Source organism: Olea europaea, chromosome 5, assembly GCF_002742605.1.
Source record: "Olea europaea var. sylvestris chromosome 5, O_europaea_v1, whole genome shotgun sequence".
NCBI lineage: Eukaryota > Viridiplantae > Streptophyta > Magnoliopsida > Lamiales > Oleaceae > Olea > Olea europaea.
Window position 1 is genome coordinate 10,773,926 of NC_036241.1, and position 72,089 is coordinate 10,846,014.

A 72,089-nucleotide genomic window follows, 5' to 3' on the forward strand; every position below is an offset into this window, starting at 1 on the left:
TTAAAGAATTGTTAGATTTAAAAGTAATATGACTATCAAATAGCCAGATTAGAAGCTTTTATGATTAGAAATCATAGTAAAATTAAAAGAGGAAAAGCAAGGATGATTATAATCTACAAAAAATTAAAGATAATACTATAGAAGATAGATATAAGATACCACATAAAGATATGTTAATAAATGAAATACCAAATAACAATATATTTTCTAAATTTGATTGTAAATCTGGATTTTGGCAAATAAAAATGGTAAAAGATTCAATTCCTTAAACAACTTTTACTACTTCATTAGGACATTTTGAATCGTGAATCATGCCTTTCGGGTTAAAAAATGCATCCTCTATTTTTCAAAGAAAGATGGATAGTATTTTTAATTCTCTTTCATTTGTTTGTGTATATGTAGTTGATATTTTAGTAAAAGTCATAATGAACATATGAAGCATTTAGAGATAACTTTAAATAAGTTCATAGACAATGAATTTTTAGGATTAATTCTAGGAGAAGGAAAGATCTAGCTGCAACTGCATAAAGCACAGACAATTCTACAATTTCTATACAAAATTGAAGAAACTAAGAAATTACAAACCTTTCTAGGAATATTAAATTGTGCTAGACATTTTTTTAAAAGCTTAAGAAGAAAGTAGGACCATTGTATAGTAAACTATCTAGTAAAAGACAAAAATATTTTAATCAATCAAACATAGAACTTATTAAAAATATAAAAGAAGAAGTGAAAAATTTACCACCATTAAAATAACCTTTAGATAGCAAATACAAAATAATGGACATAGATGGATGTGAACTAGGATGGAAGGAATTTTATATTCTAAACCAAATAAATATATTGACAAAAAGGGAAAAAAGATTTGTGGATATGCTAGTGGAAAATATAAGAAAAACGGAAATTATTTAACTAGAAATAATGGCCATCAAACATAATATAGAAAGCTCTAAATTCTCTATATTACAATAAGAGTATATCGTGAAGCTATAGTAAAACTTATTAAAAAGACAAATTTTGATAAGATATAAAAGTTAGTTAAAATTATTTGAGATATTGAATAGTTATAAAATTAATATAGAACATATAGACAGAAAGAATAATATATTGACAGATAGTTTAAGTAGACAAGTTATTAATTTTCTAACTCATTATTTTTACGGTGCAGATGGATCAAAGGATGATGAACTTTATGAATGTCACTCTAAGAGTGCCCCATAAGGATCTAATCTCCGATCTAGAGGAAATAATTTAGACAGATTACCAAAAAGAAGTATTGTCTATTGGATAATCTCTAGATGACGCTTGACTCTGAACAAAAATTAGACAACATTAATGTCCTAACTAATCATTTTAAACAGATTCATAATCAAGTAGAAAGTAGAAATTTTTGTTTCTTTGCAGAGATTAAGAGTAGAAAGCCTACTATATATAATTATTGTCTAGAAGTATTACAACAAGTAAAAAGATTTTCAAACCCTTTTTCAAAGGATTTTGTACGCTTGAAGAAGCTTTAAATTTTTGTAGAGAAATGATAGAATTTAACTTTTATATATCTGAAAGAGTTAGATAGAATATGATCATGCAACCACTACTTCTCAAGCATCATCTTCATCCTCATCAATATAAATTTGTGATAGTTGTGAAACTATAACCAAGATCGTTAGAAATTTGAATCTTAAAAAGCATTCATTAGAAGAAAACTGCAGATCCTTGAAGATGATGTCTCTTCATCTTGACAAACTATTAGTAAATATCGAAATGAGATTCTTCAATTACATGATAGCTTAAAAAGACTGAATTCTAGAGATACTTTTGATAGACCCATTTCTAAAGACATTGCTTTTACAAGTAGAAATTATTCTGACTAAAGAAAAAGATTTATTGAATTAACAGATTATATAGCTGTAGGGTAAGAAAAGACTTTATATGAATATAAAAAAATGGCAATTGTGTCAGTATTGTTTGAAGTTCTACAAAGAAGTCAGTTGTATAGGAAATCATCAATTTTTCTCAAACTTTAAGTTACTATCACAACAAAAATCGATATCTCCTTAAACATGGCCCCAAATATGAATCATCAAAAAATTCATCCTTTCTTAAACACAATTATCTTACAATTTCATTTGATTATATAGTCTCTGAAGAAGAAGACCATTTTTATCCAACTTTACAGTTTGGTATGATAGATACTTTATACGTTGTAAATAGATCTTTCAGATTTAAATACCAAAACTTAAACATATTCTTGATCAGTTAAAAAACCACCATTTGATGATTCAATTCGTTTTCATACCACCTCTTGTAAATAATGGTATCGTAATTCCAGCCTATTATCATATTCTAATATAGGAAGGAACCAAAAGATTTAGACTTTCTTCAAAGACAAATACTAAAATAAAAATTAGACAAATTTATTACGAAAAATGGATATCGGAAATAGCAATAATAGAAGTTAAAAATAATTATTCTAGGCTTGTAGCACAATGGAATAATGGAGTTATTTTATGCCAAGTGCATCTCGTTATAAAAGTCAAAACAGAAAAAAGTACAGTACCAAATATGGAACAAAAGAAGTTATATCTAATGACTTTTCAAGAAACAAATGGTAAATCCATAGAAAGTCAATTAGAAGTAGAGAAGAATAATATTCGATGGTAAAGACAACGAAATGGATGCAGAGTTCAAAGAAACGTACATAGGGATAATGAACACATAAGTGCAATAATTGAAAGAGAAGAAAAGATTGAGAGAAAGCAAAAGGCAGATGACTAGTACAAAAGGACAATTATCAACAAAGAAAGTAAAAAATGAGGAGTGTGAAGACAAAGCTTTTAGAAGTTTTTACAATTGTACAGTTGTACAATATTCTTTAATTATAAATCATACACATGTAAAGTTGTACAGTATTGATTACATTTTCTGTAATTAAATCACACACCTGTTAAGTTGTATAGTATTAAAAGAATAGACGTGATGTACTAATGTCTATAAATACCAACACCATATTTAAATGAACACACCGTGAAAAAATTACAAGCACTCCATATAACACTTGCACTCAAAAATTCTCTAGCTATCCTTGTACATTCAAGGACTTCAAATATAAGTAAGTTTGTTCTTCTCATAATTTCTTTTGATTTATAATTTTCTTTTAATTCATTTATTTTCGAGCTAGGTCTAAAAGAGGAAACACCAAGTAAGCAATTATTTTATTAGAAATAGTATATAATATCTTTTTATCTTTTTCAAATATATTTCTAATAGCCTCTTTATTCTAGATTCCATGGTAAAAAAGATAAAGTAATCCTCGGAATTAAGCCGGCTATTTTGTATCCTAATTAAGGGAGTTTGTTTGAGCCATTTTAAACATGATGAACATCTTTTTGATTATAGTCTTAAACCTTTCTTTGAAGGTTAAGAAAAAAGCTAAGAGAGAGTTAAACAAAAAAGTTTAATCTGAAAGGATTAAGTTGCTGAACGGTAAAGTACTCTAAGGCATTTACAAACATATTGTTTTTAATTGCTAATATTTTATGCCTTTAGATACTGCATTTACCTTTCTTCTTTTTTAGAAGAAAGTTTAAAAGAATTTATTAGTATTTGTTTAGAAAATAGAGAAATTGGTGTATTAATTGTTATAGAAAGCCATATATTTTGCGCTCTAGATAGAAATAGAGGTAACTCCTATTTAGAAATCAAGAAACAAATCAATGAGCTCTCTATCTCTTAGTGTCAGAGTTTCTTGGTCGAAGATCCTAAAGATTTAAAAAAAAGACAAAAAGACATAATGATTATAAGAGAAAATAATAGTAATAAAAAGATTCCATTTTTAAGAGAAAAGATTTTCTAAAAACGAACGAATTGGCATCAGAGCATATTTATTAGTGAAAAACAATTATTTTATGAAAATAATAGAATATTTAAATCTAGAGATTCTAGGAAATTTTGAAAGAAAAGATAGTTTAGATGCAGCTTCTTTAGTTTGTAACTTTGATAAAAATTTCAAAAATCTTTTATATTCAAAAGATAGACAGTTGAATATTATTTTATTTTTGAGGAGAAAACTTAGAAAGGAACAATTCAAATAAAAAGGCAAAAACTCGATTAGAAAAGATAAATAAAAACATAAAGACTTTAGAAAGTAACCTAGAATACATTAGAAACCAAAACAAGGAAATATTAAAAAGAAAGTCTTACAGTACAGGAGAGTTTTATATTAGTCCTAATTTAGAAAAATTGGAAAGTAGAGTTAAAACCTTAGCGAAAGAAAAGACAATAGACACTAGACAAGAAATAGATAACTTAATAACTAAACTAGAAAAATTAGATATAGGGAAAGTCAAAGAACCTTGTAAATTTAGGAAGACTAAGTGGATTTATGCACAATGGATAAAGAAAAGCAAAATGCAGCTAGTAGTAGTAAATTAGTTGTTAATCCTTTATTAAAACAAGACTAGAATCCCTCATAAATTAGAAGAACAAATAGAAACCTTTAGACAAAATAAATTAAAAATAGTAAAAGCTTTAGACGTATATAAAAAAGGAAACTTATTTAGTAAATATTTAATATATCAGCACTATGGACAAAGATAATTTGTATAGAAAAACCTTAATATATCAACATTATGGTGAAAGATATGTTTTTTGTACATATGAAGATCAATTTATATCCCTAGATTTAATAGAAAAAGAATTCTATAAAGAAATTGTCAATAAAATCTTCAACTTACTCATTTAGGATTAATAATAGTAGGAGTAAAAGGACCTTATAGAGAAAATTTAGGAATTAAAGTATTAGTATATTTATATGGTGGTAGATTCACAGACATAGAATAAGGATTATTAGGAAGCATAAAATTAGAGATGAATAATAAAGGCAGAATATTATATTTTACACCGGACTATTTAGTCAGAACAAATTTTTTTTTACAAAGATATTAAAATAGGAATAAAAAGTTAGGGATACCAAATGAAAAGAGATGAAGATAATTTACTAATTTGTAGAGGATTCATCTGGAGACTTAGTAAAATTAGTACTACCAATTATAAATTAGAAAATAATCAAATAATTATGTTATTAGGACACAAAGGTATGAAAGCTATCCCAACAAAGAAATTCTCTTCCGAAACAAACGTGGGATTAGATTGGAATGTAGGAAATTTTCCAGAAAAACTGATATTAGTACCAGATGTACAAAAATAGTAATGGAACTCTAAGCATTAGATTTGAAAATTATAATTATCAAACAAAACAGACAAAACAGACAAAACATAATGAAGAAGAAAACGAACGAGAATGTAGATATTTTGAAATAGAATACTATGAAAGTGAAGATGAAATTAGTGCACTAGATTAAGATAGTGAAAAAGACGTAAGTGAAGATGATGAAAAAGAATTTGGACATATAGATATGGAATGTTATAGAAATCTTAGAAAAACTAGAAAAATGGAAATTAGAATATTAGTAGAAAAAGATCAGATAATTATAAAAATCAAGATGGAAGAAGCTAGCAAAAGAACTAAATTAGCAGAAAAAGATCAGACAATTACAGAAACCAAGATGGAAGAAGTTAGCAAAATAACTAAATTAGAGACGGACAAGGAATTCAGAAAAATGAAAAGATCCCATGAATATAGAATATGATATAGGAGGTAAGTACCATTTTTTCCCTACAAGAGATTACAAATGGGAAGACAAAAAACAAAAAAAGTTTATGAACATGACGGTCAGATGAATGATGTAGTTTACCATTAGCAACAGTAAATTATTAAATTTAGAATTAAATAATTGTAAACCTGATGATAGCCTAGTACTATAACTAAATGGGAAAATCTATAATCAAAACATATAATAGTGTACATAACAAATGAATGTAGAAGAAATGTGGCCTTATTTAGAAACTTATTTAGGAAAAACTGCATTACATATGTACGTCAAAGCAAAAAGACTAGAGATGAAAGAAATTAGACTAAGAATGGCCGGAGGAGATAACCCTAGAATTTTACAAGTCTTATTAGAGAATTAATTATAGGATTTGACCACAGTAGAGATAACACTTATGAACAAAATAAAGTCTCAAAAAACTTGGAAAGATTAAGTATTAGTAATATGAACTATATTGTAAAACCTCGAAAATTTTAGAATAAAAAAATATTTGATTTAAAGATTTTCTCAAAGTCGAGGAAAGAAGCCATTGCATGTACCACAAGAAAAGTGCCCTGCCCCTCTCAAATATTTATGCAACTTTTTTATTGTATCGAGTTGAAATTTGTTCTCCTAATTTGTTTTTATTCTAACGTATATTTTACACTTCGAAACATCATATCTTAAAAAATGGAAAGATGCTAAGATGAAGTATTCTAATTAATTGGAATTAAATTCAAAAGCAATCAGAGTTTTTACCTGTTGTATATATAAAAAAAGAAAAAAAAAGAGTAAACTATGTGGTATTGTCGATACTATGTCTTATTCTCGATATATTTGGGGTGAATTACGTGAATCATTTTTTTCTAAATTTAATGAAAAATCTAAAACTTCTAATTTTTATTTGTGCATTAATTGGAAGATGGAAATTGTTTCTGTTATATTTAATAGATGAGTTAAAACAACTAAAGTTTTAATAACCTTCACAGAGACCAGATAAAAATCTGTTAATAATGCAAATGTTTAAAATTGTGGACCATATAAATATGTTTGAATAAAGCAAAATTTTAAATTACATATTTCTGTTTAAAAAGATTTATGTTGACTTATTTGAAATACAAATATTTTGACTTTTCATGTATCCTCTTGTTAGTTAGACCCACATAATCAACCCTAATGAGGTACAGTTTATGCCCTTGTTTAATTCTCATTTTGATGGAAATAATACATTTTGAGTAGTAGATTAATGGATAATGTGTGGTTAAAAATTTAAAAAAAAATCTGAATTTCCATGTAATATTATTTTATTGAAAAATGTGTGCTTAAAAATGAGTTTTGAAAAATGAATTTTTAGAAGAATGAAAATCAAATGAGGGTTATGTATTAATTAGTGGCTTTTGCTAGAATCTTAAACATAAATTTCGTTTCTTTATATTAAAAAAAAAAATCTTTGTTCGTTATCCTGAATAATCTTGTTTCCGTTTTGGTGAGGTTTAAAATTTTTTTGATAGAAGACTAAAAAAAATTCAATAATTAATTTTAACTACAAATTTTATAAGATCCACAACTTTTATTAACTTTATAATAATCCACATACCAAAATTTACTAACAGTCTAAATTTTAGCTACATCATACAAGGTTTGTAGTACGTACGAATTAATCGAGCTATTTGTCGACCACACAAAACTATGTTTTATGGAGCCCAAAAAAAAAAATAATAATAATAGGCGATTTAATTGGAAGATTACAGAAAATGGTTCTTCTACATGAAAAATGTCATTATTTTTTTTTCTTTTGAGTATTATTAATTGGAAGATGGAATATTTTTTTCTGTTATATTTAATAGGCGATTTAAAACAACTAAATTTTTAATAACCTTCACAGAGTAGATAAAATCTGTTAGTATAGCAAATCTTTAAAATTGTGGATCAATATGCTTCAATAAAGCAAAATTTTAAATTATCTATTTTAATAATATTATTTGTAGTAATTCAATATCGCAGTCGCTCTACGTAACATACATATGATGGTTAGTAATTTGATATATGAGGTAAGAAAAAACTACCATATCAATACATCAAATTACAAATCGTCATGTAAGATGTTACATAGGACGACTATTGCATTCAACGACTATATATTTTTATCTAAAAAATATTCTACTTAAATTGGAAATTGCAACAGATCCAAAAGAATTGATACTATTTAGACTTGATTTATTAGACAATCAAAAATAGAGGATTTTGAATATTATTCAAAATTCAGAAGAATTGCATAGGGGCCATTGAACAGTTGGAAAAAGTTTGGCCTTTTAGGATAATGCTGCTTAAACAAGGTAGTTGACAGTTTTTTTTTGACAGGTGTGTTGCGTTGGGGGCACCTTTATGTATTATTATTTTTTACTTGTCCAATGAAATACTATCATGTGCCCCATGTTTTTAAATCATTTCAATGACCGTATCGCGATAGTAAGATTGAAAGAGTTATATTGACTTATTTGTAATACAATTATTTTCACAATTTTTCATGTATTCTCTCGTTGGTAGACCCACATAAATTACATAATGACCAACATAATCAATCCTAATGAGGTACAATCTATGTATTTATTAGTGGCTTTCGCTAGAAGTTTAAACAAAAATTACGTTTTTCTACATAAAAAAATTAAAATCTTTGTTCGTTGTTTTGAATAGTCTTATTGGACTTGTTTGGTGAAGTTTAAAATTTTGATAAAAATTTAAATCAAATTTAACAATTAATTTTAACTATATATTTTATGAGATCAACAATTTTTATCAACTTTTTAACAATGCATATCATTCATTTATCAAAATTTATTAAAAATCTAATATTTAGCTACAATAAATGAGGTTTGTATTATGTACAAATTAATCGAGCTATTTGTTGACCACACAAAACTATGTTTTCTAGAGACAAAAAAAAATTTAATTTAAAAACTTCTATGATTACAAATAATGGTTCTAAATGATTTTTCCCCCTTCTTAGGGGGGTGTATTCAATTGGGATTTTTGAAAACTTTGATGGACTTTTTTTAAGTGATGACTTTTGAGAATTTCGTGGATCTTTTAAAGATTTGTATGGAATTAATGGAAGTCTTTCGTAGACTTCTATGGATTTTCATTTTAAAATTTTATAGACTTTTGTGGAATTCAAAAGACTTTTGAAAGCTTTCATTTGAAATAGCTTCTTCCCATAAAATAAAATAAAATTTTAAGACCATAAAAAAATAATGAATAAAAAAAAATAAAAATAATATATATATATATATATAGTATACTTTTAAAAATAAATAAAAATTAATATATTTAAATTTAATTATAATTTAATAAAAAAATAGGTATTTTTCACAAAAAAAATGAATGAAAAATGAAAAAAAAAAGTTACAAGAATCCAATTTAATTTTTCTCAGAGAAAGTAGAGATAAATAATAAGAGAGAGAAATAAAAATAAATGGAATATAATAAATATAAAAAATAAATTTTAATTATACATATCCATAGAAGATTAAAGGAAAGAAAGATTAAAAAAAAAAAAGTTTTTTGTTTCTTTTTTTGTTTGTGAAAGTCTCCCAAAATCTCGTGATTAATGAGAGACCAATTTTAAAATATTATATGAGTATTTTCTGCTTAAAAGTTAGTACGTCAAAGACTTTTATAAAAGTCTCTAAAAGTCATTAAAATTTGAATACCCATAGACTTATAGAGACTTCTAAAAAGTTTTAATTGAATACAACGTAACTTTTAGAGACTTTTAAAAGTCTATAAAAGTCTTAATTGAATATACCATGACTTTTAGATAGTTTCAAAAAGTTTCAATTGAATACCTTTAAACTTTTTAAATCCCAAAAAGTCATTAAAAGTCTCTATTGAATACACCCTCCTTAGTACTATGCACATTTTGTTGTTTTGTAAATGGTGCGTGGTGGGTGTAGGTCATGGAGATAACTGATGTAATAAAATATTTAAAATTTTTTATTACTAAATATGAAGAAAATTATGTCTATTGTTTGTCTATTTTAATACTTTGTTCAACCATGTCATCATAATCTAGAAAGCTCATATCTCAGTGATCTCAAGAAAAAATAGAGTGAGGCAAAACTTTTCAAAAGTCAAAAATTGCTTTTGAGAGATTAAAATTCTGTTTTTAACTTGTTTGAATAATTTTTTAGAAGTGTTTTGTCTGACTAGAAAAGCTTCTTCTTATTAATTAATTAATTTATTTATTTATTTATTCAAAGTAACATTTTCAAAAGGTTCTTTTACAAGAAGTAGAAGTAAAAGTAGAAAACTTAATCTTTACTTAATAAATACATCTTACACCAAGCTGGGAATTGCAATCGAAGTTATTTATTCTACAAAATTGAATTTTCATTGAAAGATAACAATGAGACCTGAATTGAAAACTAAAATTATATGTTTTAGTACAATATTAAACTATGCCATCTAAAGCTATAAACTTTTTCACAAAATACGTGAAAATTGCTAACTTGTTTTGAAGCACAAATCATTATTTTAATGAGGAAACTAATGTAAAATTATTTTAAAGAAGTTAGATTACTCGAGCCAAGGATAAGAAATTACAATTTTTAAAAAATATATATAGCTATAGTCAAAATCATCAAATATTTTTTTGTTAATTTTATCATTGTCACTTAAAATAATTGAAGGGCATCAGGCTGAACCAAACACTTTGATTGTATAAACCGTGGGTCCCACAATTAATCAATTAATCCACATATATTTCACCAAAATCCTTGGAATCTTGCGGGCTGTGGACCAGTTCAGATATTTCTTATTGGTATAACATAGCTGGAATCTCAAATGAGAGTAAGATCAATTTTAAGCTGGAATCAGTTGGAATCTTGATTGATTTTTAGGTCACATTGGATGTTTGAAAAAGTTTATATATAAGAACTTTATCTTTGGGAATGGACCATTGCTTTTTTCCTTTCATCTTTTCTATCCTCACCCTTCATGACGATAGCATCGACCATTGTTGATGTAGCTTTACGATGCTTAGTTTATTATGATGATACCAAATCCGTAGGAAGGCCTCGGAAAAAATTGTTTGCCTTGGATTCGGAACTCATTGTGAGGGTTTCTTGTTGTATCGAAAATCCAATTTTCTTGTAGTGTCGATTACATGTTTGAGGAAGTAAATTCGATGAAATCACAAATTTAGTTCTTTCAAACTCTTCACGAAACATGAAATTTTAATCAAGTCTTTCAGAAAACATTCTAAGAAATCGATTACAAATAAGTTGGTATTGATTCTGTCGAGACAGGACCATCGAATCATAGTACAATAGTAACATACACAATATGAACATAGCCGATTGCAATCAAGTTGACCCTATGATAATATGGCCCATTTCCAAGACTAATTCACATGGTCGGCCGCAATCCATTTATGTAATTATGCAAACATTTCACACAATAAATTAGGAATATTGGTGTGAACTTGAAACCATAAAGTCATATTGCATTATCATGATAATTGATACTTGACCTGTCAGTCCAAAAGGGTTTCAAAATGAATATTTCAATTATACGGGTGAAGTGAACAAGTAACTATCATGTATTGCCAAAAATCATCAAACAATTGGCAAGTTGCATTTTTAAACTTCAGCATTCTATGTGAAGAATTTATAAATGGTTGATGTCGATGACAAAAAATGATGTGGTACTTTTAGATCAATTTAGAGATTTTTTTAAAAAATCATCATTTTATTATTTTTGGAATATTAGTATAATATAAGGGCGTAATTTTCAAGAACTTGAATACAAGTGGTATAGAGAGATTTTTAACAGTCCGGTCCTTCTTTTTGGACCTTTGCCCCTTTATATAGCCCTTTAAATTGGAGCTTGTCGACTTGTCGTTATAATCATAACAAGCTACAACGTCTGATCAAGCATGTGCGACATCATCCTTTTTAGACAAATTTGATTGGTTGAAGAGTTGGATTGCGATGTGGTCATCAAGATACCTTGGTTGTTGCCCCATACCTTATATAATAATGAATTTTCTTTGATCGATTTTTGCGGTGGCGTTGCTACCCTAGGGGAACACCTTTTCAATCATGTCATAATTATGTTTTCAAATGACATCTCTTATGTGCCGACCTCTACGAAAGGAATCTTGGGTTGACCTTTCATGTTGTCATATTTGACTTTGATGAAAAGGATCATTAATTTATATTAATTCTTCCTAAACGTCACTTGAACAAACAAAGCAACATGAATTCTCGAAATATCACAGGTCACCCAAATAAAAAAGAAGAATTCACTTTCAATGAACAATCTTGCAGCTTGATCGATGATTGGTTGGAAAATTATAGGTGGCCGTACTATAAACAAGGAGGTTGAATCAAGCGTGCTTCATTTGATTTGGCGTACATAACATCATATTCAATACCTTAGTGATTTCACAAGGGCTATGGAAGTTTAACAAATGTATCATCATATTAGTTAGCCAAATTTGGCCTCCATTTCACCGAACTTCAAATTTAGCCCTTGTTTGACTTCCATTCTTTTGGAAAAATACATTTTTCAACAGTATTTTGATATTATTTCAACAACACATTCTTTAATAGAATAGTATTACACGTAAATTCAAAACTTTTTCTTATTTTTTAACTACACATTCCCCATCAATACACTATTCAAAAATTTGTTCTTCCCAAAAAAATGGAACTCAAACAAGGGCTTAATCACACATTTCATGAAATCTATAATTTTATCAACTTTTCAACTACACATTTACCAATTTAAAAAAAAATCAAAATCTACTAAAAATCTAATTTTTATCCAAACCAAGCACGGGACTAGACCTGAGCATTTGGTAAACACATAATTTCAACCACTATTCTTTCTGGGTTAAAGTATGCAATGTTCCTCTGATTCTCGATAGTGAGGTTCGTGCAAGACATTGGGATGAGACAATCGTGGCAGTGTATTCGTATTTGGGTAAGATTAGATATAGCCAGACTTTTAATACATGGCATTAGAATTTTGTTGAAGCTTTACAAATTAAAATTAATCTTTTAATTCTATGAAAGATTTCGAGCATTGTGTTTTGCTTTTGGCTTAAATGGTGTAAAATAACCCAAGTGACATTAAAGCATTCTAATTGTTTCCCACTTGACCCTGAAAAATATTTTCAAGCTACTACTGAATTTATGGAAATCTATTACATATGTCACTTTGTCACTTGTTTATTGAAATGTTAATGAATTTGATGATGTGAACTACAAAATTTAACATGTGACATGAGTTAGATGTTAGTCGTCACGTCACCAAAATCCCGAATGATAAGCTTAAGATCTATTTTGTTAATTAAAAAAAATGAAGAAAACCAAGTTTGAACGTAACACACAATAGCCATCTTCACAAACCTCAAACCCCCAAATTATGAACTAGGGTTATTCGTCCTTCAATTGAATTTGAGTAATGGAAATCGTACTCCCAATTCAACCCAAATATGGGTGATCCAATGTGGCACAATCTTTTGGGACATTTAAATGATAGCACCACACTCGTTTTCAAAACTCAAGAGCTCAATTGGCTAAAGGTATGGATCATAATTATTACGGATAACTCGTATAGCCCAATGATCTTTTAAACAAATGAATAACAAAATGATTGCAATCTTTAACTAAAATTAAATACTAGGCGTCTTCAATTGTAGGACTTACTAAATTGTAGGCTTTAACTATTTAAAAATTAATTAAAATTACATAGATTTTTCAAAACGATATTCATTTCTATAAGTAATTTTGTTTTATAGACCTTTTCATGGCAATGCCTGTCTTAATTTTTCACGAAAATTTTTTTGTCTATCGCCTCACATTTCCCATTTATATTCCATAATAATTTAGGGTCTGTTCGGTAGGAATTATGAGAATTAATTTTTTGACAGTTATAAAGAGAAGTCGGTCCCACCTATAAGTGAAGAAATAAAAAATAACAACTAAAATAGTCAAATAAACGAACGAAATTGACCCAATTGTAGTAAACACTACCTCAAAAATTAATTGACTACTTGACATTGTTCAAAAACAACGATTTCTAGTATCTCCAAACTAATCCTCGAAATCAAAATTTTCGTCATATTCATCTTCAAACCTGTAAGACATCGCATCATTATGATGACCGAATATAACATCATCGTCGCAACAAGTGATCTTCATTATGAAGATTCTTCATCATAATTGCCCTCTTCAGATCTTTGCATTTTAGGTGTGGTGATGTTTTCGTTCTGTGAATGGTCATTTCTTCAAGAATCGAGTTTCAAACCGATGTGTGCCATACCAGAACCTTGTTCCTGAAATGATAATTAACAAAGTTAAGGGAAACAATAAATGCAAAGAATCCTTTTTCGAGTTACATGTTTGTTTTACACTTTCTGACCCAATGAAAATGAAACCAAAACAAGAGTATAAAACACTTACCATATCATCATTTAGAAGTCTCAAAGCATCATAATTGATTCATGTCAACATCACATGTAAAATATAATACAAACATACTCCAGCTCGCTCGTAGGGATTGAAATCGTCATACAATAAGAATTTAACAAATGACGAAAGATCATAATTTCCCTATTACTCTTAGCCATGTCTTGAGTTTTACATCGTACTGTGGCAAACAGAAAGAGAAAAAAGAATTCCCATTGAAGCCTAATTTATTACCTGCTGTTCCAATTTCTCGGTGGTTTTAACAGCTTTCCGAGCAGGGGTAATTTTCTTTGTTTCAATTTCTGCTTTTTGTTTCTTAACCTGAAATTTATCACCAATTTAGACAGTAGTCAAATTTAATCCCAAATTGAAAAGTTCAAATCTTACAGGGAGGAAAAAGTATGAAAAAGACTGTTGAAACCGACAAGTCGCAATATCATAAGCTGTCAATGTTCACATCAATATCGATAAAATGTAAGGGCCCTATCGATATTTCAACATCAGCTAAGAAATGTTTAGAAGACTACTAAAATGCTTTAAACAGTGTTTCTCATTACATTTTGTATAAAAAATAATTATGAGACCTGTCATCGGTATACTTAAGTTGCATGGCATTGACCAAAAACATAAACACAGATAATGCGAGATGGAGGGAAGAAAATAATATGGAGTCATGCACATTAGTTTCTGGGAGAATTTTACTCGCATAGTACTGCCAGATAGCCCCTGTGTGAAGAAATCTGGTTTCACTTTCTCTTCAAATAATTTAGTTAAGACAATGGTGCATAAAGTATGAACTACCCCTTACTGTTGTTGCAACACCTCCTTAAAAGAAAAAGAGTTTCCCTTGGTCACGATTACAGATGTAAGGGGTCAGGTGGTTTCTTGGTCCTCAAGGGTACTTGTGGATTCAAGGGTATGAGAAGAGGGACACCCTTTGCTGCTCAAACTGTAGTAGCAAATGCTATTCGTACAGTAGTACTAGTAGATCAAGGTATGCAACAAGCAGAAGTTATGATAAAAGACAACACAAAATTCTTCAAGATACCTAAGCTTTGGAGGTGAAACCAGACATTTCGAAAACAAATTCTCCAATCAAAGCAATCTGGTCAAATTTTTTCTTTAACTATTATAAATAAATACGAAGGATAAATGCCAAACTCAACCAAGAAATGGAATGCTTTAATTTCTATGGTTTAAAATAAATATTGATCCCATATTGTGACTTAAAGAAGAGAATATCATAATACCATCTTATAGAGACTATTTTGCACAATCGGAACTAATATTATATTTATTCACATATTACATTCTCCCATAATAATTCAAGGACATAAAAGATCAAATATCATGATGGTAGGACAAATACGTATAGTTCAATAATTCTATCGGCTAGCACCTATGTGAAAGCTAGAAGTCTAGAATCTATAGATTGTATCTTAACGAGTTACAAAAATACATGAAGAGAGAGTAAGCATCCGAATTAACATAACACTTCATCCTAGCCTACTTGTAGAATAGAAAGAAAATAAAATAATAATCAGACAAAAAGGGGAAGGAGATGGGAAAAATATGCCCATACAGAGGAACAAGGTAAAAGAACACAAACCACACCTTAATTGAGCTAAAATTAGATGAAATGTAAGAAAACATTGAGGTGATGCAAGGCTGGTAAGAAAACATTGAGGTGATGCAAGGCTGGTAAGATAGTCCAATTACATCAATCAAACCAATTGTAGACTAGAAATTCTGCCAAATTACCCCAAATGCAAGCATATCTTGAAGAGTATTAGTAAACAAGGCTTTACCTTTACAATGTTCTTTAATCATGGCTTCCCATAACATCCTTTTCAAATGCATCAACTTTTTGTTGTTAAGATATCCAACAATCTGAAGAGCATAAAAAATTGCTTAAATGCTTCCCCAACTCATGTGTCTAGTGATAAATGCTTGATTCCCTATCATATTCTGAAATATGCATCCTTTTCTTTTTCACGATATGAAATTCTAAATGACTTATCAGCTGGTGAAAATGTTAGATATTATCAACGAACGAAAAAATTTCGTTAAAAGATTTCAGCAAAGTACAGGACTAAAGAAGAAGCATTAGAAACTTACAGGGTGCATAGAAGTTTTGATTATTCAAACAAAAGTAAAGGTATTCTAATGGAAAGCATGAAAGTAATTTACCATCATAAAAAACACTTGTGAGAACCATTGCCAGAGTTTAAACGATAATGCATGTGAAACAACAAAGGATATGCCTCAGAATCATCAACATCGGAAAGACTTTCTGAGCCATTAGATTTAGTTCTACTTCTTTTCTTGTACCTTTGTTTTTACCAGATTTAGTTCTTTTCTTATTAACTAAAACTTCTGCAGCTATCCATTGTCTTAGCCAAAAAGATTCTGCATAAGAAATTTCATGAAAACTACATTAAAGATTACAGCCAGTGCTCTCAGTTGCAACATTGCAAGTCAGGTAGCAACTCCACTCTGCAGGAAGTCTCAACTTCCACCATCTACAAAACAGATAATATAAATATGAAATGTGAGATTTACAATAACTATGATCTATTTTATATGGCTTCTAGTTGAATGAAACCTTACAAGGACTTTATCAGCATCATCTTACACTTCGATAAAAGAATAAAGTTCCCATAAACCAACACCCTGCTGGTGAAGGAATCCGCTCTTGATATCATATTTGGAAAAAAAAAAAAAAATCCAAAAACCCTCTTTTATTGAATAAAATAATAATAAAAAACAGGAGAAAAATTGAAAACACCAATGAGACTGATCGTCAAGCAAATAAATAACTCGGGAATTTTTGCTAATCAATTTGGACAAAAAGGGTAAATGACTGCCTATACACTGAAATAGTAATATCACTGCGTATACATTCATCCAATCTTAGCAATATTTAACAATTTCATGGGCTGAAAATTCATGAAAATATACGAATTGAAAGGGAGTAAAAGAAAAGAAAGAAATTAGGGTTTTTGGAACTTTGAGTAATCTCCATCGATAGAGAAATACCGCTGAAGTTTCAAAGTGGTTATGCGCAGAGTATAAGAGAGTTTTAAGTGGTTATGCGCAGAGTATAAGAGAGTTTTAAGTGGAACCCTAGACCTCAGAATATTACCGTTAGCAATTCAAAAATTAGCACCGACTCATTCTTACATAAAAAAAAATTTTACCGTTAAAAACCAATCTTTGCACCTCTCTCTCCCTCCGAAAACACTCTCTTCTACACTCTCTCTGCATCGATTACAATTTTCTCTCCCTTTTTCAGCCATGACGAAGTCTAACAACAATCTGGAGAAGAAAACAATGGGTCGGCGGAAGATTGAAATTCGGAAAATTGACAATAAAAACAGTCTTCAGGTTACCTTCTCAAAGAGGCGAAGCGGTCTTTTCAAAAAGGCAGCGGAAACGAGCCTATTGTGTGGCGCAAATATTGCAATCCTCATCCAATCTCCGGGGAACAAATTTTTCACTTTTGGCGAACCCTCCGTGGAATCCATTCTAAACCGGTACCAATTTCTTGATTATTCATTTTCTACCGAGTCAAACCCGACTGCCCACAATCTTTTGGCTGAAGAAAGAAGTGAAAATAATGAGGCAACGAAGGGATTTTGGTGGCTGAACGAAAACATGGAAACTATGGAGTTGCAGGAACTTGAAGCATTTGAAGAGAAATTGAACGTTTTGCTTCAAGCAGGGGAGATGAACCGGTCCCAATTTTTTGATGATTCCCTTTCTACTGAGTCAAACCCGACTGCCCACAATCTTTTGGTTGAAGAAAGAATTGAAAATGATGAGGCAACGAGGGAATTTTGGGGGCAGAACGAAAACTTGGAAACTATGGATTTGCAAGAACTTGAAGCATTTGAAGAGGAATTGAACGCTTTGCTTCAAGCAGGGGAGATGAATAAACAAATTGCTTCAGCTTCTTGTTCGATGATTCCGCTTCCACACCTGTAGGGTTTTAACGAAAATTTTGACGTCGTCTGATTTTTGAGTTACACATTACGTATATAAACGGACAGGATTAGGTTTTAAATTTTTTAATGTTGTCTAATGTCAACACAAGTTGGCAACTAAACCATTGGATTGTCTTTTTCGATGACGATCAACCCTATTTTTCGTTGAAATTTTTAATTGATTTAGCATAAAATCTGTTGTTTCCTGGTTTTCAATTCGAAAGTTCGCATAATTTGTTGTTGTTCTTGTACCACACAGTTTGCCTAATGTGTGATTAGCAGAAATGATATTTTTTTTGTATGATTTACGCTCTCGATGATTACATAAATTCATGAATTAGCAAGATGTATTAATTTATAATAATTATCACTCAATGAACTTACATATAAGCAGACAAAATTTACCCAATTGTAGTGAACTTTATTAAAATTAATGTGGCCTCTTATGGAAACTAGAAAGGTCATTGGTATACTGATCTTGATTCAGAAAGTGTGCACGGACTTGTAAGGATACAAGGTGTATTTCCCGGATCTTTAGTACCTTACAGTTTTTAAGTTCGAAAACTTCTTCATTTATAGCCATTGCTTTGATACTGGCTGACAAGTTATCTAATTTCATACGACAGCGCCTTGCCGTTGATGGGATTTATAGCATGCTCATGACCCTTATCGAGTACGCAAGCAATAGCATGTCGACAGGGAATCCTCGATAAGTCCCATATTTGCAGTTCACAGGCATTCTCGCTTTACTTTTCCAACAATGTCACCAAAGTGTGTAATGCGGTTGCAAACAACATTTTTGACTGTTTATCTAGCTTAGGTACCATCGCATACGATAGCATGACAAGAAAGTTCACCACAATAATCTTTACAAAAGAGATATAGCGAAGATAAGCAAGACATAAGCACGAAGTCCTTTATTTACAATAAGAATACTGACTGAATATTGGATCAATTTTATGGAGAAACACTACAGAACAAAATTTTAATTCAAGTGGAGTTGAGGGGTATTTTTCAATAAAAATATAGTAAGCACTGCCTCAAAAATTATTTAACTACTTGACATTGTTCAAAAACCATGATTCCCAACTATCTCCAAACTAATCCTCGAAATCAAAATTTTCATTATATTCATCTTCATACCCGTAAGGCATCGCATCATTATGATGACTGTATATAAAATCATCTTCGCCACAAATGATCTGCTGTTGATCTTCATCTTCATCATAATTGCCCTCTTCAGATCTTTGCATTTTGGATGTGGTAATGCTTTCGTTCTGTGAATAATCATTTCTGCAAGAATCAAGTTTCAAATCGATGATGTGTGCCGTACCAGAACGTTGTTCTTGAAATGATATCTAAAACAAGAAATGCAAAGAATCCTTAATCTAGTTACATGTTGGTTTTACACTTTCCGACCCAATAAAAACGAAACCAAAACAAAAGCATAAAATACATACCATATCATCATTTAGGTGTCTCAAAGCATCGTAATTGATTCTTGAACTTCTCTTCTGCAAAAATAGGATTCGTATCATCACTTGTAAAATACAATGCAAACATACTCCAGCTTGTAGAGATTGAAATCGCCATACAACAAGAAATTTAAGAAATGACAAAAGACCATAATTTTCCTATTACCATCAATAATATCTTGAGTTTTTCATCGTATTGTAGAAAACAGATAGCAAACAAACAAAAACTCTCATTGAACCTAATTTTTTACCTGTTGTTCCAATTTCTCGATGGTTTTAACAGCTTTTCTTGCAGATGTAGTTTTCTTTGTTTCAGTTGCTGGTTTTTGTTTCTTAACCTGAAATTTATCATCAATTTACACAGCAGTCAAATTTAAGTCTTGAAAAGTTCAAATCTTACAGCGAGGGAAACGTAGGTAAAAGAATGTTGAAACCTAAAGACAAGTCGCAATATCATAAGCTGTTCAGTGTTCACATCAATATCGATAAAATATAAGGGCCCTACATCAGCTAATAAATGTTTAAAAGACTACTAAAATGCTGAAAACATGTTTTCTTGTAATATCGGATAACAAGTATATATGAGACCTGAAATCGCTATACTTAAGTTGCATGGCATCGGCAGAACGGTGAAAGTGAGGTCGAGGGAAGAAGATAAAAAGGAGTTATGCACAGTAGTTTATGGGAAAATTTTATTCACAGTGCTGCCCATTAGTTCATTTATGAAGAAATCCGGTGTCACTCTCTTTAAATAATTTAGTTAAGATAAAGGTGCTCCAATTACTGCCTCACCGAACAAAACTTCATAAGTTGGAATTAGTTATGAATTAATTCCTTTAAAAAATTAGCTTGGAGGCAAAACTAAATTCTTCAAGATACCTAAGTTTTGGAGATGAAACTAGATATTTCAAAAACAAATTCTCCAATCAAATAAATCTGATCATACCTTTTTCTTTCAATGTTATTAATAAATACGAAGGATATATGCCAAACTCACAACCAAGAAAATGAATGCTTTAATTTCTATGGTTTAAAAGAAATATTAGTCACATATTGTGACTTAATGAAGAGAATATCATAATCTCGTCTCACAGAGACTATTTTGCACAATCAAAACTCATATTATATTTTACCACGTATTACAATTTCCCCTAATAATTCAAGTACATAAAAGATCAAACATCATGAGAGCAGGACAAATACGTATAGTTCAACAATTCTATTGGCCAGCACTTATGTGAAAGCTGGAAGCCTAGAATCCATAGATTGTATCTAAACGAGTCACAAAAATACATTCAGAGAGAGTGAGCATCTGAATAACATAACTCTCCACCCTAACTTACTTATAGAATAGAAAGAAAATAAAATAATACATGGACAATAATAGGATGGAAATACGAAAAATATGCCCATATAGAGGAAAAAGGTAAAAGAACACAAACCACACTTTAATTGAGCTAAAACAAGATGAAATGTAAGACAACATTGAGGTGAAATAAGGCTGGTAAGATAGGCCAATAACCCTCAATAAAACAAATTATAGGCTAGAAATTATGTCAAATTACTCAAAATGCAAGGCAGATTTTGAGGAGTACTAGTAAACAAGGCCTTACCGTTACATGTTCTTTATTCATTGCTTCCCATAACATCCTTTTCAATTGCATCTCCTTTTTGTTGTTAAGATATCCAACAATCTGAAAAGCATAAAAATTTGCTCAAATGAATCTCCAACTCAGGGCTCTAGTCATAAATGCTTGATTCCCATTCATATTCTGAACTATGCATCCTTTTTATTTTCACAAGATGTAATTCTTACTGACTTATCAGCCTTGAAAATGTTAGATATTATCAACGACCAAAAAGATTTCATTAACAGAGTTCAGCAAGGTACAGGACAAAAGAAGAAGCATTAGAAATTTCCAGGGTGCATAGAAGTTTTGATTATTCAAACAAAAGTAAAGGTATTCTCATGCAATGCATGAAAGTGAACTTACCTCTATAACAAAAACACTTGCAGGAACCATTGCCAGACTTTAAACAAATAATGCATGTGAAAAAAAAAGCATATACCTCAGAATCATCAATATCGGAAAGACTTTCTGACCCGTCAGATTTTGTTCTACTTCTTTTCTTGTACCTTTGTCTTTTACTAGAAGAATTCTTACTGAAGTCCTGATGAACGGCAGAAGCATCTGAGACATAAAGAAATTACATAATCTAAAACTTCTGCAACTACCCATTGTCTTAATCCAAAAGATTCTGCTTAAGAAATTTCATACACAAAAGTTGTGAGAACAACATTAAAGATTACCGCCAGATGCTCTTAGTTGCAAATTTCTAGGTTGGGTAGCAACTGCACCTCTGTGGGAAGTCCCAACTTCAACTGTCTACAAAACAAATAAAATAATTAAGAAATGTGAGATTTACAATAACTGGGATCTATTTTATATGACTTCTAGTTGAATGAAACTTTTATCAGCATGATCTTACAGTTTGATATAAGAATAAAGCTTCCCACAAACCAACACTCTGCTGGTAAAGGAATCAGCTCTTGATATCATTTTTGAAAAGGAAGTTTCCATCTTTTATTGAAAAAATAATAATAATAAAAAGGAGGAAAAAATTAAAAATATTGAAAATGCCAATGTGACCAAGCAAATAAATAAATCGGGCATTTTGGCTAACCAATTTGGACAAAAAGGCCTAGAAAGGATAAATGATTGCCTATATACTATGAAATAATAATATCAACGCGTAGAATACGCTGCAACAAGTGAATGAGTTTGGGCGTTTCAATACTATCAAATAACCATATGTTTCTAATTGAATAATCAACATGTATAAAATCATCCAATCTTAGCAATACTGTACAATTTCATACGCTGAAAATTCATGGAAATATACGAATTAAAGGAAAAAAAGGAGAAAGAAAGAAATTACTGTTGTTTCTAGAGTTTGAATTCACTCCTTCGAAAACAATCCAACAGAATTACCTGAATGCAAGAATTGATCAACAGGATCCAAAATTGTAATTCGAGCCCACCGACTTCACGATGTTTCCTTAAAACGAATTTGCTGCCTTCAATGGTGCTAAAGGCATCCAACAATCGTTTTCCAGGATAGAACGAATTTTCGTCTCCTACGGAAGCAGCACTGCAGTCTGTAGGAGTTCCAACGAACTCAACGAAATGCTTTTTATTTCGAGACAATATCAGAACGAGAGAGAGGGAAATGAGATTCAAAGCATAGAAAGTTTGCAATGAAAATGGTGTGAATTTTCTGGTAGAAAGGCTGGCTATTTATAGACTTGTTCATGGCCATTCGAACAGTCATCACCTTTTAGACAAGCTTCAAAAATCCGAACAGACATACTGTTCTTAAAAGTCGTGTCTGTTAAGTCGGTTAACAGTTGGTTGTTTGGTCGGTAAACAGTCGACTGTTTGGTCGCTAAACAGTCGAAACAGTCGACTGTTAAAAGAAAATAGAACACTCGGAATAAGCCAAAATTTAAATTTCATTTTGTACCCAAGAATTTGATTATTTACAATTTGGCCCAAAATTTTAAATAAATTTTGTCCAAAAAGTTAATATAGTGTAAAGGTCCACCCACACCCGCACCCGCACCGGACCGGACTCGGGCTCGTGCCATGCCGAGCCGGCCGGTCGGACGGACGACTGCGGCGGCGCGCGCGTGTGGGTTTATGACCGAACCCAATAGGATATAGGTCTTCCCCCTTCCAAAGACTATTGGTACCCCCTGGGGTCCAAATCCAATTCCAAACTTTCACCTTATAAACCACACCAAAGTTTCCTAACTTTCCAATGTGGGATAAGTGTTTGGCAAATCAAATTCTTCCATAATCCTTAGTTTATGTGGGTTACTTTAACACTTAATATTTCATTCAATTTTAAATGGTTTTCGATAAATAAATATATCACGTTAATCATCTCGTGGAGTAGAACGTGAATATGCTAGGTCCCGTATTATTTAAAAGGTGGGTCCCACTGAAATTTGGGCTCAAAGTTGTCCGATTAAACCATTTTTTCTAACAATCCCCCACATGAATGAAATATGTTGGCCTTTATTCCAAACGATAACATGTGATATGTTTTCTCAAAGAGAAAATTGAAGAAGATTGCATCTGGATAAGTAGTCAATGACTTTGAATTTTCCCTAGTAAAATCTATCGGAATTCCTTAGCCAATCAGTAGCAAATTGTTTTGAACAGTCAGCCGTTTATGAAAACCTAGACAATAGAAGTCACACAGTTTTTCTTCGAACACAGCTGGTTCTCACGTTTGTGTCCATTTTGGCCTTGGACACCTCCTAGTTCATGAGTGATTTTTAGAGAATTCATGTTTACCTAATTCGCTTAGAAGCGGCCCCTTCTCACTCACATAGGTGATTTCCATAAAGAGTAATTTGCTATACTCCACTTGAACAAATCAAGATATAGAAATCATTAAAAGCGTATCTTAACCTATTTCGCGACAGCTGGGCACTAGCTCATCATAGGAATGGGTAGAAGTAAAATCTTCCCAGTGCATACTAAGTTTTTCATAGTTCGGTTGTCCCATTGAACCTAGATCTTGGGATTTCCAGTCAACTAGGTTGGGTTGCCACTATGAAAACTTTTGATTATTTTATTAGTTTTAATCTCATCCCCTTTGATGAACTTTCGACTTGCTCTCTTGTTAAACTTTTAGTTAGCGGATCCGCAATATTCTCCTTTGATTTCACATACTCTATAGAGATAATGCCTGTAGAGAGCAATTGTCTAACAGTATTGTGTCTACGACGTATATGTCGAGATTTACCGTTGTACATTGCATTTTGTGCCCTTCCAATTGCTGATTGACTATCACAATGGATACATATAGCAGGCACAGGTTTTATCCAACATGGAATATCTTCTAGAAAGTTTCGTAGCCATTCGGCTTCTTCTCCAGCTTTGTCTAATGCAATGAATTCAGATTTCATTGTTGATCTAGCTATACATGTCTGTTATGAAGATTTCCATGATATTGCAGCACCTCCAAGTGTAAAGACATATCCACTTGTTGATTTTGAGTCTTTAGTAGTTGATATCCAATTTGCATCACAGTATCCTTCAAGTACTGCTAGATATCTCGAATAGTGCAATCCAAAATTTTGGGTATGTTTTAAATACCCTAAAACTCTAACAATAGCTTTCCAATGATCAGTGCTTAAATTACTTGTATATCGACTTAGCCTACTAATTGAATAGGCAATATCAAGTCAAGTGCAATTCATAACATACATTAAACTGCCAATGATACGAGAGTATTCCAATTGAGACTTACTATCACCAGTATTGAAAACAAGATGCATACTAACATCCATAGGTGTTTTCATAGGAATAATATTATATTTCTTGAATTTATCAAGAATCTTCTCAATGTAGTGTGATTGAGACAATATGAGACCATCAGATGTTCTAGAAATTTTAATTCCTAATATAACATTGGCCACACCTAAATCCTTCATTTCAAATTTACTTGTTAGCATCCTTTTTGTAGTTTGAATTATGGTATCATTGTTACCCATAATCAACATGTCATCTACATATAAACATACCATGACATATCCATTTGGAGTGTTCCTGACATAAACACATTTGTCACACTCGTTAATTTTGAAACCATTTGACATCATAACCATGTCAAATTTTTCATGCCATTTCTTAGGAGCTTGCTTTAATCCATATAATGATTTAACAAGTCGACATACTTTCTTTTCTTGTCCTGAGGCCACAAATCCTTCAGGTTGCTCCATATAAATTTCTTCATCCAATTCCCCATTCAAAAATGCCGTTTTAATATCCATTTGATGTATATCCAAACCATTCAATGCTGCTATTTCAATAAGCATACGTATGGATGTGATTCTTGTTACAGGAGAATAGGTATCGAAATAATCAAGACCTTCTTTTTGCTTATAGCCTTTAGCGACAAGTCTTGCTTTATATTTGTCAATTGATCCATCTGCTTTCATTTTCCTTTTGAAAATCCATTTACATCCCAAAGGCTTATTACCGGGAGGGAGGTCTACTAATTCCCAAGTATGATTTTGTAGTATGGATTCAATTTCACTATGAACAGCTTCTTTCCAATATGAAGCTTCGGTTGATGACATAGCCTCCTTAAAACTCCGAGGTTCATTTTCTAACAAATATGTTAGAAAATCAGGCCCAAAGGAGGTTGAAGTCCTAGCCCTCTTGCTTCGTCTAGGTTGTTCATTTATAGATTCTTGATCTATAGTCTCTTCGTTTTCACGAGATCTCTTTTGTGAATTTGATTCACCTTGCATGTTATAAGGAAAAGTATTTTCGAAAAATGTAGCATACCTTGATTCAATAATTGTATTAACATGCATATCAGGTATTTCAGACTTATATACCATAAATCTGTACGCACTACTATGGTAGGCATAACCAATGAATACACAATTAATGGTTTTAGGTCCTATCTTAACCCTTTTAGGTTTAGGAACTACTACCTTAGCCAAACATCCCCATACCTTCAAGTATTTATAATTAGGTTTGTGACCTTTCCATATTTCATAAGGTACCTTTTGCGTTTTTCAATGTGGTAGTTTGTTAAGAGTATAGTTGGCAGAAAGCAAGGCTTCCCCCCACAAGTTCTGCGGTAATCCAGAACTTATTAACATAGCATTCATCATCTCCTTCAATGTTCGATTCTTGCGTTCAGCAATACCATTAGATTGAGGAGAATAAGGCGCGGTAGTTTAATGAATAATTTCGTGTTCCGAACAGAATTTCTCAAATGGTGAATCATATTCACCACCTCTATCACTTCTTATGGCCTTAATTTTTTTGCTAAGTTGATTTTCAACTTCTAACTTATAGTGTTTAAACACTTCAATTGCTTCGTCTTTGCTTTTGAGCAAATACACATAGGAATATTGAGTACAATCATCGATAAAAGTAATAAAGTACTTATTACCTCCTCTAATTTGAACAAATTTTAAATCACATATGTCGGTGTGAATTAAATCTAGGGGTTCGGTACTTCTTTCAACAGAACGAAAGGGTAGACGTGACATTTTAGCTCCTACACATATATCGCATTTGTGATTAGGATTTAAATCACACTTTGGTAATAAATCTAATTTGATTACTCTACGCAAAGTGTTATAACTTGTATGTCCTAATCGTTCATGTCAAATGTTAAATGACTCAAGCAAGTAAGAAGAAGATGTATTCTTATTCATAATTGGAGGTACAACAGTTATTACATTCAATTTAAAGAGCCCCTCATTCAGGTAGCCTTTTCCTATAAACATTTCATTCTTTGATAGTACAAATTTGTCCGAGACAAATACTAGTTTAAACTCATTCTTACTTAGTAGAGAACCAGATACCAAGTTTTTCCTAATGTCGGGCACATGAAAAACGTCATTCAGAGTGAGCTCTTTTCCACTTGTCATTTTCATCACTATCTTCCCATGTCCTTCTACCTTGGAAGATGATGAGTTTCCCATGTAAAGATGTTCATCATGATCCATTGCTTTGTAGGTAGAGAACATCTCGCGGTTTGAGCATATGTGACGAGTAGCTCCAGTATCTACCCACCACTCTTTAGTGTTTCCAATTAAGTTGCATTCAGAGACGACCGCAGAAAGATTCATGTCTTGTACCTTATCAGTGAGGTTCTCATGTTCTGTTACATTGGCCTGGTTAGTTTTTCCCTTCACATTTTTTGGCTTTCGACAATCCTTGGATCGATGTCCTGCCTTGCCACAATTGTAACAATTGCCTTTAAACTTTTTAGCAGTTTTTGAAGAACCAATTTGTCCTTCCCCATTGTGCTTCCTCTTTTTGCTTGTCTTGAAGCCTCCTTCTACAATGTTGGCTTTTGATTCCATCAAAGTAGATGCACCATTCCTTTTTTTCCGTTTTGCGATTGTCTTCTTCTATTCTCAAACGGACAATGATATCTTCAAGTTTCATTTCCTTCCGCTTGTGCTTGAGGTAATTCTTAAAATCCTTCCACGAAGGTGGTAATTTCTCAATTAGTGCAGCGACTTGGAATGATTCACTTAGTTTCATTCGTTCGGCATGGATGTCGCTAAGTATGATCTAAAGTTCTTGAACTTGGGATATGACAGTCTTGTTGTCAACCATTTTATAATCCAAAAAACAATCGACAATGAATTTCTTCGTGCCGGCATCTTCGGTTTGTACTTTGTGTCCAAAGATTCCCACAGTTCTTTTGTAGACTTAGCATTGTAGTACACATTATATAATGTGTTATCCAGTCCATTAAGCACATAATTTCTGCATAAGAAATCAAAATGCTTCCATGCATCAACCGCAGCCAATTTTTCAGCATCACTGTCTTGCTCGGTATATGAAGGCGCGTTTTCTTTGAGATATTTAGCCAGATTTAATGTCGTCAGATAAAAAAGTATTTTTTGTTGCCAACACTTAAAATCTGACCCATTAAACTTTTCTGATTTTTCCCCGGTCGTATTCGGGAGTGTGGTACCAGAAGTTGCCATTTTTGAATGCAATCAGAAGATCAACGATAAGAAGGAGTAGAAACAGAAACAAATAATAATTGAAAAAGGAAATTCGTTTTAAGATTGTTGTTTCTAGAGTTTGAATTCACTCCTTCGAAAATAATCCGACAGAATTACCTGAATGCAAGAATTGATCAACAGGATCCAAAATTGTAATTCGAGCCCACCGACTTCACGATATTTCCTTAAAACGAATTTGTTGCCTTCAATGGTGCTAAAGGCATCCAGCAATCGTTTCCCAGGATATAACGAATTTTCGTCTCCTACGGAAGCAGCACTGCAGTCTGTAGGAGTTCCAACGAACTCAACGAAGTGCTTTTTACTTCGAGACAATATCAGAACGAGAGATAGAGGGAAATGAGATTCAAAGCACAGAAAGTTTGCAATGAAAATGGTGTGAATTTTGTGGTAGAAATGCTGGCTATTTATAGACTTGTTCGTGGCCATTCGAACAGTCATCACCTTTCAGACAAGCCTCAAAAATTCGAACAGACATACTGTTCTTAAAAGTCGTGTCTATTAAGTCAGTTAACAGTCGGCTGTTTGGTCGGTAAACAGTCGACTGTTTGGTCGGTAAACAGTCGAAACAGTCGACTGTTAAAAGAAAATAAAACACCCAGAATAAGCTAAAATTTAAATTTCATTTTGTACCCAAGAATTTGATTATTTACAATTTGGCCCAAAATTTTAAATAAATTTTGTCCAAAAAGTTAATATAGTGTAAAGGTCCGCCCGGACCCGCACCCGCACCGGACCGGACCGGACTCGGACTTGGACTCGGACTCGGGCTCGGGCACGGGCTCGTGCTAGTGTCGTGCCGAGCAGAGCCGAGCCGGTCGGTCGGACGGACGGCGGCGGCGCGCGCGCGTGGGTTTATGACCAAATCCAATAGGATATAGGTCTTCCCCCTTCCAAAGACTATTGGTACCCCTTGGGGCCCAAATCCAATTCCAAACTTCCACCTTATAAACCACACCAAAGTTTCCTAACTTTCCTATTTGGAATAAGTGTTTGGCAAATCAAATTCTTTCATAATCCTTAGTTTATGTGGGTTACTTTAACACTTAATATTTCATTCAATTTTAAATGGTTTTCGATAAATAAATATATCACATTAATCATCTCGCGGAGTAGCACGTAAATATGCTAGGTCCCGTATTATTTAAAAGTTGGGTCCCACTGAAATTTGGGCTCAAAGTTGTCCCATTAAACCATTTTTTCCAACAATTACGCGTACCGGTGGTTCCACAGGGTTTTTGGAACTCCGTGTAATCTCCATTGTAACGGATAAATTCCACTGAAGCTTCAAGAAAATACGCTCATATTTATGATAGTTTTGGAGGTGAAGGAGAAGGAAAAAGCCTTGACAGGATTATAAAGGTTTGCGTTCGACTTCAAATTGACCAAAGTACCCTTGACCTTGATTTTCTTGGATTGAAGATTCTTTTAAAATCTTCTATAGGAGGTTTTCCTTGAAAATTACTTTCCTAATCCTTATCTTGAGGATTTTGCGAACAGTAATTAGTCTGGATGATTTTAGAGGGTATTTTAGGTAATAAAGAGATATTCAAAATCGAATTTACTTTTGTATGTAAAAATAAAAATAACAAGAAGGAAAACGAAAAGAGAAATATTTAATTGATAAAGCCAGAACAATCATAGTGGGAAATAGATCAGTGGTGCAGAGGTTGGAAGCAACAATGGGCATTCTTGTCACCAGTGAGGGTGATAATCCTGCTTATGTGAGCTTCAATCAGATAACATGTCATCTCAGTATTATGTAATAAAACTAGTTCTATGCTCATGCAATGCATGAGAGGCATATTTTTTTAAGGCAGTGTTAGCGTGTTTAGTGTTACCAGAAATCCTTGACATCTCATTAATATTGGTGGGGCAAAATACTTTTATATTTTGATTTTTGCTACTATTAGGGAGTAGAAATAATTCTCAAGGATAGTAAAATAATTTTATATATTATTTGCAAGTAAAAGTAGTGCTCGGTGGCACTCTATCGAGTATCTACATTCTGAAGGAGAAAAAAGATAACAAAATACTCAAAGCAACCTTTATTCCTATCTCCAAAACATTATGACCGTTTTATTGTCAAAAAAGAAACGGATGTTTTTCCCTTGTTTTCGAAGGAGAACGATAATAAGATGTTGGGCTCATATTTATTTCCTTACTTCTTTTTATTTATTTTTATTTATTATTTGTTCTCTTCGAGTCTGGTTCTGAATGCCATGTAAGATCATCTTCAACCAACATATGAGAAGGCAAGTCATCCTAGCTCAATGCTTTTATGCTACAACATCGGGTTAAAATGTTCGGAGCAAAATGGGAAACCATAAAACACAGTAACGAATATTCAATGAACTTATTAACTCAGATCAAAGTTACTAAAAATATAAAATTATGTACACAGAAACAAGAAAAGAAAAAAAGAAAGAGTTCAAAATACACAAGATTTGAAGCTGAAATCATCAGAAATCAACAAATGAAGAAATTGTTTCTCAAAAGGAAGAAAACATGAACTCAAGAAAAAGATAATCCTAAAAGAAGCAACCAAGAGGTCAACATACCGATTACCGTGATATGCCCTGAATCATTCATGACAATAGCATCGACCATTGTTGATGTAGTTTTACGATGCTTAGTTTATTATGATGATACCAAATCCGTAGGAAGGCCTCGAAAAAATTGTTTGCCTTGGATTTGGAACTCATTGTGAGGGTTTCTTGTTGTATTGAAAATCCAATTTTCCTGTAGTGTCGATTGCATGTTTGAGGAAGTAAATTCGATGAAATCACAGATTTAGTTTTTTCAAACTCTTCACGAAACATGAAATTTTAACCACGTCTTTCAGAAAACATTCTAAGAAAATGATTACAAATAAGTTGGTATTGGTTCTGTCGAGACAGGACCATCGAGTCATAGTACAATAGTAACATACACAATATGAACATGGTCGATTGCAATCAAGTTGTCCCAATAATAACTATGCCCCATTTCCAAGACTAATTCACATGGTCGGCCGCAATCCATTTATGTAATTATGCGAACATTTCACACAATAAATTAGGAATATTGGTATGAACTTGAAACCATAAAGTCATATTGCATTATCATAATAATTGATATTTGATAGGTACTGTCGGTCCAGAAGGGTTTCAAAATGAATATTTCAATTATACGGGTGAAGTGAACAAGTAACTATCATGTATTGCCAAAAATCATCAAACAATTGGCAAGTTACATTTTTAAACTTCAACCTTCTATGGGAAGAATTTATAAATGGTTGATGTCGATGACAAAAAATGATGTGGTACTTTTAGATCAATTTAGAGGATTTTTTAAAAAATCATCATGTTATTATTTTTGGAATATTAGTATAATATAAGGGCATAATTTTCAAGAACTTGAATACAAGTGGTATAGAGAGATTTTTAATAGTTCAGTCCTTCTTTTTTGGACCTTTGCCCCTTTATATAGCCCTTTAAATTGGAGCTTGTCGACTTGCCGCTATAATCATAACAAGCTACAATGTCTGATCGAGTACGTGCGACATCATCCTGTTTAGAAAGATTTGATTGGTTGAAGATTTCGATTGCAATGTGGTCATCAAGATACCTTGGGTGTTGCCCCATACATTATATAATTATGAATTTTCTTTGATCGATTTTTGCGGTGGCGTTGCTACCCAAGGGGAACACCTTTTCAATCATGTCATAATTATGTTTTCAAATGACATCTCTTATGTGCCGACCTCTACGAGAGGAATCTTGGGTTGACCTTTCGTGTTGTCATATTTGACTTTGATGAAAAGGATCATTCGATCAATGTGGGCTCCCAAGTTATCCGACGTGTATTATTGGTAACCATCAGCTAATTAAATATAGATAGAAATGAATAATGGATAAAAGTTGGTAGTCCTTGGGAAGTCTACTAAAAGGTGTAATTAAAAATAAAGTTTGACTATTTATAATAATTTATATTAATTCTTCCTAAACCTCACTTGAACAAATAAAGCAACATGAATTCTCGAAATATCACAGATCACCCAAATAAAAATGAAAATTTCACTTTCAACAAACAATCTTGCGGTTTGATCCATGATTGGTTGGAAAAGTATAGGTGGCCGTACTATAAACAAGGAGGTTCAATCAAGTGTGCTTCATTTGATTTGGCGCACATAACATCATATTATTGTGGAGCATAAGGAAAGATTCAATACCTTAGTGTTTTCACAAGGGCCATGGAAGTTTAACGAATATATCATTGTATTAGTTAGCCAAATTTGGCCTCCATTTCACCGAACTTCAAATTTAGCCCTTGTTTGACTTCCATTATTTTGGAAAAATACATTTTTCAACAGTGTTTTGATATTATTTCAACAATACATTCTTTAATAAAATAATATTATACGTAAATTCAAAATTTTTCTTTATTTTTTAACTACACATTCCCATCAATAGACTATTCAAAAATTCACTCTTCCCAAAAAAGGGGCTCAAACAAGGGCTTAATCACACATTTCATGAAATCTATAATTTTATCAACTTTTCAACTACACATTTACCAATTTAAAAAAAAGTAAAACCAATTCTACTAAAAATCTAATTTTTATCCAAACCAAGTACGGGACTAGACTTGAGCATTTGGTAAACACATAATTTCAACCACTATTCTTTCTGGGTTAAAGTATGCAATGTTCCTCTAATTCTCGATAGTGAGGTTCATGCAAGACATTAGGATGAGACGATCATGGCAGTGTATTCGTATTCAGGTAAGATTAGATATAACCAGATGTTTAATACATGGCATTAGAATTTTGTTGAAGCTTTACAAACTAAAATTAATCTTTTAATTCTATGAAAGATTTCGAGCATTGTGTTTTGCTTTTGGCTTAAAACATGTAAAATAACATAAGTGATTTTAAAGTATTCTAACTGTTTCCCACTTGACCCTGAAATATATTTTCGAGCTGCTACTGAATTTATGGAAATCTATTACATATGTCGCTTTGTCACTTGCTTATTGAAACGTTAATGAATTTGATGATGTGACCTACAAAATTTCACATGTGACATGAGTTAGATGTTAGTCGTCACGTCGCCAAAATCCCAAATGATAAGCTTAAGATCTATTTTGTTAATAAAAAAAATGAAGAAAACAAATTCTGAACTTAACAGACAATAGCCATCTTCACAAACCTCAAACCCCCAAATTATGAACTAGGGTTATTCGTCCTTCAATTGAATTTGAGTAACGGAAATTGTACTCCCAATTCAACCCAAATATGGGTGATCCAATGTGGCACAATCTTTTGGGACATTTAAATGATAGCACCACACTCGTTTTCAAAACTCAAGAGCTAAATTGGCTAAATGTAAGGATCATAATTATTATGGATAACTCGTATGGCCCATGATCTTTTAAACAAATGAATAACAAAATGATTGCAGTCTTTAACAAAAATTAAATACTATGGGTCTTCAATTGTAGGACTTACTAAATTATAGGCTTTAACTATTTAAAAATTAATTAAAATTACATAGATTTTTCAAAACGATATTCATTTCTATAAGTAATTTTGTTTTATACACCTTTTCATAGCAATGCCCGTCTTAATTTTTCACAAAAAAAAATTCGTCTACCGTCTCACATTTCCCATTTATATTCCATAATAATTTAGGATCTGTTTGGTAGGGATTATGACAATTGATTTTTTGATAGTTAGAAAGAGAAGTCGGTCCCACCTATAAGTGAAGAAATAAAAAATGACTGCTAAAATAGTCAAATAAACAAACGGAATTTACCCAATTGTAGTAAATACTGCCTCAAAAATTAATTAACTACTTGACATTGTTCAAAAACAACGATTTCCACCTATCATCCTCGAAATCAAAATTTTCGTCATATTCATCTTCAAACCCGTAAGACATCGCATCATTTTGATGACCGAATGTAACATCATCGTCGCCACAAGTGATCTTCATTATGAAGATTCTTCATCATAATTGCCCTATTCAAATCTTTGCATTTTAGGTGTGGTAATGTTTTCGTTCTGTGAATGGTCATTTCTTCAAGAATCGAGTTTCAAATCGATGTGTGCCATACCAGAACCTTGTTCCTGAAATGATAATTAACAAAGTTATGGGAAATAATAAAGGGAAAATTGTAGCAGCGGTACTAAAGCTTTCATTTATTAGCAGACTTTGCCCAAATCTTCATTTTGTGCCATCGAAGGTCTCAAACCTTTCATAAATATGCAGCCGAAGTCCAGATGGATGGAATCCATCCATTTCACCGTTAGTTGACCAAAGAACTGACTTTGACTCCAATTTTGACCATATTAGTAAGGGCAAAATAGTAACTTGTATATTATCCCATTAATTAAATAAGTTAAATAGATAAACCATAAAAAAAATGAAAGAAAGAAAATGTGGGCATCATCTTCTTCTCAACCCCCCCCCCCCCACCCCCCACCCCCACAATCCAAATTGCAAAAGTTTTGAAAATCAAGATGATGGTACGTCCATCTTCAAAATAAACTTCCTGCAATTTTCTTGATTGATCTCTTGTTTTCAACTTTTTGGTCTTTTTAGGTGAATACATTTTTATTTCCTTCTGTCTAAAAATAGAACACCCAAAAAAGAAACACCAGATTTCAATTTGGAGAAATTGATGAGAAGAGTTTGGATCGAGTGATCATGTTACCTGCAAGAAACTTCAGCTTGGTCATTTTAACTATCAAGGTTGAGAATAATCCCATTTGTGCTGAGAGGAACCTCGGATCCATATCTTCATTTCACTAAAAGGGAAAAAAATTGGATTTAACAGGAAAAAATCAGAATAAATAAAAGGGGAAATTGGACAAGAATCGGGCTTTTGAGTGGGATGGAGGTGGAGGTGGAAGCGGAAGCGAGAGTAGGGTGTGGTGTTGAGTTGGAGAAAGAAGGTTGGAGTGGGGGATGGTGGTGGCCGGCACCATGACGATGGTCTGTTGCAATTTAGATTGGGGAGGGGGGGGAGAGGGGAGGAAGAAGATGATGCCCACATTTTCTTTCTTTCATTTTTTTTTTTATTTATGGTTATCTATTTAATTTATTTAATTAATGGGATAATATGCAAGTTACTATTTTGCCCTTATTAATATGGTCAAAATTGGATTCAAAGTCAATTCCTTGATCAATTAACGGTGAAATGGATAGATTTCATCCATCTGGACTTCAGCTGCATATTTATGAAATGTTTAGGACCTTCGCTGATACAAAATGAAGGTTTGGACAAAGTCTGCTAATAAACGAAAGATTTAGTACCGATGTTGCAATTTTCCCAATAATAAATGCAAAGAATCCTTTTTCGAGTTACATGTTTGTATTACACTTTCTGACCCAATGAAAATGAAGCCTAAACAAGAGTAGAAAACACTTACCATATCATCATTTAGAAGTCTCAAAGCATCATAATTGATTCATGTCGACATCACATGTAAAATACAAAACAAATATACTCCAGTTCGCTCGTAGGGATTGAAATCATCATACAACAAGAATTTAACAAATAACGAAAGACAATAATTTCCCTATTACTCTTAGCCATGTCTTGAGCTTTACATTGTACTGTGGCAAACAGAAAGAGAAAAAAGAATTCCCATTGAAGCCTAATTTATTACCCGCTGTTCCAATTTCTCGGTGGTTTTAACAGCTTTCCGAGCAGAGGTAGTTTTCTTTGTTTCAGTTTCTGCTTTTTGTTTTTCTTAACCTGAAATTTATCACCAATTTAGACAGCAGTCAAATTTAATCCCAAATTGAAAAGTTCAAATCTTACAGGGAGGAAAAAGTATGAAAAGGAAAGTTGAAACCGGCAAGTCGCAATATCATAAGCTGTCAATGTTAACATCAGTATCGATAAAATGTAAGGGCCCTATCGATATTTCAACATCAGCTAAGAAATGTTTAAAGACTACTAAAATGCTTAAAACAGGGTTTCTCATTACATTTTGTATAACAAATAATTATGAGACTTGCCATCGCTATACTTAAGTTGCATGGCATTGACCAAAAACATAAACACAGATAATGCGAGATGGAGGGAAGAAAATAATATGGAGTCATGCACATTAGTTTCAGGGAGAATTTTACTCACATAGTACTGCCAGATAGTTTGCTGTCTGAAGAAATCTCGTTTCACTTTCTCTTCAAATAATTTAGTTAAGACAATGGTGCTGCGTTTACTGCCTCATTGAACATAATTTCATAAGTTGGAATTTGCTAAAAATTAATTCTTTTAAAAAATTAGTTTTGGAGACAACACAAAATTCTTCAAGATACGTAAGCTTTGGAGGTGAAACTAGACATTTCAAAAACAAATTCTCCAATCAAATCAATCTGATCAAATTTCTTCTTTAAATGTTATAAATAAATACGTCCATATGCCAAACTCAACCAATAAATGGGATGCATTAATTTGGGAAATACCTCAAATTGACCTAAGTAAAGGAAGAATCCCAATAAATTAAGGATATCCTGTGCAAATATGACAAATCCTTTCATTAAGGGTATTATAGACATTTTACCAAAAATGAATAATAGTAGGCCATTTATAAAAATCTCCCCATTAATTTCTATGGTTTAAAAGAAATATTGATCCCATATTGTGACTTAAAGAAGACAATATCATAATATCATCTTATAGAGACTATTTTGCACAATCGGAACTAATATTATATTTATTCACATTTTACATTCTCCCATAATAATTCAAGGACATAAAAGATCAATTATCATGATGGCAGGACAAATACGTATAGTTCAATAATTCTATCGGCTAGCACCTATGTGAGAGCTAGAAGCCTAGAATCTATAGATTGTATGTTAAAGTCACAAAAATACATAAAGAGAAAGTGAGCATCCGAATTAACATAACACTTCATCCTAGCCTACTTGTAGAATAGAAAGAAAGTAAAATAATAAACAGACAAAAAGGGGAAGGAAACAGGAAAAATATGCCCATACAGAGGAACAAGGTAAAAGAACACAAACCACACCTTAATTGAGCTAAGATTAGATGAAATGTAAGAAAACATTGAGGTGATGCAAGGCTGGTAAGATAGTCCAATAACATCAATCAAACCAATTGTAGACTAGAAATTCTGCCAAATTACCCCAAATGCAAGCAAATCTTGAAGAGTATTAGTAAACAAGGCTTTACCTTTACATGTTCTTTAATCATGGCTTCCCATAACATCCTTTTCAAATAAGATATCCAACAATCTGAAGAGCATAAAAAATTGCTTAAATGCTTCCCCAACTCATGTGTCTAGTGATAAATGCTTGATTCCCTATCATATTCTGAAATATGGATCCTTTTCTTTTTCAGGATATGAAATTCTAAATGACTTATCAGCTGGTGAAAATGTTAGATATTATCAACGAACGAAAAAATTTCGTTAAAAGATTTCAGCAGAGTACAGGACTAAAGAAGAAGCATTAGAAACTTACAGGGTGCATAGAAGTTTTGATTATTCAAACAAAAGTAAAGGTATTCTAATGGAAAGCATGAAAGTAATTTACCATCATAAAAAACACTTGTGAGAACCATTGCCAGAGTTTAAATGATAATGCATGTGAAACAACAATGCATATGCCTCAGAATCATCAATATCGGAAAGACTTTCTGAGCCATCAGATTTATTTCTACTTCTTTTCTTGTACCTTTGTTTTTTACCAGAGTTAGTTCTTTTCTTAGTAACTAAAACTTCTGCAGCTATCCATTGTCTTAGCACAAAAGATTCTGCATAAGAAATTTCATACACAAAACTCATGAGAACAACATTAAAGATTACAGCCAGTGCTCTCAGTTGCAACATTGCAGGTCACGTAGCAACTCCACTCGACGGGAAGTCTCAACTTCCACCGTCTACAAAACAGATAATATAAATAAGAAATGTGAGATTTACAATAACTATGATCTATTTTATATGGCTTCTAGTTGAATGAAACCTTACAAGGACTTTATCAGCATGATCTTACACTTTGATAAAAGAATAAAGTTCCCATAAACCAACACCCTGCTGGTGAAGGAATCAGCTCTTGATATCATATTTGGAAAAAAAAAAAAAAAAAAAAAGTTTCCAAAAACCCTCTTTTATTGAAAAAAATAATAATAAAAACACAGGAGAAAAATTGAAAAAACCAATGAGACTGATCTTCAAGCAAATAAATAACTCGGGAATTTTTGCTAATCAATTTGGACAAAAACAGTAAATGACTGCCTATACACTGAAATAGTAATATCACTGCGTAGAATAATCAACGCGTATACATTCATCCAATCTTAGAAATATTTAACAATTTCATGAGCTGAAAATTCATGAAAATATACGAGTTGCAAGGGAGTAAAAGGAAAGAAAGAAATTACGCGCACAGATGCTTCAAAGGGTTTTTGGAACTTTGAGTAATCTTCATCGATAGAGAAATACCGCTGAAGTTTCAAAGTGGATATGCGCAGAGTAGTTTTAAGTGGAACCCTTGACCTCAGAATATTACCGTTAGCAATTCAAAAATTAGCACCGACTCATTCTTACATAAAAAAAAATTTTACCGTTAAAAAACCAATCTTTGCACCTCTCTTTCCCTCCAAAAACACTCTCTACTGAACTCTTTCCGCATCGATCAAAATTTTCTCTCCCTTTTTCAGCCATGACGAAGTCTAACAACAATCTGGAGAAGAAAACAATGGGTCGGCGGAAGATTGAAATTCGGAAAATTGACAGTAAAAACAGTCTTCAGGTTACCTTCTCAAAGAGGCGAAGCGGTCTTTTCAAAAAGGCAGCGGAAACGAGCCTATTGTGTGGCGCAAATATTGCAATCCTCATCCAATCTCCGGGGAACAAATTTTTCACTTTTGGCGAACCCTCGGTGGAATCCATTCTAAACCGGTACCAATTTCTTGATTATTCATTTTCTACTGAGTCAAACCCGACTCCCCACAATCTTTTGGTTGAAGAAAGAAGTGAAAATAATGAGGCAACGAGGGGATTTTGGTGGCTGAACGAAAACATGGAAACTATGGAGTTGCAGGAACTTGAAGCATTTGAAGAGAAATTGAAAGTTTTGCTTCAAGCAGGGGAGATGAACCGGTACCAATTTTTTGATGATTCCTTTTCTACTGAGTCAAACCCGACTGCCCACAATCTTTTGGTTGAAGAAAGAATTGAAAATGATGAGGCAACGAGGGAATTTTGGTGGCAGAACGAAAACTTGGAAACTATGGATCTGCAGGAACTTGAAGCATTTGAAGAGAAATTGAACGTTTTGCTTCAAGCAGGGGTGATGAACCGGTACCAATTTCTTGATGATTCCTTTTCTACTGAGTCAAACCCGACTTCCCACAATCTTTTGGTTGAAGAAAGAAGTGAAAATGATGAGGCAACGAGGGAATTTGGGTGGGAGAACCAAAACTTGGAAATTGTGGATTTGCAGGAACTTGAAGCGTATGAAGAGGAATTGAACGCTTTGCTCCAAGCAGGGGAGATGAATAAACAAATTGCTTCAGCTTCTTGTTCGATGATTCCGCTTCCACACCTGTAGGGTTTTAACAAAATTTTTGACGTCGTCTGATTTTTGAGTTACACGTTACGTATATAAACAGACATGATTAGGTTTTAAATTTTTTAATGTTGTCTAATGTCAACACAAGTTGGCAACTGTTTCATTGGATTGTCTTTTTCGATGACGATCGACCCTATTTTTTGTGGAAATTTTTAATTGATTTAGCATAAAATCTTTGTTGTTTCTTGATTTTCAATTGAAAAGTTTGCGTAATTTGTTGTTGCTCTTATACCTCACAGTTTGCCTAATGTGCGATCAGCAAAAAGGATATTTTTTTTGTATAGTTTACGCTTTCTCGGTGATTACATAAATTCATGGATTAGCAAGAGGTATTAATTTATAATAATTATCACTCAATGAAATTACATATAAGCATACAAAATTTACCTAATTGTAGTGAACTTTATTAAAATTAATGTGGCCTCTTATAGAAACTAGAAAGGTCATTGGTATACTAATCTTGATTCAGAAAGTGTGCATGGACTTGTAAGGATACAAGGTGTACTTCCCAAATCTTTAGTACCTTACAATTTTTAAGTTCGAAACTTCTTCATTTATAGTCATTGCTTTGATACTGGCTGACAAGTTATCCAATTTCAAACGATAGCACCTAGTTGTTGATGAGATTTATAGCATGCTCATGACCCTTAACGAGTATGCAAGCAATAGCATGTCGACAGGACATAAGCACGAAGTCCTTTATTTACAATAAGAATACTGACTGAATATTGGATCAATTTTATGGAGAAACACTACAGAACAAAATTTTAATTCAAGTGGAGTTGAGGGGTATTTTTCAATAAAAATATAGTAAGCACTGCCTCAAAAATTATTTAACTACTTGACATTGTTCAAAAACCATGATTCCCAACTATCTCCAAACTAATCCTCGAAATCAAAATTTTCATTATATTCATCTTCATACCCGTAAGGCATCGCATCATTATGATGACTGTATATAAAATCATCTTCGCCACAAATGATCTGCTGTTGATCTTCATCTTCATCATAATTGCCCTCTTCAGATCTTTGCATTTTGGATGTGGTAATGCTTTAGTTCTGTGAATAATCATTTCTGCAAGAATCAAGTTTCAAATCGATGTTGTGTGCCACACCAGAACATTGTTCCTGAAATGATAAATAACAAAGTTATCGGAAACAAGAAATGCAAAGAATCCTTAATCTAGTTACATGTTGGTTTTACACTTTCCGACCCAATAAAAATGAAGCCAAAACAAGAGCATAAAATACGTACCATATCATCATTTAGGAGTCTCAAAGAATCAGAATTGATTCTCGAACTTCTCTTCTGCAAAAATAGGATTCATGTCATCACATGTAAAATACAATGCAAACATACACCAGCTTGTAGGGATTGAAATTGTCATACAAGAAGAATTTAACAAATGACAAAAGACCATAATTTCCCTATTACCATCAACAATATCTCGAGTTTTTCATCGTATTGTAGCAAACAAATAGCGAACAAACAAAAAACCTAATTTCTTACCTGTTCCAATTTCTCGATGGTTTTAACAGCTTTTCTTGCAGAGGTAGTTTTCTTTGTTTCAGTTGCTGGTTTTTGTTTCTTAACCTGAAATTTATCACCAATTTACACAGCAGTCAAATTTAACTCCAATTGAAAATTTCAAATCTTACAGTGAGGGAAACGTAGGTAAAGGAATGTTGAAACCTAAAGACAAGTAGCAATATCATAAGCTGTTCAATGTTCACATCAATATCGATAAAATATAAGGGCCCTACATCAGCTAATAAATGTTTGAAAGACTACTAAAATGCTGAAAACAGGTTTTCTTGTAATGTCGGATAACAAGTATTTATGAGACCTGAAATCACTATACTTAAGTTGCATGGCAGGGGCAGAAAATGTGAACACGGTGAAAGTGAGGTCGAGGGAAGAAGATAAAAAGGAGTTATGCACAGTAGTTTATGGGAAAATTTTATTCACAGTGCTGCCCATTAGTTCATTTATGAAGAAATCTGGTTTCACTTTCTCTTGAAATAATTTAGTTAAGATAAAGGTGCTCCAATTACTGCCTCATTGAACAAAACTTCATAAGTTGGAATTAGTTAAGAATTAATTCCTTTAAAAAATTAGCTTGGAGGCAAAACTAAATTCTTCAAGATACCTAAGTTTTGGAGATGAAACTAGATATTTCAAAAACAAATTCTCCAATCAAATAAATCTGATCATACCTTTTTCTTTCAATGTTATTAATAAATACGAAGGATATATGCCAAACTCACAACCAAGAAAATGAATGCTTTAATTTCTATGGTTTAAAAGAAATATTAGTCACATATTGTGACTTAATGAAGAGAATATCATAATCTTGTCTTACAGAGACTATTTTGCACAATCAAAACTCATATTATATTTTACCACATATTACAATTTCCCCTAATAATTCAAGTACATAAAAGATCAAACATCATGACAGCAGGACAAATACGTATAGTTCAATAATTCTATTGGCCAGTACCTATGTGAAAGCTAGAAGCCTAGAATCTATAGATTGAATCTAAACGAGACACAAAAATACATTCAGAGAGAGTGAGTAGATTGAATAATATAACTCTCCACCCTAACTTACTTATAGAAAAGAAAGAAAATAAAATAATACACAGATAAAAAAAGGATGGAAATACGAAAAGCATGCCCATACAGAGGAAAAAGGTAAAAGAACACAAACCACACTTTAATTGAGCTAAAACAAGATGAAATGTAAGACAACATTGAGGTGAAGTAAGGCTGGTAAGATAGGCCAATAACCCTCAATAAAACAAATTATAGGCTAGAAATTCTGCCAAATTACTCAAAATGCAAGGCAGATTTTGAGGAGTACTAGTAAACAAGGCCTTACCGTTACATGTTCTTTATTCATTGTTTTCCATAACATCCTTTTCAAATGCATCTCCTTTTTGTTGTTAAGATATCCAACAATCTGAAAAGCATAAAAATTTGCTCAAATGAATCTCCAACTCAGGGCTCTAGTTATAAATGCTTGATTCCCATTCATATTCTGAACTATGCATCCTTTTCATTTTCACAAGATGTAATTCTTACTGACTTATCAGCTGTGAAAATGTTAGATATTATCAACGACCAAAAAGATTTCATTAACAGAGTTCAGCAAGGTAAAGGACAAAAGAAGAAGCATTAGAAATTTCCAGGGTGCATAGAAGTTTTGATTATTCAAACAAAAGTAAAGGTATTCTCATGTAAAGCATGAAAGTGAACTTACCTCTATAAGAAAAACAGTTGCAAGAACCATTGCCAGACTTTAAACAAATAATGCATGTGAAAAAACAAAGCATATACCTCAGAATCATCAATATTGGAAAGACTTTCTGCCCCGTCAGATTTTGTTCTACTTCTTTTCTTGTACCTTTGTCTTTTACTAGAAGAATCCTTACTGAAGTCCTGATGAACGGCTGAAGCATCTGAGACATAAAGAAATTACATAAACTAAAACTTCTGTAGCAACCCATTGTCTTAGCCCAAAAGATTCTGCTCAAGAAATTTCATACACAAAACTTGTGAGAACAACATTAAAGATTAACGCCAGATGCTCTTAGTTGCAAATTCCAGGTTGGGTAGCAACTGCACCTCTGCGGGAAGTCCCAACTTCAACTGTTTACAAAATAGATAAAATAATTAAGAAATGTGAGATTTACAATAACTGGGTTCTATTTTATATGACTTCTAGTTGAATGAAATTTTTATCGGCATGATCTTACAGTTTGATATAAGAATAAAGTTCCCCACAAACCAACACTCTGCTGGTGAAGGAACCTGCTCTTGATATCATTTTTGAAAAGGAAGTTTCCATCTTTTATTGAAAAAATAATAATAATAAAAAGGAGAGAAAAAATTAAAAATATTGAAAACGCCAATGTGGCCAAGCAAATAAATAAATCAGGCATTTTGCTAACCAATTTGGACAAAAAGGCTTAAAAAGGATAAATGATTGCCTATATACTATGAAATAATAATATCAATGCGTAGAATACGCTGCAACAAGGGAATGAGTCTAGGCGTTTCAATACTATCAAATGACCATATGTTTCTAATTGAATAATCAACATGTATAAAATCATCCAATCTTAGCAATACCGAACAATTTCATACGCTAAAAATTCATGGAAATATACGAATTAAAGGAAAAAAGGAGAAAGAAAGAAATTACGTGTACCGGTGGTTCCACAGGGTTTTTGGAACTCTGTGTAATCTCCATTGTAACGGATAAATTCCACTGAAGCTTCAAGAAAATACGCGCAGATTTACGATAGTTTTGGAGGTGAAGGAGAAGGAAAAAGCCTTGATAGGATTATAAAGGTTTGCGTTCGACTTCAAATTGACCAAAGTACCCTTGACCTTGATTTTCTTGGATCGAAGATTCTTTTAAAATCTTCTACAGGAGGTTTTCCTTGAAAATTACTTTTCTAATCCTTATCTTGAGGATTTTGCAAACAGTAATTAGTCTGGATGATTTTAGAGGGTATTTTAGGTAATAAAGAGATATTCAAAATCGAATTTATTTTGTATATAAAAATAAAAATAACAAGAAGGAAAACGAAAAGAGAAATATTTAATTGATAAAGCCAGAACAATCATAGTGGGAAATAGATCAATTGTGCAGAGGTTGCAAGCAATAATGGGCATTCTTGTCACCAGTAAGGGTGATAATCTTGTTTGTGTGAGCTTCAATCAAATAACATGTCATCTCAGTATTATGTAATAAAACTAGTTCAATGCTTGTGCAATGCACGAGTGGCGTGTTTTTTTAAGGCAGTGTTAGCGTGTTTAGTGTTACCAGAAATCCTTGACATTTCATTAATATTAGTGAGCAAAATTTTTTTATATTTTGATTTTGCTACTATTAGGGAGTAGAAATAATTCTCAAGGATAGTAAAATAGTTTTATATATTATTTGCGGGTAAAAGTAGTGCTCGGTGGTACTCTATAGAGTATCTACATTTTGAAGGACAAAAACGATATCAAAATACTCAAAGCAACCTTTATTCCTATCTCCAAAACATTATGACCGTTTATTGTCAAAAAAGAAATGTTTTTCCCTTGTTTTCGAAGGAGAACAATAATAAGATGTTGGGCTCATACTTATTTCCTTACTTTTTTTCATTTTTTTTTAATTTCTTATTCATTCTCTTCGAGACTAGTTCTGAATGCCTTGTAAGATCATCTTCAACCAACATATGAGAAGGCAAGTCATCCTAGCTCAATGCTTTTATGCTACAACATCGGGTTAAAATGTTCGGAGCAAAATGGGGAACCATAAAACACAGTAACGAATATTCAATGAACTTATTAACTCAGTTCAAAGTTACTAAAAATATAAAATTGTGTACACAGAAACAAGAAAAGAAAGAAAGAGTTCAAAATACAGAAGATTTGAAGCTGAAATCATCTGAAATCGACAAATGAAGAAATTATTTCTCAAAAGGAAGAAAACATGAACTCAAGAAAAAGATAATCCTAAAAGAAGCAACCATGAAGTCAACATACCTCATATCACCAGTCTGCTATTTCCATAAAAAAAATTTCGTTCTTTTTGGAAACTTGAGGAATAGTTTGAAATCAAAGAGGGAACAAAATCTCCTACTAAACAAAAAGTCTAAAGAAAATGTAACAAACATACACGACTGAAATGAAGCTGTGATTCGTAATTTACAGGATGCTTTTGTGCAAATTCTTTAGAGTTGTTCTCTATAATGGGAACAAATAGATGAAATTAGGGTGTAAATAAATGGTACTGACAATAAATGGCTCCTCGTTGAACTTTTCTTCTCTTTATATCGCTTAACATAAATGAGCTCCAAAAACAACATCGTTTAACATAAAAAATAAACAGTGAAAGCTTTTTTGTAATGAACAGCGGGAATCCAGTTCCAATCAAATCCAGTGCGAACACACAGGCACCCAAATGAACAGTACTGTACTGATCCTTTCTTTCAAGGGAAGGCAACTTAGTCATACTATATTATCAACAAAGTAAAACAGCGAAGCTAAAGGGAATTACTTGATATTTAAACAGTTAATTACAGCTTAAGAGTAATCCCCAAAGTACAATAATGTGAATTCTTTTCTTTCAACCTTTTACAAGAAAGCTCAAGTAGCTTTAGTCAAGAGAAACCACTTTAGGATTCTTCAAGTCGTAACCTCCAAATAATTTATCCATAATATTTGACAGAGCTCTTCATCAATGATACTTAATGGGATAATTGTAAAACAAATGAAATTGTATCTCAGACACGACATGTAAAATTGTAAGAAGTATTTGAATCATGAAGCATTTAGATATCCAGGTTATTTGGTTGTTGTAACATAATTTTTGCTAGTTCTCAAATCACTGAAAGTTATTCATATTTAGTCAAGCCTTTGTAATAGCTTTATACATGTAACATTGGTCACAATACCATGGAATTCTGCTACAAACACGCTTCATTTCATATTGTTGGTTATGTCAGGTAGCCCTCTTAATCTTATTCATTCCACTTAGTGGTCATCACATGGCCTATGCAATATCCTCTGTGTAGATACAGAGAAATAGGTGAAATCATCATAGCCACTTCTTTATACGAGTCAACTCATACACAAAAGGAACTCATTTGGTAAGCCATTTTAAAATTTATACAATCAGGTGTAACTTCAAATAAATTCATTTTGATTAATGTCTTTGATGGAAATTTCTTACTAAAAAATTCACCACTTAACCATATTCAAGTGAATATATGTAACATTACTATTAAAACGGTTTATCAAATCAAGAATTTTTTGAGAGAGAAGGATAAAAGAATTGCTTAATGAAGAATATCACAAGAAAAGCAAGTGAAAATAGAAACCTAGCCAAATTCTTCATCTTCAAATTCTAGACTTTACTTGACAACAAATTCTCACAGTAAAGTAGCTCTCTAGGTGCTCCAATGATAGAAAAAAGGTTTATGGGAGGGTGATTCAACAAGCAGGTGGCAAGGGATCCAAGTTTTCGAGGTCAGCAAGCACAACATGGAACAGGTTTATTCCATACACTATCAACTAAGGCACCGCATCTTCCATCCAGTTTAGCAACATGTCTTTTAGAGCAGCATCAAATTTTCAACAATTAATATTTTGGGAGGATAAAATTATAGCCTCTGTTCTTTCAATTTATTTAGCCTCAAAGCCTCAATTATACCTCCAAAAGCAGCTTGTGGTACCTCTAGATGCAGCTTACCGGAACATTTGAGGTTCTTCGAACAGATCTTCCAAACTTGCTCTCAGTTTCGTTGCATACCACCCACTCATATTGAAGTAAAGCTCATATTAGAATCAATGGTCGATATGCTATCATACGACCTAGCAAGCAATGAGAAACCTAAAGCATTTCTCCAAGTGCTTATTCTGAAGTCATTTTTAAACTTCTTTTTCCCAAACGAAGCCTCTAAGACAGAGCTGCCCAACATCAATTGCCAGGATACAATGTCCATTAGCAAGCAAAATAAGTAAGCTTAAAAGGCAAAATATCATTATTAGTACAAGAGATTCTTCTAGTCATAAGACAACCCTCTACGGGCCAAAATTTAGTGAAGCTATAAAATTTGAAAGTACATTACATTTCAAATTCACATTTGTATCCTCCAGAGTAGAAACAATATAAACTCTCTGTTTCTTATCCTGTCATAGAAGAATCTCAAAAGTGTGCTACTTTCACTTCAGCTGCATAAGACAAGGCTAAGAAGCAGAGCCTGTGATTCTTGGAAGAATAGCGAAGATATAACACTTTAGAACAAGCTTGATATATAGAATAGGCTTATATAATAAGTGATCTATAGGTGACTAATTGAGTTCTCCAATGAACAAGAGATTATCTTCCTTGGTAAACATAACATTTTTTCTTTTTCTGTGGTAAGTGATTTATAGAGCTTTTCTTCTCATCTCATTGTTGTTTTAACTAAATATGAAAGTATAAATGGATATTCCTTCAAATAATTTAATCATTTTCTCAACTATAAGTCTAGTAAGCAACTTTGTAAAGTATGTGCTATAAGCTCATAGGATGACCGACTGGATGAACATGGAAAAAGCCATGTCAACAAAATCTGCTCTAGATAAGAATGAATAGCGTAACAGCCTAACATGATAAGAATTAACAAGCATGAGAATCATATCGGCAATCGAAAATTTAATCTCTATTTTCCAACATCAGAATAAAAAAAAAACTCTTTTAATGTGGTTAATTGTCCAATACCTCTGGCAATCTACAACCAACTGATCTAGAGCTTGTATGCGGTTTATTTTGATTCTAGGGATATTTTCTGAATTTGACTAAAATCCTCGTCCAGAACCCCTTCTTCCCTAACTGGATTGCAAAGCTTAAACTAGATGGAGGCAGAATATGTTGCATCAGCAGCTAATATTACCATCAACAAGTAGTACGAGATATTATTATAACAAGAATTCCAATATGGAATAATTGTTTCCATGGTTATGTGAAAAAAAAATGAAATTATCCGTGTAGAAATTATTTACTTTTAAAAAATCAAGGTAAGAACATCTGAATGACCAATAGCAGTAAGAAAGAAAAATTCGAAAATTCTAAAATTAATTATAAGTGAGAAAGAGAACATGGCCCTTAATTCGAGAATAAGACCAAGTTAGTGGCTCAGTTGTGAAGATTCTGTGGCTGTTTTGTTGTTTGCATGTGGGAAGTGGAGTCCAATTCCAAGATCATGCATGCATACACATGGAATAGCCCATGGAATTTCTATTGACACGTTGCAGATTAGAGTTAGGATTTGTTCTTCATTTGTTTAGTTTACTTTGTAGTTGTTTATCTTAGTTCCCACGATCTGCTGGACAGTCATCGTGTGTAGCAATAGTTTAGGAAAAGTAGTTGAGTTGTAGCTTATTTAAAGAGCCAACATGAATAATAAATGGAGTGAAATATTTATCCAAAGTAACTTGTGGTTTATTTCTCACCCTAAGAGAAATTTGTGGTTTTCTTTCACCTGAAGAAAGAACTATTTTCTACCATTTCATCTTTGTTCTGACCGGGACCTATCAATTGGTATCAGAGCAGGTTTGCAATGGCATTCATTCGTCCAGATATCCATGAAAAGATCCAAGAGAAGTTGCAGGAAGCCCTTGTTTTGGTTTCAGAAATAAGGATGTCTTTCAAGGAGTCTTTTCTTCCAAGGAGTTCATTTCAAGCACGTGGTAGCAAGGATGATCATGCTCCTCGCCACTGCACTGAATTGCAAAAGGAAGAGGAAGACTTCACTGGTTCACGAACAGGAGAGATGGATTTTCCCCATTTTTCTGTAGATGATCCAGTAGAATGGTTGCTTCGTGCAAATCATTATTTTGAGTGTCATGAGATTGATGGCGCTCAAAAAGTGACTTATGCAGGCAAAACTCCACAAGCGTTTCTAATTGAAGGCAGCCCAGAATTGATTGCATATGAGGAGCAAGAGTCGACACAGTGTGACCATATCCAAGTGTTTGACAGGGGCAAGAGAATATTTCGACATTGCATCCAGGGAGACCTTCAAAAGCAAATTCCAATTGTGGACCTTGAGGACAAGTGTCCACTTGAGGGGGAGGTATTGATAAGTGAGAAAGAGAACATGGCCCTTAATTTGAGAATAAGACCAAGTCAGTGGCTCAGTTGTGAAGATTTTGTGGTTGTTTTGTTGTTTGCATGTGGGAAGTGGAGTCCAATTCCAAGATCATGCATGCATGCACGTGGAACAGTCCAGGGAATTTCTGTTGACACGTTGTAGATTAGAGTTAGGATTTGTTCTTCATTTGTTTAGTTTACTTTGTAGTTGTTTACCTCAGCTCCCACGATCTGCTGAACAGTTATCGTGTGTAGCAATAGTTTAGGAAAAGTAGTTGAGTTGTAGCTTATTTAAAGAGTCAATATGAATAATAAATGGAGTGAAATATTTATCCAAAGTAACTTGTGGCTTATTTCTCACCCTAAGAGAAATTTGTGGTTTTCTTTCACCTGAAGAAAGAACTATTTTCTACAATTTCATCTTTGTTCTGACTGGGACCTATCAATTAACTTATGGAAAATAGCACTACTTCATAAAAGAACCTACAAGTGAAAAAATAAAGCCACTATAACAAACCTTTATCTCCTCGTCCCTGACTGAATGGATCCGAAACGTGCCCTCGGTGTCACAGAGGAGATGAAAGTTCCCATTTGCCTTTGGAATTGAGACAACACATGGACATGAAAGGCATCAATTAACACAACAATGCTTCCATAAAAAACCCACTCTTGTATCATTTAATGCAGCTATATAACCACTATTAAAATAAAGGTTAAGGAAAGGAACCCAGACACAACACTGTCCCAAGAAGCCAGCAGGATTAGTCTATATGTTTGTACTTTCCCAACGACCAAAACATGTCGTCATATTAAAATGGCAATGACCATACCAGAATAAGAAATATATACATAGTTGCACAATTATTCACTTACAATTGCTCCACCGAGCTTGTCAAGCATCCAATGTTTGAGTTTCTTCAAATGTTTCTCCAACCCTCTCATCTGTACACAAAAAAAAAAAAAAAAGAACTCAGCAATCAAACAACTGCATCCCAAGTCAACTATCCACTACCATAACCACTAAATAAATTGGACACAAGATATAGAGAAACAAATTCGAAGGAGAAAATTGCATTTCAATGGCCTTAAAATCATCTCTTTGCATCTTCCAAAACACATGCAAGCGACATCACACATAGAATACACACATAATCTAGTTAGGAATTAAAATATTTTATTCATGTATGATCGAAAAAATTTTACCCAAGTAATAATCCAATAAATTCTAGCATAAGGACCTTTACTCTGTTCATCTTCCAATAGTCATTTTATATCAAAATTAAATCTAAGTAGTGACATACACATATAATGCCTCTCCACATTTGACAACCCATGTAAAGCGTACAAGGAATAAGATAATAGAAATCACTCAAGTGCATATTTCTAAAATTCCTAACAAAAAATTTCACAAGAATCGGATTCTTTCTCTTAAGAAATTTTCCTGTTACATCTGCTCTTTCATAGTTTCTAACAAAGCCACTATTCTAATCTTGAAAGCCGTAATTAACACCAAATGGAAAAAAGAGACACATGAAAATGTAATTTTCCATTAAGATAAATATATTTTATAATAAAAACAAAGGATGAAAACATTAATATCAGCAAACTTCATTCGCACACAAGATTACACTAAAAAATTTAACTTGCCAGTATTAAAGAACAAAAACTTGTATTGAAATGATCGACAATGAAACTGTAGAGAGTAAAAGAAGATAAAAAACAAACCATTTTGCTACTTCTGCATCGTTAAACAGCCGCTTCCATCATGGTGGTGCTGCTTCTTCCACTGCTTAGTGCTGAGGAAACTCCAATAAGGTGATTGGATGTGGATGAAGTTGAAACCCTAGAACATAATGGGCTTTAAATAATTGAGTTGTGCTAGATTATTAACTTGAAAAAGAAATTAGTATGATTGAAGAAACCTTCAAAGGACACCGATTCATAAATCAAATCCAGAAATGAAATCAATAAAGAAGAAAAATCACAAAGGCATCAATTAAATTATGAAAATGTTCAACAATAAACACCCCCATCCAAAAAAAATTGAAAAAATAAAAAATCGATGTCTAGTATAACCTCGGTTTACCCTTTGTTCATCCTGATGCTGGTAGATCGAAAAGACGTCGAAGACAACACTGGACGAAGATTGATTGTCGAAACTTTGAAATTTCGACGGCAAATGAAAGAGAGGCAGAGATTAAGGTAAATGCCTTCTTCTATTTTTTTCCCCTTTCAAGAATACAAAACGGGAGGAAAACAAGTAATTTAGAGAAGACATTTAGCATGAACAGTAGATATCTCGTTTGTGAACAGTAGCCAAACCAAATTGGGACTCTAAGAGTGAAACCACTGCCACTAAAATGATTGGTGATCTGAGCATTCCTTAATACAAATTTGCTAAAGAGATTCGAACAAATAGAAAGAGAAAATCGAATGGCTGACAATAGAAAGAGAAGATCATCGATGAACAATACACAAGAAGAGCAAAAGGGTCGTCTGAGGATTTTAATTTCTCTGTTGGAGTCATCATTAAGACAAGCCGGAGATCTAATGGAAGAACAGGGAGTTTTGGCTGTGAGAGGAGAGAGAAGTGACAAGCAAGAAAATGTAAATGGAAGATTGAACACGAGATTTTTTACTCGCTCTCGGAAACCCATTATGAGCAGTCACGAACCCGATATGTGTGAAAACAAAGTCATAAATAAACACTGATTTTTTTTTGTCCACATGGAACAGTGAATTGTGAGAAAGAAATCACAAATGAACAGTAACATAGGATTGCCTCTTTTAGAAGAGTAGTGATTTATCAAACAACAATAAAAAACAAGAAGTTAAATATTATTCCTTACTACGCCTCACCACTAAGTCCCCGTTTGACCTCTTTAAAACTCTTCAATTTAATTTAATTTAACTTTTTTTTCTCTTACTTTTCACTACATAATTTTCAATAAAATAATATTACACTCAAATCGAAAAATTTTCAACCATACAATCTTCAAAAAAATATTATTTTCCCCATTATAAATTAAAATAATGGAGGCCAAACAGGGGCTAAGATAAAATTTATTCAACCCCCCCACCCCGCGTACTTTGTCATTTGACTTTTTTCTCTGTCATTAATAAATGTAATACCGAGTCTTGTGATATAATTATTAAGGTGGATGGTTGCGTTTTACAAATTGTGTTTTAAAGAATTAGTATTATTTGCCAGGAAACAACCAAAATTTAAATGGCGAGATTTGCTTGTATGGAGCACAATGACATAAAGCATTTTGCTTTGGTGCTCGCTAAATTTTCGACTTTTGTCATTGTCAGTGATGGTATTCTTGAACTTTGGTCCTCTATGTAATCCTTTTAATTGTTGACAAATTTTCTGTAACAATGATGATCATATAAACTTGAAATGCTTGGTTTTTTAAAGGTACGTTTGATCGCAAAGATAGAATTTTAGTGAAAATAGAACGAATTCAAGGTAATTGAAATGCCTAGAAATTATTTTCCTGAGAATTGTAAATTATTGTATTTGATTGATATAATTTTTCACGTGAAAAATGTTAAAATAAAAATATTTTTTGTGTTCGTTTGGTTTTGTTTTATATGAAAATTGTTCATTAAAAGGATATATTTTACTGGTATTGGGAATGAAATTTGTTTCCATTGTCAAAAAAATTAAAAAAAATCAAGAAAATCATCTATCTTTTGGTATTTGTTTGACTTTGTTTTACATGAAAATTGTCAATTAAAGGAAAATATTTTTTTAGAATAATTCTTAGAAATTGTTTCCATTGCAAAAATAAAAAATAAAACAAAAAATAAAAAAAAATTTCTTCTGTAAACTAGAAATTGAATTCTCACCATTCATTTTCCTTCAAAAGATGAAAAAAAACCTATGTGACACTAATATGTGGAAAATGAATTTCTTGGAAATTTTTGTCAATCGAACACCCAAAAATTGAAAAGTTAGAATTCCAATTCCATTTTCCATGGAATTCCACACCTATCAAACACACCCAAATATTGTGTTACTGAAATATATCAAACTACTTGTGTTAGTACTTTTCTTGACTTGGCTGAATAAGCTACTGTATAGGTAAATAATAGGTTAATCATAATGTGAACTTGCTCAGTGTTCAATAAAGCCACAAAATGGAAACATCAATGTGTATGGTCTATATTGAGCACTCCAGTGTTCTTCATTGTCGAAGGCCTTGAAGTCAAATGACAAGGCTTCACAAAATAGGTGTCAATTGGGACTGATCATGACCACTCCAGCTCCTGACTGGGCTATAGTTGAAGAACCCACAAAGACTTCCCAAGAGGCATCATGTGGGAGTTCTTCTATTGGCTCAATGCTGAGCTCTGCAACAAAGTTAGCAAGAGCCTAAAGGTGCGAGACTTGTACCTTATGTCAAAATTGGCCGAGCTCAATAGCCAATTTGACCATCTGACTTGAGGTTTCAGGTTTTTGCAAAGTCTATTTCAATGGATAATTCGTTATAATCTCGATGGAATGGTCCAGAAAGTATGGTCTTAATTTTCTGGCTATGATGATAAAGACGTAGGCCAATTTCTCTGGAGCAAAGTACTTATGTGGGAAGTATTTGTGGATAGCTTTGCTAACATAGTAAATGGAATGTTATATCCCTTCTTTCTCCTTAGCTATGACAGTACCAATTCCTTGTTTGGACACGGCAAGGTACAATACTAAAGTTTTGCAAGCTTTAGGTTTTGATAGGACTTGTGGTTGAGCTAATTGTTTTTTAGTTCATCAAAGATAATTTGACATTCAGGGGTCCATACGAACTCTTCTCTCTTTGCAAGATATCAAAAAATGGTTTGTACTGATCCATCAATTTTAACACGAAACTGCTGAGGAAAGTTATTCTTTCAGTTAGGCATTGAACCTCTTTGGGCCTTGCATGTGCTTTCATTTTGATGATTGTTCGTATCTTTTTTGAATTTGCTTCGATCCTCCCGGTGATTTACTAAATAGCCTAAGAATTTTTCATAGCTCACACTAAAGGGACACTTGTACTAATATAGCTTCATCTTGTATCTTATCTAGATTTCAAACATTTTAGTAAGGTATTGTTGATAGTCTTTTACATCTATACTTTTGACATATGTAGTCAACATATACTTCCATGATTTTGTCAATTTGTTTGGCAAACATGAAATTAACAAGATGTTGATACGTCAATTCCCTCCAAATCCGAGATTCCAGGCAAAGACATCGAGATTTTGTTGGAGTTGCTATACTATGTGGCTCTTGATGGGTGATTGGAGTTCATAGCCTATTTTGAGTTCCCTTGGTGGGTCATTCGGACTGATTGACACTTTATCCAATTCTTGTACAGGCTTTTCACCTTTAATTTTCAAGCTTGGATTGAGGTTTGATCTGAACATGTACACCATATACACCCCTGGTGAAGTATGTGCATCCTTCTTGACTGGGTAAATCTTCATCTGGCATTTCTCAGCTGCTTTTTTATCTTTTTCGATCTTATCTACACCATGAGGTATGGAAGATTTGAGTGAGTAATGGTACTTGGACACGACTGCTTTGAGGTTAAACAATAGGGCTGCCCCATAATAACATCATAAGGCAAAGTAGAATCAAACATCATGAACTCGACATTTAATTTAGCTTGGCATAGTGTTTCGCTAGCCCCAACAATAGGCTTATTCAGCCCCTTTGCCTTAGTGAGAACATCATTCAGTCCTAAAACCATATTTGGATATGGTCATAAGAAATGTGACAGGAATCCTATGTATTTCAGCAGTTGGTATAGAATATGTTGAGGGCAGTCCAGGTGTCAACCAAGACCAGATGGTAAATCTAGCTATAGGTATTGAGATCACTAGGACTCCAGGATAAGGATGTGGGTCTATTTCCTTATCATCAAATGATAGGTGGTCATCCTTTGGGGCTTTGCGATGTTTTTTGGTAATACTTGATCTTAGTGAGGTCGACTACTAAGGTCTCTTCAACCTTACCTCCCTAGTTTGAATACTTTACCCATCCCTCAATGTCTAGATATGGGGTCTAGGTAGATCGATGTCATTCCATAAGCAATTTAATAAGAAAACTCGGATCAAATCGATCGGCTTAATCTCTATGTACTATTCCGACTCCACTGGGAGTGGGGAACTTCATACAATAATGGTAAATCGAATTGGCTCTCTTTAATTTATATAATATAGATCTACCTAATATGGAGTAGTAGCTGGAAGGTAGATTGACAACTACGAAATCTGTTGTGGTTCTCCTTTAGCAAGAAGCTTCACTAGCTTCACAACTAAGGTAATTTATCCTTGGGCTTCGATAGGATCTCCAGAAAATCCTTGCAATCTCCTAGAGTATGGGTAGATGTACCATTCTAGGATTCCCATTTGTTCCAGATTTTAGGAATACAATACATTGACTGAACTCTCAGGGTATTTGAATTCCAACAATAGTCATGTTTATCACCAAATCGTCGCTTTGGTTTTGTAGAACTCTTTGAGAATCTTCTTTTTAAAATCCAAACCATTCTAGGTATAGGATAGTGTCATGGTTGGACTTAGATCATCCCACTTTGTAGTTCTGCTAGATGCACAAGTCCTGAGATTGTTTACACCTTTCCCTCATGGACCTTTCGGTGTTTTGGTTGCTACCTATCAACAATGTGATCTCAACATGAAGCGAAGGATTTCTATTTGGGAAAAGAACTTGCTAAGTTGATTGTTGGCCGTCCCTTGTTGGTAAGGATATTGAAGACGAGATCGGTTCGTTTCTCTAGCCTTAGCCACAAATTCAAGCAAATGACCCCGTTGGATTAAGGATTCTACTTTCTCTTTCATGTTCCTGTAATTGTCCATCTTGTGGCTTGTTAGCCTAGGTGCTTTTAGTTCTTGCCCTGGTTTTTCCCAAATGAGTTCGTTTTCTAAAGTAGAGGTCTATAGAACGCCTCTTCATATCCTATTTGCAAGAAGACTTTTTTCAAACAAGCATTCAATAGATGATACTTATGAAACCTCTCTGGATAGGGTTTAGGGTAATCTCTGTTCCCTCTTATATTTCCTTTTCTCATGGGGGATCACTTGTCCAACTTTTTCTACTTTTCTTGGCCTGGGTTATGAGGTTCTATATTTTCTACTTTTCTTGATCCGAGGTTGCTTCCTCTGCACTTATATACTTTTCAGCTCAATCAAGGAATTTATGGTATGTTCGAGGTCCTTCCTCATGTACGGACCATCAGAACCTTGTTCTAGGCCTTAGCTCAGAAAGGACCACCATGAAAGTGATGTCATCAGAGATCTTTTCAACTTCCATGGATTGTTTGTTGAATCTACTGAGGTAACTTTTAATGACTCGCTTTTCCTTTGCTTGATGCTCACTAAGTGTTCACTGGGCGTTGTTTTAACCTTGTAACCCATAAACTAAGCTAGGAATGTCGTGGCGAGGTCGGTCCAGTTTTTTATAGATCTTTGATGTAGCCTCCTAAACCACCTTTGAGCTTTATCTCCTCATGTTAATGGGAAGGCATGGCAAATGATGGCATCACTTGCTCCTTGTAGTTCCATCCTCGAAATATCTTCAATTTTTCAGGTAAAGGTTTGGATAAAATATCTTATGTGAAGGGGAGTGGCATTTGGGTAGGTATTCCTCGAAAATTCCTTTGTTTTTAGCTTTCAAATTAGCAATACGCTTCTTCAAGGCGCTCATTTTAGGTTCCGCCCATTCTAATAGGCGTTTCGAATTGAGATCGATGCGTTCGCTTCGAGATGTCAATAAAGATATTTTGTTGTAGATTGACTCTATGTGGGTTTTTGTAGAGAAACGCGGCTGCTTGTACGAGAGCGCCCTTCTTCTAGCACCAAACTATTGAAGTCAAAAATGACTTAGATTATTTTGTCAACTTAATTGATAATAAACAAGAAGTAAATTGCTAGAATTTAAAAGAGTTTTCCTTTCTTATTGACTAAAGTTGATTGAAAGTGCGCATAGTAATACATCGAGTCCCTCCCCTTTGAGGGGTATCATTACATTCCTTTTTATACAGAGAACAAGCTCCTTATTGGTCAAAACTTCTCTTGTCAATCAAATCAACTACAATTATGAGATCAAGGGTGTGCAAGTAATCTTGTTTCTGATTGTCAATTGACAAGGGTTACTATCAGGTCATCAAGACATCGACCCTATTGCATTATCAAAAAATGCTAAGCTGACATTGGATAAAGAACTTGAAACAACTTTAAGGTTGCAAGCCCAAGAGCAGGTTGTCGCAAGTAGTAAACTCGAAAGTCCGAGGTCGAACCATAGGGAATTGGAAGGAAATAAACTATTCTATGGGTGGTAAATAGTTGGTGGAAATACGATGGAGAAGAACACTAAAGCGTCAGGGATTCACTTCGGATAAATGAGTAGAAATTGCCCTTGATCTTTAATTTAACTCATATGAAAATCAACTAACGAGTAATCTCATATGGAAGATAAAACATTAATCACAAATATACTGAAAGATAGATCTTGATAATTGTTTGAGAAAATATGTCAAAATAAGTTGTTGGTATGTAGATATTATCTAAGTATTTATTGTGTCAAAATTTGTCAACAATAAATCAAAGTTTTTAACAAACCAAAACCATTTGTAGAACATATACTTCAACCAAGTAAGAAGATGAACACTGAAGAACAAAGTGAAAGATCAAAGACAATACTACGCATTCACCAATGTTTCACTCCTAGTTATAGCTAATGGTTTAGAAATACATAATGAAATGTTACAAAGAAAATGAAGGAAACTAGAATATGATGGAGAGGAATTGATTCTCTCAAAATCTTGGCCAAAGTCCCCTTTTATAGGCAAAGGAACATCCAAAAATGCAAGTAGACAATACAACTTGTTTTTGTCTAACTTCAAGACAGCTGGAACATGCAACTTGATGCCAATTTTCAGATACTTTGTGTAGCGAAGTTGGACTTATGATCATAGATAAATTATTTTCACTTGATTTAACTTTCCATTGGTGCAAATATCAGGTTCATTGGATCTATATAACTCCAGATATGATAAAAACAATGAGTGCTGCTTCACAGGTAAAAAAGCTATATTCGGCAAGTAACAAGCTGGACTTTGCATAGCTGCCTTGTAATACGAATTTGACTTCTTGTAAAACATAAAAATTGTAGATACATGTCTTATCTTTCCAACCCAGCTCGAATCACTTTGGTTCAATGTCTGCAACTCAAGTTATGATCATTTTACCGACAGCTGCTTTTTTCTTGGGACAACTCACTATTCTTGACTTTTCAACATTTTTTTCTCCATTTGCTCCACTTGTTCTAAATTGAAAATACATATGAAATACATCAAATAAATACTCTTTTAAATGTATAATACTCATGTCGACATGTATGTAAATACGTATTTCAATTAATTGTATTTTTAATCATATATTCATGGAAATTGAATTTACAGCAAGAGAATTGAAATTAGAGACTAACATCAGTGAATTTAAACAAATTAAATGTAAAATGCCTTGTAAATGATATATCTTTGAAGCACTTTTAGGCACTAATCAGAACTCTTGTTACACATTCTATTGAGGTCAGATTTCGAACCCAACAGGACTCGTTATGAAATTATAGTGAAAAGCTAGAGAGGTGCTGAATCCTTTAGCGTTGTGTTACTATCATGGTCAACCAATCAAAATACATTCCATTCACGAAGCCGAGTTGCAAACACCAAAACTTGAACAAAAACAGTAAAAATGAGATTCTAGTCAGGATTTTAAAATCAATTAATGGAATCTACGAACTGAACAAACACTATATTATCCATCTTTCTCCCCTTCAGTACAAGTAGATAAAATCACTAGCTTCAAAGATGAAATAAGATTACATGGAAGATCAGTATTTTCAGTAAAAATAATTGCACATAAACCAATTTTTTTCTGTCATAGATGAGATTTCCTTCTCTTCCATTGCATACTTCTCCCAATTAAGATGCCCCTACCATAAGATTCCAAATAGTGATCAATGTTAGGCAGTAAAAACATCTTAGAAGAAAATAAAATAAAATTTTCGATATATAAAATATAAACATCTTAGAAGAAAATAAAATAAAAACTATTTTAACACGGCTGGAGTTTGATAGCATCGTAAAAAATTTGCACGATAATTTACATAACCAAGTCGTAGAGCATGTTTGGGTAAGCCTCAAAAAGAAGTGAAGTTATATTAAAGTAAAATTTAGTCCATTTACATTTTTTAAAGGTAACTCCAACGTTACTGTGAAAATAAATTACTTAGTTTTCGCATATGATCAGAAGGTGAGAAGACAGGCATATAAGTGTCCATAAAGTAAATTAGAAAGAAAAGAAAGAGCATGACCTGAGATTTTTGTTTCCTCCAGTTTATCAGCAGTTTTATTTGCTTCCGCTTCTGCTTTTGCAATCCTATCAGCTTTACTTCCAGCAAATTTCTCTCTGAATAACCCAACTTCTTCCCTTTTCTGCATATTATTTCATCAGATTCATAAGCAGCGTGCAATGAGTAAATTATTTCAGCAAATGGCACAAAAAACTAAAAGCAAACACTTGTACCATTTCTTTGAACAATGGTGCTGTAGTTCCAATTTTATGACCAGCAGGTAGAATCTCCCAGGGTCTTTTAGCCCTTTCAACATCACCTTTTTCATCAGAAAGTGAAACTTGAAGGTCAAGAGGCAAATTGAGCTGTGTAAGTACCTACATGGCCATGGAACATAAATGCTTCATCATATGCATTGACAAAGTCTTTTCCAAGTAATTTACCTACTATATGTAAACTGCAGCAACTGGTTGTTGAATTACCCCGAGGTAAAAGGATGGCATAAAAGGTTCTAAGAGACATGCAAGGAGATATACTAATCCGACTGATGTCTACATAATGACAGAACATGAAGCTCGATCTCCCTTGTAAAGCTTCCAGAATTGGCTCTCCTACAAGGAAAAGTACGAGTATAATAATGGTGTATGGCAGGTCATATTACTTAACACCTTCTCTAAATAAAGTTGAGAATTGTCCGCATGATCATCAAATAGAGAAACAAATGGTAATTCAATATATGTAGAATTTGTTATATGTGTACTTGCAAATAAGCGTTTCCTTCACTTGAAATCGACATAGCCATCTTCAAGCCTTGCTTTAGTTTCACCTACATCACATCCGATTCATCACATGATACCGAGAAAATCTATTCAAGGATAAGATAATGATCATGATACTTAATAGATAAGATAATGATCATGATGCTTCTGTCACCTGTTCCATTGCTTCTATATACAGCTCAACATAACTGCCAACTTTTTCTCCTAATGCCTTTGTTGATGAATGTGACTCTGCACCCTGAGCATCAGGAATGATGGAGCCATATCCTGAACCTGAAGTAAAGTAATTGAACAAAAGTACAAGAAACATTCTCTATGTGAATTTGTGGCCCCCATATGTATTGCTGAAATGGATCGTTATCTTTTGGTCATAAAATAATAGTTGTTTTCATGATAAATACAAGAAGTTCAAAACCCAATGACAGAAATTTGAGCTCTTGCAAAGGAGCACACAGTGTTAATGAACCATGTTACTTCACGATCAGTGAAAAAGAAGGAATGCAAATGGAGAATATATTAGTCCCAGCCATAAAATGATCCAAATGTTATCTGAAAAATGTAAATAAGTCTTCCCATCCAATATATATTGTCATTTTTGCATTCAGGGTGGTCATAATGAAACCCATCAAACACTAAGTACTCTATGAAAGGCTTTATGAAACAGGATAAGCTAACGAACCAGGTTCTTTTGCTATGAAACTCAAGACTCGATTGATGAAATTTCCTAGATTGCCCAGCAACTCGCTGTTCAACTTTGCTTGCAAATCAGTCCATGTAAACAATGTGTCCGATACCTATCCATTGCAAATAAAATAAGCACCCAGTGTTCTTTCTATTTTATTATATATTTTTTTAAAGTTTGGATGGGCAGAATATTTATGGAGATACTGTGGAGTAAAACATTGTAAAGAAAACGGTGACAAGAGCTTACCTCTGGCCTATTTGCCAGCAAATAGTACCTCCATACTTCTACAGGAATGTTCGTATGTTTTGCATCGTTTCCAAAAACTCCAACACCTTTGCTCTTAGAGAATTTCCCTAGATATCACAAAGAAAGCATTTGGACAGTAAATCAATTGAAAAAAGGTTTATGAAACACAATAGAGTTATGCCACCCTTACTCTCCCATAATTATATTTTAGCTTAACTGAATGTTACAAATATTTCAACTAATACCTGCTTCATAGTTCATGTATTCTGTAACACTGATGGTCTTCATCAAAGTCCAGTTTTCACCAGTTCCAAGAAGAGTGGATGGGAACATTACCTGAAAATTTCTCATCCCCAATCACCAGAAGCAAGATTAAGTTACATAGAACAAACTATAAATAAAAATCATTACAAGTTCTAGCTAACAAATTATGACTATATGGAGTATTTCAAGGCATGCGAGTGGCAAAAAACTACGTCCAGAAATAAGGCACTAGTCATATATAGCATGAACACACGAACACACGTGCACTCTTTTCTGAAAACAGAAGATGATTTCAGTGATTTGGATCTGTTGCTACAAAGAAATTAACGTAAAAAAAATTATGTATAAATAGTTTTAACTAGAAAATGTTCATTATATTAAGCGTCAGAAGTTGTTCAGTCAATGTAGAAAAAGCCAACATCAATTTATAACAGGAGCATTTATTTTAGTCGAACATATATGTTTAAACTCCAACTTCATTACTATATTCACCTTCCTTCATCTACTATGATTCTGATAGACCCCCAATCTGGTTCACCTATGCAAGAAGGAAGGAGGAGCTTGCAAAGTCAGCAGGAGGGGAGTTAGTTTGATAGGGGTAAAAGTGTCATAGTATTGAAGTAGAAAATGTAAATATGAGGGGAAAGGGCAGAGGGATTCATTCAAGTACTGATTTTCAGTTAGAAACAGGGCCTCTCTAATAGCCCTGGATTTGTTATCATTCTGTTATCCTTCAATATACTATTGGGTTCTTCCATTTTTGTTTCTGAATATTTGATTAAATTTCCAGTTGGGTTCAGGTATCCTATCAGATTCCTTCCAATAGCCCACATAGTTTATCCTCTATTTCCAAAAGGATATACACAAACCATTCATGATCCTTTGAGTGGAAAGTTCACACACCTGAAACTGGATCAATTCAATGGACCCCCAAAATATCAACACTTCCAGTGCTTTTCTTTCATTGGAAATGATGTATCCAAGATAATAAACAGCTTCTACAAACCTTAAGCTGCAGCCACATATAATGTCTTCTCAGAAAATATACAGGATACATCCTGCACCTATCTGAACAAATAAATTTGGAAGCCTGGCATCTAAATGCTTAATAATAAAAGAGTAGCAAAGGCTTTCCTTCAATGAGTTCTTTTTGGGTTTAAGAAATACAATACATTGCCTAGGTACAATTTCATAAACTATAATGCAGCTATGTCCATTGCAATTACCGTGAAAGAAATTATATTCATGGTTGTACAAGAATCGATATTTATTTACAAACATATACTGATCGGTTATTCTTCTAGGACAATTGCAACTATACCAACATCAACCTAAGTGTAGTCGAAAATGCATAATGGTTGAACAATCAAAGGGAACGTAGAGATAAAACATAATTGATGGAATCAGAAGTCTTCTACTAAGTAAAAGATATAATATAAAACTTAAGGCCATCGCTGCACAAAAGAAATGATTCTTATGCAGCCTCATCTGAAGTATCCTACAATTTTCAATTGGTATTGAATTAATTTTAAAATTGACAAATTTGGAAGTACACGACTTACAGTATGAAAAGGCACATTATCCTTGCCCATAAATTGATAAAGCTCAACATTTTCAGGATTCTTCCATCATTTTTCCCACTCAGTTGTGTAGCAGGAAGTGATTGAGACATATCCAATAAGTGCATCAAACCATACATAGAAAACCTAAAATCAACGTTGTGAATAAAACTTGTGATTTTACCAGGAATGGAAACACGCTAGCAATGAGCACATTTTGTTACTTGACAAGAATCAGAAATAGTTAATATAAAGAAACATAGGGAACAAGCCACTAACATTTCAACAGCCACTTGCTCAACTCACCTTGTCTTTGAATTTCTCAAGTGGGACAGGGACTCCCCATTTCAAGTCTCTTGTAATACACCGTGGTTTCAGCCCTTCTCTAAGCCAAGCATGTGTTGCTTGGATAGCATTATGACTCCATCCTCCAGCCACTGACATGCTGTTGATATAGTCCTCTAATTTGTCCTTCAACAGGGGAAGCTCGAGAAAAAGGTGATCTGTGTCACGAATATGTGGAGTATTCTGACAGACCTGTTCAGAAAGCAAGTCCAGAGTTTGGATTCAGTTGCTTAAATTTCTTTAAAATTTTAATCTTTCTCTCTCTGCTCTTTTTTAGAGGTGAGTTTACATCAACCCCTAACCGTTCACTGTATTGCTCTTTAAGGAACAGTCCTGTAAATCCAATTCTTTCATGAATCTAATGAGACCTCATTACCCCAATTGGTGAATCACAAATTCTTTTACATCAGATATACGCAGATGATATTCGCGAGATTAGATCAAGTTTTAAGATAATAAGATTATGAGCCCACCTTGCATCTTGGGTCCAGTAGTTCAGTCGGATTTAATAGCTTCCCGCACTTTTCACATTGATCTCCACGTGCAGAATCATAATTACAACCCGGTGTTGGGCAATTGCCCTCCACAAACTGATCAGCTAAATATCTTTGACATTTATCACAGAAAAGCTGCACAGAATAAGCAGATTTAGTTGATAAACTTCCAAATGATTATAGTGACCTACACAAATCACTCATCGAGGCAGAGAACAGTCAGTCAGAGCACATAACAACATGGAGCCCTGAAAGCAAAAGAAAATTTAGGCATAAGACAATCGTGCATCTGCTGCATCGTGTTTTCAGAAAGCCAATTATTCTCCAACAGTTTCTTAAAAATTGCATGGCAAATTTCAGTCTGCTGAGAACTTGATGTACGTCCGAACTCATCAAAGCTTATATTGAACCACTCGTATACTTCTTTATGAATGGTATGATATCTACAAAGCAAAGAGTGGACACAAACTTAAAAAACATATGCACATTCAGCCCTATATGGTTTAAACAAATGCAAAGTAAGATTATGTTGTCACATTCATCCCTCAGAAAATGATGCTTTTTTAATATATAAGTACTGGCGCAGATTCCAACAGTAAGGTATACACATGCCAGTTTTCCGACCAGGATCATTCATTTTAAACACTTCCATCGGAATGGTAATTATCTGCAATTTGCATTGCTCGAGAGTTGAGCCCAACGTAAAGCATGCCTCGGACTGGGCTCAAGTCTATACTATTAGTACTGATTGAATTTATCCTCTTTTCGAAAAAAATTGAAACAATTTTTGCATCAAATCTTGAAAATGCGTCCTTAAAATTGGATATAAAATGCAATCAGTTTACAGATACAACCAAAATGACTGAGATAAAATTTTTGTTCCAATAATCTTGATTAAGAAGGCCCCTCATTTGAGATCCCGTCTTTTCTTTAAAAAATTGAAGTCCAATCTGATTCAAATTGAAGTCGTGGAGAAAATTTTCTAAAGGCGACAATGGCTTTGGACCGTGAAGGTAGTGGAGCCGTGCGTGAGTTTGTGGTTTGTGGAGAGTAGGGTTTGCATTTATATACTGTCATACTAATACTATTATTATGGACTAATGGTAAGTGGGCTAGCCGACTGGGTCAAGTAGATGTAATGGAGGAATTTTGTTTTGGGCTGAATAGAAAAATAGTGTAAAGCCCAATAATCAATTCAATTGCTTTTTTTTAGCGAGTAATCGGTTCGGTTTCAGTTCGACGACGTAAATATCATATTCGCGCCGCCAAGAACTGGTTCATTAAAATCAAATACCATATCCGCCCCATTGCACCATCGATTCGATATTTTTCGCCCCATTCGGTTCGGTTAACTCGGGGTTTTCGGTTTTGATAGTTCAAATTGTCATCCTTAGTAAACTTTCACCTACTTTCACATATTGCATTATATATATATAAATTTTTTTTTAATTTTTATTTTTGCAATTAAATATTATTTATATTTGTACAGAAATATATAATTCATATCAAGTTTTAATTTCGCCTATGTATCACGTGGATAGATGTGGGTTTTTACAGCCTTAACAAAATTCCTATTTCAAGTTTAGTATTTAGAAATTTTCTTGATTTTGGACCATTTTCCAACTCAAAAAATAAAATAAAAAATAAAAAAAGAATAACAAAAAATATTTTGGAGAAAAAAATATAATAGTAATAATAATAATAATAATTAATGGAGTAAGAGCCCACTAGCTGGCTCGACTTGCTCCACTCATAAGCAAACTAGTGAAGCCAGTAAAGTTCAAAAATTTCTAGACAAGCTGAATCAGGCTAGGCTTACTTGGTTGATCAAGTCGAGCTTGACGATGGACAAGTCAAATCAAGCAAGCCTAGCCCATTGTCATCTCTACCGAGTAATCTTAGTCAAGTGATTGGTTAGGTATTAAAAATATTCACTTATTTTTTATTGTTATGTAAAAAGAACACGTTCTTTACTACTCTCCGCCGTGCTCACATCGCACATTGATATTAAATAATTGTTGAAAAAAGGTCATATTTGTACATTAATTTATTGGCTTATTTACTATATGGATTGATTTTTAAATGTCAAAAAGACTACCAAAAACTTGAAACAGGGTATAAGTTCTAACAGGCTATCAATCTTGACTGACTAGTATGGTAAGCAGATTTGCCTAGAATTTTTGAGATGCGAATTTATTGTTTTTTCTTTATATAAAAGGATTTAATTCCACGTTATATATAAACAGCTCGTGTAGAATAAATTTTATACCATCCTAGATATTTCTATATCTATTTAGAGGGGAAATATAAGGATTTGTTAAATTAAAAATTATATTTCTTTATAGTAGACTTCTAATAAATTAAGGATATCTTTTAATATATCGCTTATGATAAGATTGAACTTCTACAAATTTAGAATATCTTTTGGCATATCTTTTATGATAATTGCTTATCTTTTTATCTTTTATGATAATTGCATATCCTTTATAATAAGTTTGTTACCATGTTATTGTATATTATCATATAAGATTTTATTCCTATCTGTTCTATATAATTAATGTCGTCTTCCATAACATTTATCCATTTATCCGTTTCAAGACTTATCAATGCTTAATAAATATGCCCAATATTAAAATCACTCTAAAATAAATATGTAATATAATCATTTGGCAATGCAGACCTCATTTTCCTTTGTGATCTCTTAATTTGTGGCTCGAAAACTGACCCAATCGTTATTGGAGGAATTGAAAGTTCCTTTGAATTTCTCAGTTCTTCATTAACAACTTCAATTGGCTAAGAATCAATTCTTTCCTACATAACAGGAGCTGGAACAATAACTTGATTTAGTTCAACAAAAAATCATTTCAATGCAGAACACCCACTATCACAAAAATCATTCTGCAGAAATTTAGTAGTAATTAACTCAAAAATTTTAGTGCCATGATTTGAATAGTAGAACTTGTATCATTTTGATCTATTTGGGTACCCAATAAAATAATCAGGAGTGGATTTTGGGTTTAATTTCTTTTCAAAAGTATTATAAATCTTAACCTCAACTAGACATTCCCAAACTTTGAAATGAGCTAAATTTTGCTTATGCCTTGTCCATAATTCAAAAAGTATCTATACAACCACTTTACTTGGAAATCTGTTCAAGATGTACATTACAGCTTTCAAGGCTTCAGCCCATAGATATTCTAGCAAATTTGTTCTACTCATCATGCTCCTGACTTTTTAGAACTCGATTACGTATATCAAAAACATCATTATGCTCAGGTGTCCCTGGCATGATTTATTGAGGCACTATTTCACATCCTTGTAAAAATATTGCAAAATCACCCATATTTTAACTAGACTCGTCATACTTGCCGTAGTACTCACCACCGTGGCCAGATCTTACAACTTTGATACTTTTTTGACATTGTTTCTCTACTTCCATTTTGAAAATCTTGAATTTCTTAAATGCATGAGATTTATCATTAATCAGGTAAACATATCCATATCATAAGAAATCATCAATAAAAGTTATGAAATATTTATTCCTACATATGGTAGAAGGTAAAGGTCCACTAATATTAGTATGTATCAAGTCCAAAATACCATTACTCAAAGTGGAACCTTTCCTTGTAGACTTAATTAGCTTTCCTCTTATACAATCCACACAAGTGTCAAAATCAGAGAAGTCTACAGAGGAAAGTATCTGAACTTTTACCAATCTTTCCATTCTATCCCTTGAAATGTGACCCAACCGTTTATTCACGGATTATTAAAAATTTTTTTTTTTTTTTTTTGCAGAACTTGCATTGATCATTTTTCTTTAAAATTCCTTTGCGACCACAAGAAGTCTGACCTCCAAAGTTTTTATTTAGTTGATTGCAGTGTGACTCATTGCCCTTGTAGAATGTAGACTTATGATTATGAGAAGGCCATTCGTTCTGTGGTGTCTAAAAAGTTAATTGCACAATTTCAACAGTCTCATGCCGCATCATATACTCCTCTTGGGCACATACTGAAATAAGATCATTTAAATCACATTTGTCCTGCTAAGCATTGTAAGTAACCTTAAGCTGAATGAACTATCTAGGAAGGCTATTTAAAATATGATAGACTAGGACAGGCTCCCCAATGGGAATCTCAAGAGCCTATAGCTCAGATGATAGATTTATCATCTTCATAACGTGCTCCTTGACTTCACTCGTACCATCATATCTCATATTCGTCAGTTTGTCTATCAGATCTCCAATTTCAGCTTTATTTGACTCAACAAATTTCTCTTCTATAACATCCATAAAATCTTTAGCATTTTCATTATCTGGGATAACACCCATAATGGAATCGAATATAGAGCACATAATAATTTTCAGACAAAGTTTGTTGGCCATTTCGCACTTTTCATACTTAGCCACAGGTACACATGTAAAATGGGAAGACAGACTTGTTCAAATAATTGATGATAAATGCAAGTCACAAGTTTTTACTCATCCCAAAGTTTGCAAGGTCCCAGAATTACAGACAAACAAACTTAATAGATCAAGTTCTTGGAAGGACGCGAACTAGAAGCAAAGATTCATATTCACTTTTATTTCTCAACCAAGCTGTGATATTATAGGCACTTCATTTTTTTATTTTATTTTTTTTATGACAAATGATTTAGTTGGAAGCATTGATTGTGTTCCATATCAGAAGCAGATTACTTGAACTTTGCTAACAAAAATATTAACTGTACTACAACAAAAAATGGTGATGGGAAAGCAAGCTAAATGCTTGGCAATAAAGAAGCGATCTGTAAGAATGAATTCCTGCTGAAGTAAGTTTTTTGTTGAAATTATTAAATGACAACAAGAAATTAAGCATAACAACATTGTAAGCGTAATAATTAATCCAATGAACTAACTTCTTTAATAGGAGTAAGAAAAGATATTTGTTAGGGCTCACGTCAAGCAAGGGCAGGATTTCATCAAGAGAACCCAGAGGCTAAAGAAGCCTGTTCCCAGCAGCTGTCAGTTCTTCTTCCATCTTTTTTTTTTTTTTTTTGGTTGGAACATGACATCGTTTTTGTTAGGGAAAAAAAGGTTAAGGAAACCATAATTTCCTAGTAAGGACTTTTTTTTTTTTTTTTAAAACCTTTTCAACTTTTATGCTAATTTAAAATGATATTTTGGTTTACTAAAATCGAGGGGTTCTTGAACTTTGATAGAGTAAGTTTTGCATAAAAGAAAGTAAAACATGTTGGGGGTTCATGTTTAGAAAATTAACGTAATGCAAATAAAGGAGAGATAATATCCAAACAAAAATATGCTTCTTCAATTCCTCTTATTGCCCCAAGTTTCGACTGTGTGCTTTGATGAACTTCTTTGTTTTCAAATTAATCTTAGAAAATAAATAAAACAGAGGTCAAAGTCAGTAAAATTATGAAAATGAGCCATATAAAATATGAGAAGAATAGAAATACCCCGTTAAGTGTAGCACATTTTACTCTCATCTTTTTCTTTATATAATTGCATTTGAAGCTTTCGAATTTACAAATTTAGGCTATCCGCTTCTTTAATTTTGTCTTCTATGGGTGGTCACAAGTGGTCGACAACACTTGACTTCTCAGCATCCTCCCCAAGGATGCAAATCCAGCAGGGTTGTGGAAAATGTTTCTTTTTCTTTACGTCTATTACTCTATTGTTCTATAATTGACGTACTGTTATTGTATTTTTTTGTACTTCTATCCATTGCAGAAGAGGCCTTCACAAAGTTTCTATTAAAGGCCACTGGAACTGCTGTGGAGTGGATTCAAATGGCTACAATGAAGGTTATGAAATTCTTTGCTTCAATTTTTTAAAGTCATATATCCATTTTTTAATTAACTTAAAGGGGACAAGAAAAATTTTGCTGAATTGAGGACTTCGTTTATTCTTATGTGTATTAAAGTTTTAGGTTTATACGCTTCATTAGACGAAAGTATGCACCATTACAATTTATTTTCCTGCATTTAGAATTCAATTCCTGTTTATCCAGGAAGATGGAAAGGGAAAAAAATGGAAAATTTTCATACTTCTTTGCTTCATTCTAATTGTAAATGATTTTTGGCCTCTTTTCAATATCTGAGCATCTCTTATCTCTTTCTTTTGCAGTTTATCCTACGTTCCATTTGTTGAGAGAGAGGGTTGTTTATTATTTAAGATAATTTCTACTTGCTTGATAATTAGAGGTTTTCTTTGTAGTTTTAATCATGTAGTCGTTCATCCTCAAATTGTTAGTTCTTTTGATGTGCAGTCTGGTCCAGATTCGATAGTAATCATTACTATTTCTCATTGTTGCATTGGCATAGCATCATGTTCATGCGGCCTTGTGGCTCTAGAACCTACAAGAGTAAGTTTTTTTATAATATTAATTGAACGAAAAATTCACGATTCTCTGATATTATTTTCTAAATCTTTTGGTTGCGTATTCATCATTGATGCTTTACTTCTATAATTATTTGTAACCCTAGAAATATGAACTTTCTCTATGTAATGTCACATGGAAAAGTTATACAAGTTCCATGATTCTTTTACTATTTTTGTTTCTATTATATTGAACTCACAGTATCGCGATAATATTTACTTATGACCTTTGTTCTAGGTCGTTGAAGTTCTAAAAGATTGACTCTCATGGTATCGTGATTGTTGAGCTGCTGATCTCCTTAATGTATTGTCTACTGGAGATGGTAAAAGCAATGGATTGCTATACATTAAGGTTGAATTTTATCTTTTTGTAGTAGTCAAATGTTGTCCACTATCCGCTCAACCTTTTAACTAAGTGTTATTTCATAAATTCATTTAGCTTCATACTCCTACTACTTTGACACCAGCTTGTGACTTCTTGTTATTTCACTATACATCTGTTATGGAAGACGGTAGCCTTGTGGAGAGCATTTAATAACTATTTAAGCACAACAAAAAGTAGAGGGAAGAATCCCTAAATTTCTTTTTTTTTATTCATGCATTATTAATATATGATATATATTTCTTTATATAAATAAGTTTACGGTCACTGAACAACACTCAATTGTCCTTACATGCCACAAGTGCGTGATTTTGTTAAAGTAGAATTCTGCCAATTGGACACTTACATGCCACAATTACGTAGGGCGACTGTCGCAGTGAGCGACTGCAAATAGCATTTCTCTATATATTTAGCCTTAGTTTTTAGACAAACGACTTTTGGTTCTCATGGCTTAAGACGTGGAGGTGTTTTTGGCTTTTAAAAAAATCTTATCTTTAGTTCTATTTTTAGGCTGGCGACATCACATAGCCCCTGTTTGGCCCCCATTAAATTACATTCGATTACATTCTATTTTTCTCTCTACTACTTTCAACCACACAATCTTCCATAAAAAAATTTCTTTCTTTTTCAACCACTCATTTTTTCAACAAAATACTATTTCTCCCATTTTCATTACCAAAAATGGGGGCAAACGGGGGCTTTATACTAGGGGTTAAATTAAATGATCAATCTTTCCACATCATTTGAGATTTGTTTGCAAAACGTGTACATATGTCAATATTACTTGATAACTCTATTACCATGGTATATAGCTACGTATATATATTTTCATACATATATATCCATATGTAGCTTTTCTTATTTTCTTTTGGGTTCCTATACAGATACTACAATTTATTACAAGTACATCATATTTATTTTAAGGGTTAATTACATGAATAATTACTGAACGTTGGCATATGTTACTACTTAATAACGGAACTAAAAAATTTATCTCAATGGTCACTAAACTTTGTCAAATGTTACTACTTTATAACTAAACATAAAAATGTATCTCAATAGTTAACGAATTATGCACCGTGTTACCATTCATCACTCAATTAGAAAAATCCATTATGTTCAACAAATGACATCAATTTGAGTGATGGATAAGTAACACGGTGCAGAGTTCGTTAATCATTGAGATACATCTTTGA

General features: G+C 32.9%; 3 protein-coding genes, 2 long non-coding RNA genes and 1 pseudogene across 10 annotated transcripts; 2 read left to right on the forward strand and 4 right to left on the reverse strand.

Annotated features, from left to right (window-relative positions):
* Positions 1–13,665: 13,665 nt before the first annotated feature.
* On the reverse strand, positions 13,666–17,308 carry LOC111394616. Its single transcript, XR_002702650.1, has 4 exons — positions 16,736–17,308; positions 15,934–16,647; positions 14,120–14,446; positions 13,666–13,992 (listed from the first exon to the last, which is right to left on the reverse strand). It is a non-coding gene; the product is annotated as an uncharacterized LOC111394616 (long non-coding RNA).
* A 141-nt stretch (positions 17,309–17,449) lies between these two features.
* LOC111394614 (agamous-like MADS-box protein AGL29) lies at positions 17,450–18,175 on the forward strand. Its single transcript, XM_023020520.1, has one exon. It carries the CDS (start codon positions 17,459–17,461, stop codon positions 18,110–18,112), a length of 654 nt encoding a protein of 217 aa, XP_022876288.1. The 5' UTR covers positions 17,450–17,458; the 3' UTR covers positions 18,113–18,175.
* Positions 18,176–33,963: 15,788 nt separating this feature from the next.
* LOC111394618 lies at positions 33,964–36,621 on the reverse strand. Its single transcript, XR_002702651.1, has 2 exons — positions 35,588–36,621; positions 33,964–34,282 (listed from the first exon to the last, which is right to left on the reverse strand). It is a non-coding gene; the product is annotated as an uncharacterized LOC111394618 (long non-coding RNA).
* Positions 36,622–38,882: 2,261 nt separating this feature from the next.
* On the forward strand, positions 38,883–39,797 carry LOC111394613 (agamous-like MADS-box protein AGL18). Its single transcript, XM_023020519.1, has one exon. It carries the CDS (start codon positions 38,892–38,894, stop codon positions 39,744–39,746), a length of 855 nt encoding a protein of 284 aa, XP_022876287.1. The 5' UTR covers positions 38,883–38,891; the 3' UTR covers positions 39,747–39,797.
* Positions 39,798–40,447: 650 nt separating this feature from the next.
* On the reverse strand, positions 40,448–52,082 carry LOC111394615. 6 transcript variants are annotated; one of them, XM_023020525.1, is made up of 11 exons: positions 51,485–52,078; positions 51,134–51,251; positions 50,282–50,350; positions 49,926–50,003; positions 43,985–47,241; positions 43,399–43,426; positions 43,111–43,232; positions 42,653–42,733; positions 41,278–41,361; positions 41,023–41,076; positions 40,448–40,895 (listed from the first exon to the last, which is right to left on the reverse strand). In XM_023020525.1, the coding sequence occupies exons 5-11, from the start codon at positions 44,024–44,026 to the stop codon at positions 40,821–40,823; spliced, it is 486 nt and encodes a 161-aa protein (XP_022876293.1). In that variant the 5' UTR covers positions 44,027–47,241; positions 49,926–50,003; positions 50,282–50,350; positions 51,134–51,251; positions 51,485–52,078; the 3' UTR covers positions 40,448–40,820. The 6 variants fall into 6 exon arrangements, with proteins under 6 accessions (XP_022876293.1, XP_022876292.1, XP_022876290.1 ...); XM_023020524.1 differs by having other exon boundaries at positions 43,985–48,846; positions 49,848–50,003; XM_023020522.1 differs by lacking the exon at positions 43,985–47,241 and having other exon boundaries at positions 51,495–52,079.
* Positions 52,083–59,251: 7,169 nt separating this feature from the next.
* Positions 59,252–64,774, reverse strand: LOC111394228 (annotated as a pseudogene).
* Positions 64,775–72,089: the final 7,315 nt, after the last annotated feature.

Excerpts from the sequence above, each read along its gene's own strand:
- LOC111394615 (XM_023020522.1), bottom strand. Across the intron at positions 41,362-42,652 it reads TGAATAAAGAACATGTAACG|GTTAAGAAACAAAAACCAGC; the intron begins GTAAGGCCTTGT and ends GATAAATTTCAG. Across the intron at positions 40,896-41,022 it reads GACTCCTAAATGATGATATG|GAACAATGTTCTGGTGTGGC; the intron begins GTACGTATTTTA and ends TTATCATTTCAG.
- LOC111394614 (XM_023020520.1), top strand. The coding sequence starts at position 17,459 with ATGGGTCGGCGGAAGATTGAAATTCGGAAAATTGACAATAAAAACAGT.
- LOC111394613 (XM_023020519.1), top strand. The coding sequence starts at position 38,892 with ATGGGTCGGCGGAAGATTGAAATTCGGAAAATTGACAGTAAAAACAGT.